Source organism: Vicugna pacos, chromosome 19 (assembly GCF_048564905.1).
Source record: "Vicugna pacos chromosome 19, VicPac4, whole genome shotgun sequence".
Lineage (NCBI taxonomy): Eukaryota > Metazoa > Chordata > Mammalia > Artiodactyla > Camelidae > Vicugna > Vicugna pacos.
This window is the reverse complement of record NC_133005.1, coordinates 42,496,216-42,567,319: the sequence shown is the minus strand read 5'-3', so window position 1 is coordinate 42,567,319 and position 71,104 is coordinate 42,496,216. Positions and strand designations below refer to the sequence as shown.

The 71,104-nt window shown below is 48.6% G+C and overlaps 1 protein-coding gene and 1 long non-coding RNA gene across 2 annotated transcripts; one reads left to right on the top strand and one right to left on the bottom strand.

The window, feature by feature from the left end:
* Positions 1-10,720: 10,720 nt before the first annotated feature.
* CIMIP1 (ciliary microtubule inner protein 1) lies at positions 10,721-18,643 on the bottom strand. The gene is made up of 4 exons (XM_006213995.4): positions 18,528-18,643; positions 16,454-16,535; positions 14,957-15,058; positions 10,721-11,356 (listed from the first exon to the last, which is right to left on the bottom strand). The coding sequence occupies exons 1-4, from the start codon at positions 18,593-18,595 to the stop codon at positions 11,195-11,197; spliced, it is 414 nt and encodes a 137-aa protein (XP_006214057.1). The 5' UTR covers positions 18,596-18,643; the 3' UTR covers positions 10,721-11,194.
* A 66-nt stretch (positions 18,644-18,709) lies between these two features.
* Positions 18,710-22,552, top strand: LOC140687324 (uncharacterized). Its single transcript, XR_012061530.1, has 2 exons — positions 18,710-19,086; positions 20,499-22,552. It is a non-coding gene; the product is annotated as an uncharacterized lncRNA (long non-coding RNA).
* The last annotated feature ends 48,552 nt before the right edge of the window (positions 22,553-71,104 follow it).

Here is a 71,104-nt window from a genome sequence, read left to right as displayed (position 1 = left end):
CCAAGGACTTGATAACGGACCAACGCATTCGGCTTTTATTCGGAAAAAATGAAAGAACTGTTTGCCCTCTACAATTACATGTCTTTTTTCCTGACTCTAAGCCTGACAATAGTTCGGGCCGGGTTGGTTCCAGTCCTGTTCCCTTGCCCATGTCTCAGGGTCCACAAAAGCAGCGCTGGACCTTCTGCCCCCTGTGCGGGCACGGCGGAGGCACCCCCCTCCTGACCTCCAAAGGGGAACCCTGAGTGGGGAGAAGGCAACCCTGCCCACGAAAGAAGTTGTGATAAGCATTTTCAGTCCACCTCCTGTGCACTGATTTCCTTAAAAGGCATCTAAACACAGGGTGTGGAGGGCTGGAGACACAGCCCTGCCCACCTGGAGGCTGGCCGCCTGAAGTCAAGCCCTGGGCCAGCGTTTCAAAGGCCTGGCAGGAAAGTAAATGTATCCAATGGATTTATGCATCTATTAATCATTTTTAAACTTTTCGAATACCGAGGTCTAGCGTAATACAGTGAACGGGCACTCACCACAGATGCTCAGCTCTTCGCATTTTCACCGGTGGAGCAGTTCTGTGCCACCAGATGGAGACCTAGAACATGACTGGGCCCCCACCCTCAGTCCCCACCCTGAAAAGACCCCACCATCCCGGATTCCCTCAGCATCAATCCATTTTGTATATTTTGCACTTTATATAAATGGAGTCATACAGTGCGTTCTCTTTTGTGTCTGGCTTCTTTGGCCCAGTCTGCAGATTTATTTTTGTCTCTGATCCCACCAGCACAGTCTTTCTGAGGCTGGGAAAGATTCTGCTAAGCAGGTCCACAGGGTGGTGATGGCCAACAGGGGTGATGACCAAACGGCCACCGTGGATGACTGAAATCTGACACAGCAAACTGGTGGCCCGAGGGCCAGTCGAGCTTAACCTGCCCTCTGCCGTGGGTAATATACATTTCCATATATATATCAGATGTAGAAAAATACATAAAAGCACAATTTCATGTGTATCGCCCAGAATCAACAACTTAATAAACTCCCAGGCATTTTTAAAAATTGAGCTGAAATTCACACGACGTGGAAAGAACTGTTTTATATTTTATTGATCGATAGATTGATTGAAGTGCAGTGAGTTACAAGGTGTCAGTTTCTGGTGTGCCGCACAATGCCCCAGTCATGCAAATGCATACATGTATTTGTAAAAGAGCCGTCTTAAAGTGTGGAGTTCAGCGCTGGTTAGTACTTCCACAGTGCTGTGCAACCATCACCTCTATCTGATTCCAAAACATCTTCATCTCCCCAGAAGGAAACTCCTTACCCACTAGCAGTCAATCCCCAACCCCCTTCCTCTAGCCCATACTTTCTGTCTCTATGAATTTGCCTGATGTGGACATTTTGTACGAGCAGGACCATACAGCAGGGACCTTCTGTGTCTAGCTTCTTTCACTTAGCTTCGCATTTCTGAAGTTCATCCATGTGGCGGCCTGTCCCAGCACCTCATTCCCTTTTATGTCACTTTTATTCCAAGTCATTTTTTTTTAAAGCAGAGGAAGCAGCCTTTATTGATGAGTTTTCTCCAGAAACCAAGAAGACTGTACGCATGTTCAGCCCCCCTACCCCTTGGGGATCTCACACTGCTCCACTTGGGGAAGGGATACAGATGTCCTTTTGTTTTTCCAAAGCCCCAGTTGTCTCCTCCTTGTAGCCTAACTTAGAAATTCAGTAGCAATGCTGTTTTTTCTTTTTTTTACAGTGTCTGCTGCAGCTACTTAGTAACAATTATGGGTGAACAAGGGTGGGGGAACAGTCAGGTGAGGAGGAGAAGGATGCACAGGAAAAGGGGAATGTAGTCTATCCAGGGTCCCCTGGTTCTGCCTGCATGGCTCCATCCTCATTGCATCTCTCTTTATGCTGAGTCAGGCCCTTCTGAATCCGATCTGGGCAAATGCTTGCTTTGGGCGATGAGATAGGAACAGAAGTGACACATTTCCCCTCCAGGCCAGCACGCGCTGACCACAGCCACCTTTGTCATGGACTGCACCATCCACCATCACCTCCACAGAAGGTGTACATCACAGTGTTACACGTTTGTTCTTTTACAGAGGTGAAGGTGATGGTGGAAGGTGAAGTAGAGGGTTACACTGACCCGTTTGCTGAAGGATTGTTGGGTTTGGGGAGGGAGGGGAAGTCCAGTCTCCCGGCTGCCATGACACTGTGGCCATTGACTCACACGGGGACATCGCAGAGGGGTAGAGGTTTATTGGGGAGGAGGGGGAGGTGACTGCTGGAATCAAGAATTTAATATTTGACATGTCAAGTTAGATGTCTTTTAGACATCCAAATAGAGATGTCAGAGAAGCGTTGGGAAATATGAGTTTGTTTTAGAAATTGTAAAGTGGGGCTGGTGGCATATTTGGTTTAACTTGCATACTATTTAACGGTAATTTAGACATAAAAAATCAGAAAATATTTTTCAAAAACATGTAAAGAATTGGGAAAATTTACACTTAGAATGCCTTGGCTTTCACTGGCATGAGTCTTTGAATACACTCCTGTATTTTGGTATAATGATTTTACAGAAATGAGTGGGGAGACAGGAGCTTGCTGGAACCAGGGGAGAGAAGCCAAGTTCTCCCACATTACGGCCCTTGCAGCCAAGACAGGTAAGTGTTAGAGCTCCCCAGAGAAGCGAATAATAGGAAAGCTATCCATCCATCCATCCATCCATCTATTCATCTGTTCATCTGTCCATCTATCCATCTATCTGTCCATCTATCTATCCATCTAACAATCCATCTATCCATCTGTCCATCCATCAATCCATCTATCAATCCATCTATCCATATATCAATCTATCTATCTATCTATCTATCTATCTATCTATCTATCTATCTATCTATCTATCTATCTATCTATGTACCATCTAAGGATTTACTATGAGGAATTGGCTGATGTGATTATGGGGGATGACAAGTCCATGATCTGCCCTTGGCAAGCTGGTGATGCAGTCCCACTCTGAGTTTAGCAGATGTTGTAAATCCCAGTCCAAGGGCAGGAGAACGTGAGACAAGATGTTTCAGGTTAAACGGTGAGGCAGGAAGAAAAAGACACAAATCCCTCATTCCTCTGCCTTTTCTTCTATTCAGGCCCTGGGATGGATTGGCGGATGCCCACCCCCTTGGGGAGGCGATCTGCTTTACCCAGTCCACCAGTGCAAATGCTCATCTCACCCAGAAACACCTACCGGCACAGACACATCCAGAAACAGCGTTTAATCTGGGCACTCCTGTGGCTCAGTCAAGTTAACACACACAACACCATCGCTCGTGTCTTGGACAACAGGGCACATTCCCCGCCAAGTGGGTGCTCGTGCCACGGGAGGCAGATCTGATGGTTTCCTGCTCAGTCTCAAAAAAACAACAACAGAAGGTGGCAGGAACTGACTTTGAACCCTGGCCCTAAGCAGCACATCCAAACGGCAAAGGGTGAGTAGGGACTTCGTTAAAGTAGTTCCACTTTCTGAGAAGAGAAACTTCCTTACGGCACGTAAAGCGACTGCTAAGATGTTAAACATTTGCCTTTCGCATGTGTGTTGAGGAGAGCACATACTGAACACCCACGGTGCCTGTGCCTTGATTAGAGCTCTGTGTTAGGAAGATTACTTTGGACCATGACTCTCGGGGCTGAACGGCCGTGACTCAGTATCTTGAGTATCTTCCTTTTTTCAACAGATACAAAGCACCTGTTACGTGCTGGGTATTGTTCTAGACACTGTGTGTGTAATGGTGGGAAAAACTAGACACAGTTCCTGGCTTACCGGGAACAGCAGGCCAGCAGGGGAGTGAAATCATAGTGAAACATATTACACAAACAAAGGTAAGCCTGCTGGCTGCTGTGAAGCAGTGGGGCGTGTGTTTCTGACAGCGTGGGGGGGTGACCGGGCAGAGAAGGCCACCCCCAGGCAGCGCTGCCTGCTGAAAGTGGAAAGCAAGTTAGAGATTAGTAGTGAAAGGGAAGGACATGCTGCCGGGTCTGGGGTTCGACTGGACTTCACTCCTAAGCTGAGAAGTTACTGACATACGAACGCTGGCAGCAGACACGGGACGCCTGGGTCAGGGACAAAGGACATGCTACCTGCTCCTTGTATAAGCTGCGTGAACGTCATCATGTGTGTCACTCACCCTCAGGCTCCACGGGGGCACCGTGCTGGGTCTGAGTCACGGCTGAGGAGCCCTGAGCCTGGGAGCCAGGCCTTTCACAGCCAGTAGCGAGCAGGCCTGTCCCTCAGGGCTGTTTGCTGCAGCTCAGCCCTGAGAAAGGGTCCAGGGCCTTGCCTTCTCGGCACACCTGGTGTTGTAGCTTTTAGTTTTCCATTGCCGCTGTACTCACTGACCACGCTATTAGGGGTTTTAAATAACTCTCCTTTATCATCTCAGCTCGGCGGGTCAGAAATCCGGGCTGGCTCCGATGCTCTCTGCTTAGCATCTCTCAAGGCTGCCCGAGCTCCTCGAGACCACCCTTTCCTGGGTTAATTCAGGTTCGTGGCAGAATATAGCTCCTTGTGGTGGTAAGACTGGGCTTCCCGTGTTCTTGCTGGTTGTTGTCCAGCTTCTAAAGGCTGCCACCTCCCTTCTCACATGGTCTCCTCCGTCTTCAAAGCATTGACGACACATCAGATCTTTCTCGTGTTTCAAATCTCCTGACTTCCCCTTCCACCTCCAGGTTTTTGTTTTTTCAAATTTCACAGTTAGTTAGTTATTTCTTTTTCAGTTGAAGTATAGTCAGTTTTCAATGTGGTGTCCACTTCTGGTGTCCAGCGCCACGTTTCAGTCGTACGTGCATACACTCCTGTTCATATTCTTTCTCGTCTTCATTCTAGGATACTGCAGGATATTGTGCTATATACGCAGTATGAACTTGCTTATCTGTTTAATCCACCTCCGCTTTTCAGAGCTCATGTGATTATGTTGGGCCCATGAGATAATCCAGATGATCCCCCCAGTGTGAGGTCAAAGATGCCGTGAAATGTAGTATCATCACAACCGTGATGTCTCCGCAGAGCCACAGGTTCTGGGGATGAGGGGTGGGATCCTGGGGACGGGAGGGGATTTTCGGGTCCTCACACAGGTGTGTCCTGGCAGAGGGAGCAGCTGCGTCCGACATGTGGACCGTTCCCAGGGCGGGGTTGTGGCATCTCTTGAGTCACGCAGGTGGGATTTGAGATCCGGCTCTAGCCTGGGCAAGACTTCACCTGGTGTAACTTCTGTTTCTCCTCCTGCAACAGGAGCTCGTAACAGGGTTGCGTTTGCCCGATCGCTGTGAAGATGACATGATCTCAGTGTGGTATCTGGCTGCCGTGGTCAGCCAGTCAACCTGCAGAGATGTGGTCCTACGTAGAGATTGATGGCGTCGCGCACACCAAGACCGCAGGAACAAATCTATCACCTGCCAGACGAGGACTCCTGGGGGAGCAGGGCAGCCTTCCCAAGCTGGTCTTAAAAAGGGAAGTTGGGAAAGGAGACTGATCTGGGATTTGGATGGTGGCAAGGGGCTGGGGTGGGGGTGAGGGTTCCCATGCATGGTCTGAACTTCCCTCCGGGGCCAAAGGAGCTTCCTTACCAGTGTGCCCAGATGCGCTCAGCAGAGGAGAGGGAGGGGTGAGGCTTACAAGGAAGGCGTCAGCAGGCAAACAGCGAAGGTGGGGTCTGACTCTTCTGCTGGCACTTAGCGGAGACCCAATAAACGTGATCAACATTGGCCCTGGTTTTATCCTCCCCGCCTTCAGTGGCTCTCCAGCCTCCCTTTTCCTATAAGGGGCACCAGCCGGCTCAGCTGGGGCCATGCACCCCTTCTGTGGGCACCCCAAGCCCTGGTTTCTGTCTCCAGGGCTGGTTGTGTTTTCTGCCCTGTGCCCAGATCAACATTCTATGTGCATCCCCATGGGAGTGTTACAGTCAGACACTGAGAGCAAGATTTATTTCCTAATTAAAAGAGCTTCCCGCACAGTCACTCACACCCACGCGCAAACACACAGACCACCGCTGTGTCCACTAGAGCCTCATTTCTCTGGGGGAGCAAGCGGGCGGCTCTCTCCTGGGTGCCTGGGATTCCAAAAACCGTGGCCTCTCCAGGAGTCATCGTTTGCGTCTCATCTAATCAGAAGTGTGACCCATCGGGTAGAACACAGCCTTCTAACCTCACGATCGTCTCCTAAAACACAAACCCGATCAGGTCACCTCCTAGAACTACAAGTACCTGCGGCGAGTGTAAAATCCACGACTGTCCTGGGCTTCGCTTGTAAAATTTGGATGAATGGCCCCAGAAAGACATTAATTTTTTTATGGGGGTACAGAGGGAAGGTTAATTGATTCATGGATTTTTGAAGGTGCTCCCAGCTTTTGAAGCTCTGGCAACAGCCAACCCTTAAACATGGCAGGTGCTGCAGAGATGTTGTACACGTCACCGAAAAGCCTGAGGACAGCCTCACTTCATGGAGGGAGAGGCGTTTCCATCCACAAGGACGTGAGTGACAGGAGCAGCACCAGCCCCCTGGCTGAGCAGTGCGGCCGGGCCTGTCGCCTGCGGACTCCACCTCCACCCCGCGTCTGTGGACTCGATCCCTGTGCAATGAGGGATGGAGCTAACATCTGCCTTCTGTCTCTCCTCTGCCGAGCCTTTCCATCCTCATCCTCAGGAATCCTCACACCACCTCCCGTGAGACTGAGCTTGTGTCCTCACCTCACAGCTGGGGAATCAGGGATCTGGGTGGTCCGGCCTCCTGCCCAAGGCCACACGGTCTGAAAGGCGATGGTGGGGTTTGGATGCAGGCCAGCCTGAGTCCTGAGCCCCGCTCTCACCCAGCCCACACCACCCCGCTTGACTTCCCACTGACACAAGGGAAGTGACCTTGGCCCTTGGTGGACCTGTGGAGACAATTTTAAAGTGTCATTTGGAGACAGAGGGATTGTGAATTACTTTTCTGGCTTTGTCCCTCACACTTAAAATGGTGACTGTCACCTGGAACGCTGATCCAGCTTCTGCAATTTTAAGGAAGAGCTTCATGAAGGATGTTTCATGGTATTTCCCATGATCGTTGGCAGGACTTGGTTCCTTATGGGCTGTTGGAGTAAGGCCACAGGAGCTGCTGGACAGTGGTTTCCCTCAGTTCCTTGTCAGGTGGGCATCTCCACTGGGCATCTCTTGACATGGCAGCTGGCTTCATCAGAGAGACAGACAGGGAGAGGGAAGGAGAGGAGACAGTGACAGGAAGGGAGCCACAGAACTGTGTAACCTCATCCAGAAAGTGGTGGCAACATTTTACGTCCCAAATAAATCTATTACCAATTCCAAACTCCCGAACACTACCAAGTCCAGAAATACTGGTATTTATTGGACAGCAAAGCTCATTTGGCGGCAAAATCTGAACCAAACGGATCAGTGGCTCCTTAGAATCTTGGTTCCATTTCGTGTGACTATTCAGATGTTCTGCTACAAAACTGCAGATGGATTTCACTTCGTGGGGCTGCCCTAGACTGTACCAGTGCACGTATACAATACAGGACACATGCCACCTAAAATCCGCAGAGTTCTAAGTTCGCAGGCACGTCTGGTCCAGGGCGTGAGTGTTCGAAGTCCAGTGCCACGGGGACCGCTGTACTCAGGTGTATTTGAACATGAAAGACCAAGAGTCTTGTTTTCCGATAGATTTATTTTATTCGATCATGTCATTTTCTTGAAACTCAAACTTCAGCATTTCTAACTTGTCTTGGACTGAGCTGTGCTTGTGACAGAATCCGTTCTGAGTCCCCAGCCCGCTTACGCCTGGCTTCATTCTGGGGGTCACTCACTGAGGCCGAGGCCCTTCTGGACGTTCATGGCTGTGATGTGTTTCAGCATTGGGTACCCAGGTTCACCAGCCTCGTCTTGTCCTTGGAAATGTTGTGGTATTTCAGTGTGTGGTGACATTTATGAGCCCATTTGGACACCCACAAAGAGGTTGATTTCCACAGATTAAACGTCAAGTTTGAAACTGTCCAGGCTAATGGAATCCCCCCGTGTTGTCCACCTCCATTCTCAACAGAAGCCCTTGACTGGACGTAAGTGTTCATTATGAGCCCACCAGTGCAGCCCAAATTACTGAGCTCAGGCTGGGTCCCAAGGGCCCGTGGGAGCGGGGAGGACCATGGCAGTGTGATTTGATCCTTGCAGAAATGTTGCCTCATTTTAATTTTTAAATAAAACACAGACGTGGTTAGTTGATGAATAAATTATCGGAGATAGGAAAAATAAATCCCACCAACTGACGTTTCCGAGATGTTGGTTAGTTTAGAAAACCCAGCTGTCTGTGTATTGACAAGAGCAAAAGGGCAAACAAGGATCAGAACCTTAGTGTTTTAAGTCGAAGTAGTTTTGTGGGGCATTAAACACATGTATAGAAACTTGGAGTGAGTGCCGTCTAAATTAAGGGGTAGAGAAAGCATCCAATAATCTCCTAGAAATTGAAATGCATTTGTGTTCTCACTGCCTGAAGGGGGTGTGTGTCTTTAGATTTTGATCTGAGTCTCCCTCTCTCTCCTTTTAAAGAAATCTAGAAACTTAAAGTATTCATACTGTGCATTACATCCCCAGAATTCACTTATCTTATAACTGGAAGTTTGTGCCTTTGACTCCCGTCCCCATTTCTCCACCCCCACCTCTGACAACCGTCTGAGTTCTCCGTTTCTATGAGTCTGGTTTCTTAGATTCCACAGGTGAATGAAATCATGCAGTATTTGCCTTTCTCTCTGACTTATTTCACTTAGCATTACGTCTTCCATGTCCATCCGTGTTGTTGCAAGTGACAGGAATCCCTTCCTTTTTATGACAATAATATTTCATTGTAATATATATATATATAATATACATATATTATATATATATATATATATATATATATATATAACACACACACACACACACACACACACACCATATTTTCTTTATCCATCCATCCATCAATGGGCACTTGGGCTGTTTCCATATCTTGGATACTGTGAAAAATGCTACAGTGAATTTGGGGTTGCAGATGTCTCTTTGAAACAGAGATTTCACTTCTCACAGCTATATACCCAGAAGGGGGGCTGCGGACCAGATGACCGTTCTCTTTTTAATTTCTTGAGGAACCTCCTTTACTGTTTTCTATGGTGGCTGCATTAATTTACATTCCCACCAACAGGGCACAGGGTTGACCTGAGTCTCTGGAGCTTTCATTCTCCCAAGGAACTGGACTTAACACAGATCAAAGTAGAGACGGGCTCATTTCCTCCACTGGTACGCAGTGACCACAGGGGCCAGGACAGCTTTGAAAGCCCCTACAGCCCCGACCGCTGGTCCCTGTGAAGGTTCCGCTACTCCCCCCGGGGCGTGCCCTGCTCTCCTCCTCCAGCTCACCATCTCTGTTGACAGTATCTGCTGTCCAGTCTCCCTAAAGCCAGGCTGCTGGTCAACACAGACCAGCCAGATAGAGTCAGAATTAAAGTCAACCTACCAGCAAGTTTCAGGAGAGTCAAACCGGACATGCTGAATTCCAGTCCAGGCTTGGGGTCCAGACAGTTCACAGGAGCCCATCTTTTTTTGCTAAGCTTTTTTGTTGTCAAACTGTTGTGGAAGATGGTGCTCAGATTCATTTTATGATTAGGAATTAGAACAAAAAGCAACATCTGAGCTCAAACTCATGTCTGGAGCCATGGGTTTGTGCTGCCCCACGCACGGCAGCCAGTTGGAAGTGTGATCCTGGTGGGGCCGAGGCGACCCTCGGAAGAGGTCCTCCTCTGCTCAACTGTGGTGGCAGCATCTGATCATGACAAGGAGCATGGGTTTCTTCTGGGGTAGGTGCCTCGCCTACAGTGATGACCGAAACACTGAAACATCAGGATGTCAAAGGGATGGGCTTGGCCGAGCACCCTGTTGTTGAGTCTAGAGCAAGCTAGACGCTTGGGTGGTGGGAAGGACCTCTGGAGTTGAGTGAGCCACGTGACCTGGTCTCTTACAGACATAGCCTGGGTCAAGGTCAGTGAAGGAGATGTGCTCAGAGGAAACGTCTGGACAGATGGGCCCTGGAGGTGGATACCACCAGATTCAAGTGTCCCCAGGTCCCCCTCAGTCAAGCAAACACAGGGAGAAACTCATCCTAAGAACAGTGATGCTTGACCAGCCAAAGGGAGGGAATGCATCTCCGTGGAGGGCAGGTAACTGATGTGGCTCCTCCCACCCCGCACATCCCAGGTCTGAAGAAGGAACCAGCCTCTGCTCCTCAGATACAAAGCACAAACCAGCTCTCACAGGCCGTCTGCTGCCCTCCTACTCCCTGGGGTCCAGCTGGCAGGGGCTGTGTGCATGCTGACTGGTCTTTTCCACCCTCTTTCCCCAGCTGGATGCCCCACTCCCACCCCACACCCCCATTTGCAGGAACTGAAGCATAGCCTCAGGGACAGGCAGGGGCTGGAAATAAAATGTTGACCAAGGGGCTAATGTCAAATGTCCATGAGGGAAGGACAGTGGCTTAGTTGGCCAGCTGGGCTGCTGTCTGTGTTTCCATGGGGTGGCCTGACCAGGTAAGTGGGGAAGGGATCCTGTGGAGCACTTGGGAAACCCGTCCCCTCCAGGGACTCCTCACTCAGCGGCGAGTCTTCGGCTCATTTCTGCTCTAACACTGTTGAAGTATAGCACATACTCTGGGAAAGGAGTGTCGAGGGATCCTTAAAATGCTTTATTCCTCCTGAAAAACAGGCTCAGGGGTATTTGGGTACAGAAACAGTTGGCCACCAATCTTTTTATAATCAGGATGGTGAGGGGTAGGGGGTGAAGGTGACATTCGAGGGTTTAGACAAACATTTAAAAATGAAATCACACTGTTTTTTTTCTAAAGCTATACCTAGACATTCCCAAAGTGTTAAAAAAAAATTTCAGAGACTCTACTTTGCCTTATTCATTGCATTAGCCCAGAATGAATATGTTACAAGAATGTTCTGGAAGGGAGGCATTGATGAGTTGAAAATGTCTGAGCGTGATTCTGTGTTTCCTGCAACAACGTCCCATGAGCAAATGTGGAGGAGAACGTCCCTCAGGGGAGACCGGGGAGCTCTTCCTTCCCTGAGCGTGGGCAGCAGGTGCCCGGTGGTCTAGCCTTCCTTGCCCCAGGGGCCGGAGTCTCCATCTGGACTCAGTGAATGCCTTGCTTCGGCCAGTTCAGCTCCTTGGCGTATGCCCCTTTGCAGCTTCTGATCTCACTGTCGTGCTCCAGACACTTGTTCAGGCCTGGCACCCCGGATCTCCAGCCGATGAAGCCCTGCGTCGTCTTTGGGAATGGGGGGGATGGAAGCACCTGGAAGATAAATGCAAGGGGTTTGGTTGCCGTGGGCCACAGACACATGATGTGTGTCCATGGAGGCGTCAGGATTGGTGCATGGGCCTGGTGTGGAAAAGACAGAACCACGGTACTGGCACAAAAATAGACACATAGATCACTGGAACAGAACACAGAGCCCAGAAATGAGCCCACAGACTTGTGATCAGTTAATCCCTGACAAAGGAGGCAAGAATATACAATGGGGAAAGAAGCCTCTTCGGTAAACGGTGTTGGGAAAACTGGACAGCTACATGCAAAAGACTCAAACCGGACTACGTCTCAGATCGTACACAAAAATGAACTCAGATGGATTAAAGACAAATGGAAGACCCGAAACCATAAAGCTTCTAGGAGAACTCATAGGTGGTACACTCTCTGACATCGGTCTTAGCAATGTATTTTTTGGATATGTCTCTGCAGGCAAGAGAAATAAAAGCAAAAATAAACAAACGAGACTACATCAAACTAAAAAACTTCGTCTGCACAGAAAAGAACACTATCAACAAAACGAAAAGGCCGCCTACTGAACGGGGGAAGACATTTGTGAATGAAGTATCCAATATTAAGGGTTAGTATCCAAAATGCACAAAGAATTCTTACAGTTCAGCATCAAAACAACAAACAACCTGATTTAAACATGGGGAGAGGACCTAAATAGACATTTTTCCAAAGAAGATGTACGAGTGGTTAACAGTCACACGAAAAGATGTTCAAAGGCATTAATTGTCAGGGAAATGCAATCAAAACCACAACGAGGCATCACGTCACCCCTGTCAGCATGGCTATTATCAAACAGGTTCCCTTTTCTCCACATCCTCTCCAATGTTTCTTTATCTTGGAATGCTTAGCACATTTAATTTACGACCTCTAGTAAAATATATTTTTTTTCTGGTAAAAGAGCAAAAAGGAGGAAAATTAATGTGCAGAAATACCAAATATTACGGCCCGCAGTGACCTTTATAAAATATATGGCACTATTGTTAGATGGTATCCTGGCAGTTAGACACCTTCCAGCTTTGATTAGAAAGCTTTATGATACGTGTGTACACACACACACACACACACACACACACACTCACATACCTCAAACCATAGACACCATAGAAGTGAAAAGCAATTGAATCGAATTAAAAACCAAAAGGGAAACGGGACCCCAACTGAATGGAAAAAAAATTGCGTTTGTCAATTCCTTGAAATTTGGAAACATTTTGGAAAAAGAGGGTAAATGTTTGCCCAGGTTTCCTCCCTCTGTTTGAAATAACCTCCTGATCTGCTCTTACAGGATGATTTGAACCAAGACCGCAGTGAGGAGTACTTGTGGAGCAGAGCTGAGATGGACAGGTTTAATATGCTTGGATTATGAGCTCACGCTTAGCTCAAAGGCTGTCTGAGTGAGGTGGAGGCGGGAGGGGACGGTCCTAGTTGGCCAGCTGCCACCGGGGGATGAAGCCCCTTAACATCTGTTCTTGATGAAGTATGAAAATTAATCTCTGGAGAGGCCACATGCCGGGAGGGTCAGGAATCAATGCCAGAGGGGCCAGCGTCCTCCAGCCAGCAAGGTCTCCTGGGTGCTCGTCCAGGGGAGAACCTCAGAAACCCACCCACTAGCTTTCAAGTCTATCCCTAACTGGTAAAAGAAGTGCAGTCAAAAACCACCCTGGATGTCACATTTCTCCCACCAAGTTGGCAAAGAGATGAAAACAACCGCCATTAACAATTAAAGGCATTGTGGGAGCACCCTCGTTCATTCTCCATGATGGGCAACACTGTTGTTATCCACGAAAATGAAATCTACGAATAATAAAAATGCAAACACTCTGAGCTGACAGTCCATCCCTGGGCATTTATGCTAAGACATTCCGACACCCACATACGTACACACCAGTGTGAGTGTCAGGGAGGCAACACAGCCCTATCTGTAATAGCAAGTAACTGGACGCCGCCTACGTGTCCATCCACGGGGGGCTCATTCAGCCACGGCCCCTCTGCGCCGGGGAAGACTGCTCGGCAGCTTAAAAGAATTAGGTGGCTCTGTGTGTTCTGAGATGCAACAACTTTGATGATAAACCGCTAAGAGAAAAAAGATACATAAAAACACGTACAACCTGGTATAATCTGTGGACAAAAAAAAGGCTAGAGACCCACATACCCACATCCCATCTTGGAAGAGTGCGGAGCCACTGGGGAAAACGGCTCCTGGGAGCAGGGGAGGGAGGGCGGCTTTTCGCAGCACGCCCTTTGGGTAGAGAATACCTATTAAACCATAACTGTATCTTTTTGGTAAAAACTTTTATTTTTCTTATTCATTTTTTTCCTACATTTTTTTTAAAGCCCAGTATTTTATTTTTGTTTTTTCTTGGGGGGGATGGAATTAGGTTTTATTTATTTTTTACGATTATTTTGTAACAGAGGTACTGGGGATTGAACCCAGGACTTCGTGCACGCCATGTACATGCTATACCACACCCTGCCCTTCTCCTAAGCAGAAGCTCACACAGGAGGACACCATGTTCCGTTTTGTTCCAACCCCAGGGCACTTCCTGTCTTCTCCCTCCAGAAGGAGATTCCGTTCTGATCTCCAGGAGGGGATGCTTCCCCTGAAAGGATGCTGATTCTGGTCGCAGCTGCCTGGCTGGAGCAGGTACCGGGGCAGAAGGAGGGGTCTATCTCCACCAGGGCAAGGCATGTATGGGGACCGCTGGTGGCTGGGAGAGACGGAGGATCCCTCACCACCGTGTCCCCTTCTGGGGTGGAGATGGGGGTAGGGAGTTGGATTAAAACCCACATTTAAAACCCAGCCCTGCTTCCCATCCCTCCTGGTCTGTCTGCTGGGCAGCTCTGGGGGTCCAGTCAGGGTGTCCGTGAGCAGAGCGAGCTCCCCATGTATGTGGGGGGGTGTGTATTTCACTGAACAACCACTACGTTTCTGGGCACCTATCCCAATAAACTTATCGATGGGGAGCAAACACTGTGTCTACAAGGGTGTTTCTTAAAGGTGTGTCCTCATCAGACCCTGAGGGCATGTCAGGAGCCTAACTTCCGCACCCCTGGCCGCCTTCATCCTGAGTTTTTGTCCCCTCTCCCCATCAGGACACAGAACTGCGTCTTTCTCCAGGGCTGGGCAGAGGGCAGAACTCAGGGTTAAAAAGACAGGCCCGTGAGCCTAGACCCAGGGATGTACAGAGCTCAGCAGTTCCTTGAGGCATCTGCCCCAGGTCCACAGCTGGCTGGCTCAGGTGGGAACATCACCTGCGTCTTCCCCACCGGGTTGTCCCATCGCTCACTCAGTAACCAGAGCGATCTTTGAACAAGGCAATTCTCAGCACACCGCAGCCCTGCTTCTCCTGAAAACTGGGCTCAAATCCCAGCTCCTTCCTCTGGCCTTCAAGGGCCTGCGCATGTAGGGACCAGTGACTGGCCGTGTCACCCGTGGAAAGGGTGTGGAAAGCTGCCTCCCCACGGGCCGGGCACTGCTGTTATCCATCCCGTGGGGATGGCTTGGCCCACCTGGAGCAAACACCATTCCTGGTGGGGCAAGTTCTTGCTTAAACAAGTATTTAAAGAATCTTTTCAAACCTTGATGTGTTTCTCCACCGGGGTCACTGGCCGGATGTGGAACCGCCCGGGAAGCTCGATTTTGGGCTTCGGGGTGCTGGGCTCTTCCTCACACTGGATCAACTGAAACACAATCCCCAGAGATGGGCCCCGCAGGCTGAGGCCGAGGAAGTGTCCTCTCATCCTCCCCCCAGAACAACACACTTTAGAGGTGACAGAGGCAGGGCTCAGATCACAAAAGGGACGGAGAGGGGACTTGCACTCAGGCCAGCTCAGCCCCAGGCTCTTGCCAATTTATATTCCCAGCACGTAATCTGAGAACACTTTACAAGTTATGGACGCAAACTAAAAAATGCTAGCAAGGTTCCAGGACCAATCTTTAAAATATCAGTGGAGAGTGCCCATCCCCCACCTTTTAATTTTTAAAGCAGTTTTGAACTCTTTGAAAACCTGATTTAATTACACATAAAGAAGATTAATATAGACTCTTCTGCATATTACATTAATAAGGACTCATTTTATGCATAACATTTCAAATTGCGTAACTCTCTAAGTATTTAAAAAAACTCTTTAAGAATGGCATAATTTCAGAGCTAGTGGGATGGGGTGAATTACAAATGGGTTTACGCTGCCTTGAATCATGAATGTTTTGAATGAATGATGTGGCTTTTATGCAGTTCTGCGTCTCTCCAAAGAAATGTGGCTTCCTCATGTTGGGTCCTGGGGGTAGTTTGAAAGGTTGCAAACCGCCAGCTGCCATCTCAGGGAAGCCCACACAAGCATTGCGTGGACCTGTGTGGTGTTTTATAAATCTGAGCCACTATTCTAGACTCAGAAGATTTCACGAAAGCATGTGGATTTCCGGACTCTCCTGAACAATCAGAATATGCAGCTAGTTTCTTTACCTGGGATCGTTCAGCTGGGCTGGTGGTGGCTGCCTCTGGATGGGGTCAGTGGTCTCTTTGCTGGTGTCCCCACACACACCTGGTCCTCTCCCCCGTGTCTGTTACCTATTTCGTGCAGGAAATACCCATAGCATTTTCCTAACAATCCCTCAAGTATTCATTGGCTTCTCCTCTCATTCCGTCTGAACCTCATAGTCACTCAGTGAGGCAGTGAGGACCATCACCCCATTTTACAGATGGGAGGTCTGAGGCCAAGCGACCTTGGGATTGGCTAGAATGGCTCTCCCCTTGGTGCCTCCCTTTATTAACTGTGTGACTTTGTACTTCTTTGAGCTCAAATTCCTAACTTGGAAAATGGGCATCCAACAGCACCCCCCTCTGCACAGGGGTCGTCATGCGGACTAAATGAGCTGGTTCAGAGGAGGCACCTAGAACGTGCCTGGCACATTCTCAAGAAACTCGTGAACAGCAGGAACCTTCAGGGGTCAGAGCCAGCCGCCTTCACCGACAACACGCTCCTTAATTTTATTCTTGCAAATTATACACTTCATAACCGTTTATTCTTAGAAACGATTGATTCTATAACTTCTGGGCTCATAAAATGTACATTTACCTCCTCAAGGGGGGTTGTTAAAAATCCCCAGTTCTGGGCCCAGTTTTGCCGGGCTTCGTTTTCAGCCTTCAGGCGATATTTCCTGCAAAAGAAAGCTCTTAAGTGCTGGACAACATTCGAAAAGGGTTAAAGTCGCAAATCCTGAAAGGTCCACTGGGGAGGATTTTCCACTCTTCACCGCACGCGGACTGGATGATGATTTTGTGCCGGGGAGGGAGTGCGAGTGCCTGTCGCTGAGGACGTCTCACCACTGCGGGGCAGACACGTGTCTAAGAACCAGAGATGCTGGTTGGATGGTACCTCTGGGAGCAGACAGGACTGGGCTGATTCTGCATGAGGGGTCCTCTAGGTACTAGACTCCTTATTTGGGGGGCCCCTGTGACTCACAGTGATGGGCATGTGTTAAAGCATTATGGACGTACCTCTGTTTTCAGAGCAATGCCCAGGGTAGAGGGAGTGAGGCACTGAAGTGAAAATTTAAGATGCCCAGTCCCGTGTTCCTGCAAGTGCAGAGCTGGCACTTGCATGACCTTAAGATCGAGCCCCCCTTAAATACTGTACCCCAGGTGCCTCACTCACCCCACCCTAACCCGGCCCTGCTTTTGCTCCACATTAAATATAATCTATATATAACTACCTGTGAGCTGATGGAGTTGCAATTGAAGAGCAGGTGTGTTACATTTTGCAAAAATATAAGTAAACATTTATTCACCTTGATTTTCAAATTTCCTTGCCTATTTTGGAAAAAATATCTGCACCTCACCCCCTGCTCCCCCCTCCACCTCCTGCCCCATGTCTCAACAGTTTCAGATGCCCTGGCCAAGCTCTTTCCCTGGGCACTGAGCATCTAAAGCAGAGATTTTCCAATGGAGATGTAACATGAGCCAAAAATATGAGCCATATATGTAATTTCAAATTTTCTAGTAGCCAGATTTTTTTTAAAAGTATAAATATACAGGTAAACTTAATTTTGGTATCACGTTTTGGGCGTATGAAATTTTGGAAATCTGACATTTTATGTTTACAGCTCATTCCAGTTTGGAATAGTCACATTTCAAGTGCTCAAAAGCCACTTTGGACATGGGATAGAACAGGGTAAGGGCTTAACTGGCTCTGTTCACACAAGAGGGGCTGTCTGATTTGGGTCTTGGAGGATGAGTAGGAGTTTGGTGGGGAAGGGAGAAAAGGGCATGTTAGGCAGAAGGAACAGACCCTGCTATTGTAGTATTTCCTATTGCAGGTACTAGGATAAAGAATTAAAAAAAAATCGCCATGTATTTTATGGCAAATAATACTTGCTCTCCATTTTCAAGAGTGATGTAAAGTTTCCTATAAAAATAAGTTTTTTAAAGTGAAATAAAGCCAATTTAAAGAAAAATATGAAGTGACTATTACAGGGTTTATAAGGAAATGGTAAGAGTCATAGCAATGACATATAGGATAACTGAAGTTTAAAAGGTTAGTGATGGTTTGTTGGCGCTAATATTCACTTACTTGCATCTAAATTAGTAACTTCCCATATTGGTTAAAACTTCAAAGAGACGGGATACTATTCAGCAATGGGATAGAATGCCAAATAAAAACATCCATTATAAATGTCCACTGAATAGAAATCTTTTAGAAAATTGATCTATTCTTTACAATAAAATTTCTTGTTACTTGAAACACCAAGACAAGCAAGGATGTAAAGTGCTCTCATTCGAACTGAATGTAGCTCTCATTCGAACTGAATATTACGATTTTTTTTTAAAAAAATTGATAAATCTTAAAAATAAGCACACATCAGTCGGCTCTCAGCAAGGAAAGCTTTGCAGAGGGTTGTAAAGCCAGATGCAAAATCTTTCAGGCCTTTGTGGTGTGCATCAGAGAAGAGAAAGATAGAAAGGCTCTCTTGTGGCCCTGGCGTCCCGAACACCGCTCCCTTTCCGCGGATCCCCTGACCACCCCCAGCGCACGCTCCTCGCGTGCAGAGGACTACCTCCAGGACTTGGTGGGGAAAAGCGAGGCCTCCAGGTGCGCGCACGTCGGGTAGGAACGGCCCCCGCCCACTGGGTTACCGAATCCCGGGCGTTACCAGATCTCGTCCTGCGCCACGAGGTTCATGCGCTCGGCCGCCTCCGTGCCGATGGGTTTCTGTGCCATGGGGCCTGGGGTCTCGGCTCGCCGCGCGGGCACTGGCCCTGGGCTCCGCGTCTCGCGTCGCCTGGGAGACCGGTTGCCAAGCAACGCGGGACGCGGAGGCGGAGACGGCGCCGCTCCTGGCGGGGCTGGGGCCGCTGGGCTCTCGCGGGCTGTGTCCGTGCGCCCGCTGCCAAAGTCGGTCCGCAGCTGCGCTCTTCGCCCGTCTCCCAGCCCACCTGCCTGGCACCGGGCTGCAGCAGCCTCCTCCTCTGCACAAAACCTTGAGGAAACCTCCAGACCTTATGCCTTCTCCTTTAAAATTTAGACCTGTCACGTAACTATACACACCAGGTGTACCCACCCTAGAGTACCGAGCTTCATGGATTCTGTCACGGAGAACACACCCCTGTAACCACCGCCTGGGTTAAGAAATAGGACGTTCCAGTCCACCCCAGCTCCGCCTTGTCGACTTCTCTTGGCAGAGATTTGTTTCACCACAACGTGAGCTTTGTGTAAGTGGAATCATTCCCGTGTCGGTTTTGCCTGGCTTTCTTGGCCCAGTGCTACATTTGAGAGGTTCATCCATCTCTCTGTGAGCAGCGGGAGTGTGTTCACTTCCATTCCGGGAGAGTGTTCCCTTCTGATGCTGAGGGCACGGGGGTTGAGTTTGGGGCCACCACGACAATGCTGCTGTGATTTCCCGCATGTGGCTTGTGGAGAATACACGCCTGCCCTTCTGTTGGCATCCATTCTTTATAACCATCTCCAAGTGGAATGCAAAGATAATATTGCCTCGGGACCCCGGACCCCGCACCCCACACTATCTCGTTTATGCCTATGGACACCAATCCCTCATCATTGGGGTGCTCAATTGGTGTTTGTTGACTGAATCATTGACCCCCACCCCCCAGGCTTCCATCACATCACATTGTCATAGGTCTGGGACTGAAAAATGTGTCAAAAAGAAAACACTAAGAGCATCAGCGGCATAGGGCCGGGGACTGTTCCTCTACTCTGGCGACCACGGAATGTGCGGCTGTCCAGAGCCTCGTGGGCCTGAGAGGAGGCAGCATGCTTCCGCTGACCTACAGGCCATCTCCCAGATACTGAGCAAGACCTCTCTAGAGGACATGGCACTTGTATCTCCTCACTGGGTACCAATGACTCTCCCAGCTTGTGTCTCCACCTCCCTATCCCTAGCCTCCTCCCTCACCTGCAGGTCTGTGCTTTGATGGGGGTGTTGGGAGGATGTGTTTTCCCCTCTCAATGACGTTCCCCACATTTCAGGTGTGTGATGCTCTACATTGCTGCTGGAAATGCTGGGTAAAGGGCTAGAACTGGGATGGTCCCAACTGCTGCCCCAGCCCAGATAGTGAGGGGGCAGGCAGGGGCTCAAGTGGGAGCCACGGGGATTCAGCAGTGAATGTGTAGCTTGCCAGGGCCATGGCTGAGCAAGCCGGCCCGCTGGGCTGGACTGCCACAGGTGGACAGGTATCCAGGTGCGCCTGGGGTTTTCTTCCCAGCCTTTTCTCTGAGGTCGCCATTCCTACAAAGGGAGGGAAGGTATCCTGGGAAGGACTGTGAATAGTGGATGGCTGGGAAGAAAAGAGGAGCCATCTTGCAGAGCAGGCAAAGTGCAGCTCTTCTGGGATGCTTCTAAGATGATTCTGTTAAAATGACTAATTAAGAATAAATTTGTAGCAGGGGAGGGTATAGCTCAGTGGTCGAGTGTGTGCTTAGCATGCGTGTGGTCCTGGGTTGGATCCCCAGTACTTCCGTTAAAAAATAATAAATACATGGATAAATGAATGAATGAATGAATAAACCTAATTGCCTCCCTCTTCTCAAAACAGAAAAAAAAGAAGAATAAATTCGTTTACTGAGTGTCCATGTGCCGGACACCAAGGGTTCGTTCATTCCACAGATGCTTGCTGGGCACCTCCCACATGCCCGGGGTTGCAGGAAGGAACAAGACGGACAGAGTCGTTGCCCTCCTGGGGCTGGCTCGCCTGGAGGGAAGACAGACGATGAAGCAAATGAAGACAGATAAACAGAGGCACACAGCACAATGCCAGGGAGAGACGTGTGCTGCCCAGGAAGTGAAATCAGGGAAGGAGGCTAAAGGAGAGTCAAATGAAGGGGTTTGGAAGGGACTGTTCTAAGTTGGTGATCAGGGAAGGCCTCTCTGTGGACGGAATGTCTGCACACAGATCTGGTGAGGGAGGGCCCCGTACAGAGGGATCGGAGGAGTTCTCCGTGGAGGAGGGAAGTGCAGGGCAAAGGTCCTGAGGTGGAACCAGCCTGGGGTGTTTGAAGACCACTAAGGAGGCTGGTGCAGCTGGAAGTTTCTCTGGAAAGTGTCAGGTGCAGAAATGGAAAAGCAAGCACGTCTTCTAGGAGTTCAGTTAAGAAGGGGACATGGGTATGAATGCAGCCACATGATAATGCAGCCTACAAGATAAAAGCATGAGCGAGCCCCAGATGAGGCAGAAAAGTGCAGAGGAGGCGATGAGTGAGTGGGGTTTTGAAGGATAAAGAGGAATTTGCCAGTCTTGCCCATTCTCCTTAGAAATATCTGCACAGGGCACCCTGGAGGACGGGTCCGGGGTGAGGAGTAGGTAGAGAATGGTGGTTAAGTTTACAGGCTTTGGGATTGGATGTGGGCTCAAATCCTGGCTCCGCTGTGGACCATCTCAGTGATCATGGGCAAGCCGGGTAACCTCTCTGAGCCCCAGTTTCCTCACCTGTAACATGAGCTGATAGGGATCTTAGGAGGCTGTGAGGAGCAAATGAAAAGGGCTCCACACAGTGGCTGGAGGACTGGTCCTCACCAGGAATGGAGAGTGCCACCCAAGGAATGGCATGCTGGTAGCCTTTGCTCGGGAGGGGGTCCTCAGCCCAAGAGACAAACACAAAAGTCCCGGGGACAGTGTGGGCAGATGGAAATGGGGCTTTGAGTGGAACTGGGGCTGGCTTCTTGAAGATGTCAGTTTTGAAGATGAGGCTGTGGACGGTCAGGGGACTGGGCTGGAAGGCAGGGTTCCTTCTTTCTTGAAACGTGAGAGAGGAACCAGCCCTACACTCTCCTGGGACTGCTCCCCGGGCCCTGCCCTGAGGCCCCTGCAGTGACGTAGTGACCATCATGGCGCCAGCATTCACTGGCTGGATGCTTCCCACAATCTGACTTCATGGAGATTCATGAAATTTGTGTAGGAGGGATTCATTTGTGACCGTTTCACAGAAGGAAAAACTGGCTCAAACCATAAGTGGAAGAGAAAGGATTTGAACCAAACCCCAAAGCCCTCCCCCCAGTCTTACCATAAACTTTTTCCTTAGAGGATGGCTCCACATTCCCAGGGGTGGGACCCTGCAGGAGGGTGGGGGAGTCAACATATCCTGGTCTTCCTGTCTCCTTGACCAGTCCTCTTCTCTCTGGATGAGTTCCGAGTGGCTGAAGCTTAGCTGTGCGGGTTGAATCTGATCAGCAAACAGCAGGCGGGAAAGCAGCTCAGTTCTGGCTTCTCCAAGGTGACGTCTGTAGAAGGCGAGGTTTCTCCTTGCTGTGCTTCAGGCAGGCGGAGCTGGTAGAAGACCGAGATCATGCAGGACCCCGAGATGCCAGCTCCCTGGACTTTCCTGAAGGCTCCTTCCTGACTGATGGGGACCGACTTGCTTCAATTAAGTGTGAACAGAGCCTGGACTCGCTGTCAAGTTGGAGTGTGCATTATTAATCCTTAATTAGCATAACCACCAGCACCTTCTATCAGTAGGGTTGCAAGATTTAGCATATGGAAATACAAGACTTCCAGTTAAATTTGGATTTCTTACAGCATACCTATACTATACTTATACTAAGAAATTATTTATTGTTTATTAAATTCAGCTGGGTGTCCTGTACCTTATGTGACTACCCTACCCGCTGTGAACGTCTTCATCAGTGTGCCTACCATGCTCAGCGAATGAATGCATTCACATAGATGAAATTCTATTTATTTTTTTATTTCTGGTGGTCTGTTTTTCTGTGCTTTATATAGATCCATATCCTTCTGTCCTGGTTCTAGGGGTTGAAACCTCCTCCCTATGATATTTGAAACACAAAATTCATGGACACAACTTCTTCCCCTGATGCTTTGATTTTATTTGGCAAAAGTGTTTTGCAGCATAGATTTCCAACAGGAAGTTTGAAGGGAGAGCTGAGGGAGAAAACAGACTTGTTGATTATACGTGGGAAACGAAGGCAGTGTTTACAGCTTGCAGAAGGTTTGCCATGTTCCTGGATATTAATATTTTTGGCCCTCTCTCAGCACTCTGGGACCATCGAGTTTTTAGTTTTTATTTTTTTTCCCTCTTGCTGTTGCTTTACAAAACCTTTCAACAAGGGAGCCAACTGCTTTCTTTTAGTTTTTAAGCTTAAACAATTTTCTTTTTTATTGTATACATTTTTTTTTAACCAAAGAAGGCTTTGTGCGGTGAGCGGCCCCTGCCAGCCAGCGTGCCTTTCTCTCAGCGCGGGTGGTTATGACCCCGACTGCGCCACAAAGATGTGGAGGCTTGAACTGAAGGTGCCAATTTGCAGGGAATGTGCTTGATGGCTTCACCGAGCTTCAGTGTAAGGAGCTCGAAAGTTCTAGCCTTCACACACCCATCATGCTCTCCTTAGTCACAGTGAAAAAAACGCTTCTCTTATTTCACAAAGAGTCTACACTCCACACACCTAAGGTAACAATTAACATTATTCTCTGAATCTTATTGTGGAAGAAAGCAAGCTCCCGCCCCCTGTCCCCGCAGCGCCCCGGAAGCCTCCCTCCCGAGCCTGTCCTCAGTCTGGGCTTAATGATCCATCACTGCTCCAGTCAGAGACCGCGCACCGCGCCGGGGTCAGGGGACGGTCTGTCCTGCGCTTTCACTCTCCCCTGCTCCTTCCTCCCCAGCCTCTCTTGTCCCAGCTCTCAGGAGGAGAAAAGCCCAACCACTGTATGAAAAGAAAAGTAAGTCTGAACGCAAGGGAAAAGGACCAATTCTGATTTCCAAGTGTGAATGAGGCTCCCCGGCCTCGGCCTCCGTAACGCAGGCGGGTGAGGAGCCGCGACCCCTCTTCCGGTGGCTGTTGGGACTGGAAGCAGAGGGTGTCCATGCGCCTGCAACGAGGCACTTGAGAAGGATTCTGGTCAGAGGGGCACATGCGCCGAGGATAGAGGTGTCGCCTCTGAAGGGTTTGGATGTAGCTTGGAGTCACAAACACTGAGCCTGAGTGGGCGTGCAAGTGCTGCGATGATCCGTTATCCCGGAGATGCTTTATGGAGCTGGGCTGGCCGCACGGAGGGCTCTGCTCCCCAGAGAGGCCCGGCTGCCTGGGGTTCTGCCGACAGAGGGTCAGACAGAGAGTTTGGAAGGGAAGGCGGATCGCTGGGTAGGGCGGGGAGGAGGGAGCCGGTTTCCATGTTCTGCTCCACAAGATTACAACATACATTCATTAACTCACCGGGTGGCACCAGGCAAGCATCTTCCATCCTTTGTTTGGTGAGGCTTAAGGCAAGACAGCTTTGAATGACCATTCATTCGTTCATTCATTCAACCAGCAACTATTTATTGAGTTTCTTCTATGCCCTGGGCTTCGTGCCAGGCTCAGGGGACCCAGCAGGGACAAGACAGTTCAGTTCCAACCTCAGGAAGCTTCCAGTCCAGTAAACAAAGAAACCAGGAGATTTTCAGGCGGGGACAAGTGTTATGGGAACATATAAAGGGAGGTGTGGGGTCAGGGAGTTCTCTCGGCAGGTGGTCAGGGATGGTGGCATCTGAGCAGAGACCCAAGTGAAACATGGAGCCCCCCCCCACCTGGAGACAGCAGAGGCTGTCCTCAGGGGCTGGGCCAGGCAGGCCCTACAGGTGGGGGTCGGGAGTTTGGACCTTATTCTGAGTTCAGTGGGAGGTCCTTAGTGAGTTTGGGTAGCTCTGTGCAGCCCAACACACAAGCCTTCCTGCCTTGGGCTTGGCAGAGGACACCCCGTGTCCCCGCCGCCGTGCAGACAATGTCCTCTGCTGTTCTCATCGCTGCTTCCCAGGTTTGGCCTGAGGCATCAGCGAGCTCAGGGCTGAGACCCCGTGAGAGAGAGGAGAAAGCTTGAGCTCCTGAAACCTAAGGACCATCCCCTTTGGTGCTTGAAGTGGTTCTGGGGTAGCAGCCAATCCGACTGCCCCACTCCAGCCCCCTCCCCAGGCTTCACTCTCCTGGCGGCAGTGATTGGGCCTGCAGGAGGACACGTGATGTAAGCAGGGCCGCTCAGAGTCCTTCCCTGAGATTTTATAAGCAGACACCAGGCTGGGATGACAACTCGTCCCTTTTGTGCCTGGGGTAAGGAAAACTTAGAGCTGCCTGTGGCCTGTCCCCTCTCTTCCCGCCCCTGCAGCGACTGCTCCCCACCCTCTTCCCGCCCCCGCCTCACAGAGAAGATGCCTAAATGCTGTGGGAAAAAACTGAGGCCGGGGTGCAGAGTGCAGAGGGGAGAAGGGGGAAGGAGAGAGAGAAAGAATCTTACGATGATTTGAATCCCACTTGAGTTTTGTTTGTGGTAGTTTTTCATCCCTTACAACAAAACAGATTTCACTCTGGAGTGTCCTCTAACTTCCCTGCCCGGGGGAAGGTCATGTGGTTAACTAAGCGTCTGAAGATCCTTCTGGTCAAATGGTCTTTGTTTTAATTTGCTTGACCCACCCGTCCCCCGCTTGCCCTGCGGCTTCAGCTGCCTCCAGGGACCAGGCCCCGCTTGGCTACAGCTCACTGGCTCTCTCTGCAAGCGTTCGCGGAGCCGCTGCCCGTGCCAGGACCTGGGCTAAGTCCCAGGAGTGCCCTGAGGAGCTGCCACTCAGCGGCTGGGAGAAAAGTCACTGCTGGAGGAATAAGGAAGCAGCAGAGAGGAGCCGCAGGGGTGGCCTGAGGGCCACGACTGTACTCTGAGAGCTCTGGGGACACCCTCATGTCTCCCCATGGCTCCAGGCAGCACCTGGAGCTACTCTGGCTGTCCCTTTCCAGAGCTTCGTTCCTCTGCGGTGCTGGGAGCAGGGCTTCCTGCTTCCTTTACTGCTTAGCTGCCGATCTGATGATGATAAATCATAGCTGAAGTGGATTAAACACTCACTTCCCCAGCACCACAGCATTTCAACTTCACAACAGTTGGAGGAATGATGACATTCTTATTTTACAGAATCAGAGAAGTTAAGCGCCTTGGCCATGGTCACACAGCTGTTAACGATAGAAAGCCAAGCTCCAGGTGCACTTAATCATCAACATGGCAAATTGCAAGGAGAAAGATCACCTGGAATGCCTTGTTTAGGCCTCTAAGAGGGTAACAATCAAGATGACCTTTCCCATGTTACCGTCTGAACACGCAATGCCAATAAAGGAAGCCAATAGCATTGCACGCTTCTGTGTCCGCCCCCCACCCCCTACGCCCCGCCCCACAACCCAGGCTTGAGTGACAGGCCCTTTAGATGAGCAGCCGCTGGGCATTCGCTACGGAGCTACTACGCGCCTGCTTAGGGTCTAGGTCTCATTTCTCCCTCCAGGCCCAGCCGCCTGCCAGGGCCCAGCGCACAGTAGGCCCTCCGCAGGTACTCGTTTGGTTGAGTGAGGGCTGTTCCAGCTACACTGCTGCTAGAAACCTCACCCAGGACGTGAAACGGCAACACGAGCGGCTAAGAAACGCGGTCCCCCATCTCTGTGTCAAGGAGCGGCCTCTCCCATCCCGGACGTGAAGGCAGGGCCCGCCGGGACTCTGCAGGTTTGATCTAAAAGGCAGGTTGGTTTTGTGCACTGATCTCTCTCTGCCTCCGTCGTGCTGGCGTCTGGGGAGACATCTCGAGGAGGCCCCCATTGTTCATGTTCGGATAACTTCGTATAAAATGGATTTTAAATGAAAGCTTGGGGGCTCTATGAAATCCGGAAGGCTATGTTGGGAATACCTATTATTTCAGAGACTTGCTACCGCTGTGATCACTGAGGGGCTGCGTGCCTGCCAGGTTTTTAAAAGCTGGTTGGTAAGAGCAGCAGCTGCAGCGGCTCCCAGCTCCTGCCCGTCTGTCTCGTCATCGAAGAGGTTTTAAAAGGGGGCATTTGAGTGGGAATCTGGGGAGGCCACCCAGCACACAGCTGAGGGGCCGCTGTCTGCTGTCGGTCTCACGGTCCTTTATTGCTTTTTCTGTGATTAGGGGAGGGGGGGAAACAGCCAGGATGGAGTTTATGAAATTTTTGTGGTCCTCCGATGCTGTACATTGTGGAAGTGAGACCCTAGGCTCCAAGATACAGGGAATCTTCCAGACTCACCGGGGAAGCTGCTGGTCCCCCTGGATGAGAGGGAGCTTGGAGGAAAGGGAAGCCCACTTGTGGAGACCCCCAAAGCCCAGCTGATAAGTGTAAGACCACTGAATGCCCTGGAATCAGCTTGAACTTGGTCCTAGTGTTTGCTCTGAGGAGGGGGTGCCATGCCCTGTTTTGTTTAGGATGCTGTGGCCTGGACAATGGATGGTGAAGCAGGCTGGAGGCCAGGGGACCCTTTGGGAGGTGGGTAATGACACCTGGACAAGTGGTGATGAGGCCTGGGCCCCAAGAAGTGGCATTTGGGATGGGGAGAAGGAGTTGGTGGGATATGGGAGAAATTAGGAGGCGGTATTAGCCAGGACTCTTAGTTGAAAATGTTAGATTTTTAGCTCAAATCACTTGAATAAAAAAGGAGAGTTGTTTAGCTCCTGTGTTTGAAGAGTTGGGACGCTTTAGGTAAGGCTGTATCCAGGAGTTAGAATAATGCCATCAGGACCTGGTCTTCTCCACTCCTGGGCTCTGTGCACCTCCCTGCTGGCTCGTCCTGGGCAGGTTCTTTTTGGCAGTGGCCACTGGCAGCTCCAGGCTTCAGGCTGGATGGAAACTCCTCCTTTCCCCATTGATCCCACACCAGTCTCATCATTCTCTCTGACTGGACTGCCCTGTTATGTTCCGATCTCTGGCAGGATCACCATAGCCAGCAGACCGAATGAGCTGATGGACGGGCTGGAGCCATGTGTTCACTGAAACACCTGGAGGGGCAGGGAGGCACGTTGGTTCCTGGAGAGGTGATCAAGGTGCGGGCAGGCAAACCCAGCGAACGTCCACTGCACAGGGCGTGGAGGTCTGGTGGACATGAGGGAGGAAGTAGATGTCACAGGTGACTTTGAGCATCACTCTGAGGTGTGACCCCGGGCTGGGGCTCAGTGCCGTGACCTGGGCCCACTGACCAAGGGGTGAGGGAGCAGCAAAGACAAAAACATTTGGACCAAATTAAACTAAGTCTGGTTCTGCCTTATTTAGGTATTTCTGATTTAAAGATTTGTGACGACCTGGCCTTTGCCTATAACTCAGCTGTCATTTCCACGTTATCTCTCAGTTAAGATCGTGTCACCCTGTGATGTGTCCGCCATTCCTTGTTTGGGGAAAAAGGATGAACCAATGCAATTTTGCTTTTTATCTCCAGGGACAATTGGCTTATCATACTGACGAGAATCAGGACGGGTTTTATAGGAAAATAATTTCTGGGGGTCCAATACAGAAAACATTTTCCTGACGAGTCCATGGTGGGGACTGCTGGAACCTGGGCTCAGGGGTGTCTCCAGGTGTGTTAGGGCGGCTCTGGGTTAAAATTAGAGGCTCCATCCTCACCCAGCCTGGGGGACTCCAGCCCACCTCTGGCCCTTTGCTGAGCCTTCTCCCACCCACATGTTCCTTGCCCTTGAACACTGACCCCGAGTCCTCCCATTTGGGGTCCCTGTGCTTGAGGCTGGTCCCTATATGTAAATGACGGTGTTCCTGGCTCCCCTCTGTCAGCTGTGGTTCAAAATTGGTGAAAGGTGCGGGCTCGAAGGAGCCCTGGGTTCCACCGTACCCGGACTCTGGTCCCTAATAATAACGCAAGTGCCCCAGGCAGGAGCCCGGCCACGGAGCCAGGCAGGCATCCGGACCTCGGGCACAGCCTGGCGCAGCCCCGGGGTGTGCGGTCGAGGATGCCCGCGGTCGAGGATGCCCGCGGTGGGGCGTATCCAGCTCCTCAAGTGCCACTGGTGACGGGGCTGTTGGTGATGTGCTTTTGTGAAACAACGCTTCATCTTCCTTAAATACAGTTTTATTCCTGGAGAATTTAAAGTCAACTAAAACTGAGCAAGGACATTGTATTTATATGTGTGAAATGGTTCTGTGTTTATATGTAAAACGGAGGACTCTTCCCGGCTCAGAGCATTATAAGCAAGATTTTCATGAATGAACCTCTGTGAATGTTCAGCGGGAAGTTCCCAAGTCGTTGGGGTGGGGAGTCTTTGTGGGACCCCCTGTCCTATGTGTTGTCAGCCTCTCACCACACCAGCGGCCCCATCATTGTGGTAACCCCCAAATGCGCCTCCCCTCAGCATTTCTGAAGTGCTCCCTGGACCCTGCTGAGAAGCCCTGAGCCTATGTTCCAAACTCACAGCATTCCCGGGGATGGGGACCCCGCTGCCATCTGGCAGCCCTTGAGCTGGGCACGGAGACCCCACAGGTGAGCGGGGGCTCCTGTGTGTTGAGGTGCCCCCAGGCTGGGCGGGTTTCAGAAGCTCGTGACGCTTGGCAGTAAGAAGTAGCGTTTCCACGCCTAATACATGCATTTATTCATTTATTTATCAGACACTCATGGGTAAACTAGCACCAGCTCTGATCTCAAAAGGCAGTAATCTTGCTCGGGGGTTGTACGGGGCTGAAGAGTGTCCCCCAGAATTCACGTGCCTCCGGAACCTGTGAATGTGACCTTCTTTGGAAACAGGATCTCGGTAGATGGAGTTGGTTAAGGTGAGGAGCGGCAAGGAAGCAGCAGCCACAGAGGCTGGAAGAGCGGAGAGCATCCTCCTCCAGAGCCTGCGGAGGGGACGGGGCCCCACCGCCACCTTGGTTTTGGGCTTCCAGCCTCCAGAACTCTGAGGGAATAAGTTTCTGTTGTTTTAAGCTGCCTGAGTTTGTGGTCATTTGTTCTCACAGCCCCAGGACATAAAGCACAAGTTCTCAGCAACTCTGGCACACGGAGCTGAGGGCTTGGACGGAGACGAGCCAGGTCCGCGAGCGTGGAAGCCAGGTTCATAAAGCCTGGGAGAGCTTCCTGGAAGGGACCTGGGGAAGACACAGGAGCCAAACACCCAGCGTCACTGGGGCTCTGAGCAGAATGCCGCCACGCACGTGGGTCCTTGGGAAGAGGAGCTGCCTTTGCGTGTGAACTGTCAACTCACTCAGTGAACTGGAAACATCCTGGCCCAGCGCAGCTGACCTCCTCTCTCAGCGCCGTCACCCCGCCCTCCCTGTCTCCCAGGTGGTGAGGGAGGAGTGGGTGGAGCTCCAGAGATCGGTCCTTCAGCCTCACAGACCTGGGCGTACATCCCAGCCCCGCCAACCCCTGGCCATGAGTTCTTAGCCCAGCCCCCTGGCCTCTTGGAGCCTCTGTCACCTCTGTAACGTGGGCAAGACAGTGGTACCCACCCCACGGGGCTCGGGAGGGAGTTTGGTGCATGGAAAGCCTTGGGAAGGACACCAACCTGCCTCAGCTTATCTGAGGGTTGTAGCATCTTCCTGGAGCCGAGGGGACCACATCCCTACGAAGACTCTGTGCGTGTGATGCACACAAGATATGCTTTATAAGGGGCTTACCCTGAAGATACTGAAATTGGAAACGAGAGGGAGAAGCCGGCAGAGGGGTGGAGACTGAGGGTGGCAGACAAGAGTTGAGGAAGAAACACACGCCTATTGCAGAGGGGAAATCACACAGGACTCTGGGAGTTCAGGCTGCTTTGAGGATCTTGCCAGAAACGTCTGCCTGAAATTTTAATTGTCCCAGGAACCTGTGCAGCCTGGTGCAGAAAACATCTCCAGTTGCTCTGGGCTCTGTTATGTAATTCATTTCACTTGTGAAATGGCTACACATTCACTCTCTTGAAAGCTTCCCCAGGAAACAGGGATTTGAGGAAAATTTCTGGGAAAGATTGGTTGGGGGGGCGGGGAGCAGGAACACTGACCTTTTCTAGATCCGACTGCAAACTTTAATCAAAAGAGCCCCAGTTAGAGAGGAGCTAAGTGACCTCATCGGGGCCGTCAGTGTCAGGCACTTCCTCTGTGCCGGTGTTGTGCACTTACAGTACTCTTTTGAGTCTTTGCATTAATCCTGTAAGATAGATGTTATTATCCCATTATGCAGATAAGGAAACTGAGGCTCAGAGAGGCTACCAGCCTAGGTCTCCTGACCACTGAGTGTGATGAAATCTAAAGTGCATTCAGTTGGTAGACCTGTTATTTCATGTACCATAAAAACGCTGTGATGTGGAAAGGGGGCTCGTATACAAATGCACATACAATCGAGTTTGCTGCTGAGGGACTTGGCCAAGAAGCAACTGAGCCCACGCAATCCCCAAGCTCTTGCTGTTGCGGGGGACATGAACTTCGGCCGGGCTGGGCCTGGTTGGATGGGGAGCGGCTCAGAAAAGACTTGGGCAGAGGGATTCTGTCCTTGCCATGCTCTAGCCCTGGACAGGGATGGAGGCCAGGCGACATCTGACAGCTATTGGTGGCCTTGCTGGAACAGACAGCCTCCGGGTCCTCGCAGCTGGGTTGTCCTGTTCTATGCAGAGCAAACCCAGACCTGCGGGGCCAGCTCCCCCGAAGCTCTCCAAAGAGGGAGACATTAAACCTCCGAAGCCACCTGCATGTCATCCTCACTCTGCCCTTTAAGGCTGACATCCATCAAGTGTAAGTTGTGTCTCAGCTTCAGAGCCTTAAAACTGTGAAATAATGTGCTTTTGGAATCGGTGAAATATAGGGCTTGAACCCAGGTCTGTTGAGAACAGACAGCCAGAGTTCAGTGTGAAGGGGCCGGGCCTCTCCTTGGCTGGTCCCCTCCAAGCCAGGTGCTGCGTGACCAGTGCCAGCCCAGCAGGAGGGTGCAGCCCAGTGCTCCGCCCTGCACCTGGCTCTCCTGCCAGGTCACATCCCTGTGTTTGCACAGGGCACTTCTGCTGCTCCCTCCCAGGTCATGCATGGGGCTGACAGTGAATTTCAAGGTCTTAGTGGCAGGGGAGTGGGGACAGTGGATGAAATATCTCTGCCAGAGATTTGGTGAAATATTGGGCACATGGGACGTTGGAGCGCGAGATGAGAGGGGATGTCCTCCTGGTGCAGGCGGGCTCAGACGTTCTCAGGTGGCTGACAGTGTAGCCATCTCCTAGAACCTCAGCTATTTAAGCCGAAAGGTGCCAGAAATCCACGCCATTGTCAGTTCTGGAAGCTTTAAGGGCTCACAACTGCATGTTTTGTTCAGATTAGTTCGGTCTATACTGAAATTCACTCAACAAAAGTGAGTCCACTTGTTCATGTGGAGAGAGGACAAGGCTGTGTGGTCCCTGCCCTTCTGTGACCCTGCCCGGCTGGTGGTCCCCATCCTTCGCTCCAGCCAGAGTGGGCTGGACACTCACAGGCTGGACAGGGTTACCCTCCCTGCAGGATGCCCCCGGTGACCCCCTGGTTCCCAGTGGCGATGCCGCAGGGTGTGAGGGCTGAGCTGCTGCACGAGGCTCCGGGTTCCCATCCTCTGCTCCTGTGTACCAGTTCTGAGGAGTTGTGGAGATTCTTTCCTCACCTGTGAAATGGGGATCAGGATCGCACCCACCTCGGCAGCTGTTGTAAAGAAGAGCCAAATTCACACCACACGTGAAAGGCCAGGCTCGTGCGAAGGACAGTGAGAGTCAGGCTGAGGCTTCTCACGGGGGACACGCCCCTCCCCCGGGCTGACCCCTTCACCTTGGCTCTCACTTCCGCCCTGTCAACAACTCCCCAGTCTGTGCTCCTGCCGTGCTGTCCTGGTTTCCACCTAGGAAACACTTCAGGCAAATCCCTGCCCCCAGGGCCTTTGCACGTGCTGTTCCCTTGGCCTGGAACGCCCTTGTCCTTTCTTCTCTTCCCTTAGAACGTAACTCTGCTTTCACTTCTTCCAGGAAGCCTTCCCAGACCAGCCAGATGGCCTTGCCACCCTTTCACAGCATCGTGTCCTTTCACTGTGTGTCCCCATGGTTTCCATTTACTCAACACTGAACTCTCAGAGTCTAGGATGGTGGTGGCTCTTGGTTAACATTCAGTGATTCTTTGTATAAGTGGAGGAATGAGACAATGAGAGAACGTCTCTCTGCTGTTCTTAGCACACGCTCATGCCGACAGCTCCAAGGCCCAGCCGGGCTGATGAGTGTTCTGACCGAATGCGGAGGTGTTTGCAGAAATCAGCACAAGGTGAGAGGAAACCATGACTGTCTTTGCGCCTCTGTCTTGCCCCCTCCTTTGGGGTTTCATGCCCCCAGGTGTGAGCGCTGCTGGCCGGGGAAGGTGCACCCCCTGCCCACGCCCCCGCTGGCTGCTCCCAGCTCTGCCAGGTACACTAGGGTAGAAGCATGAACACCCAACTTGAGTTCTTTGGTTCCTGTGGGTTAAAGTCAAGCTCTTGAGTGTAATTTCAAAGTAGGTTTTTTTTCTTTTGGGTCTATTTTATAGAGAGCGTGTTTCAAATCCGAGAGAGAGAACATTTCACCCTCTTCTTCTTGTGAAAGGCAGGGGGTCTAAGACATTTTAATAGCTTTCATATTCCTCGCTGCAAATATATTATTTCAGCACAATAGTTTCTTTGCGGGAGAATTGCTTAAATGATTCAAAATGGATTTAAAAATATATTTCAAGTTTTAATTTTATGCACAGAGCGGTAGTGAGTGGAGCGCCTGGGAGACTGCCTGTCAGTGTAACAAATTCACAGTGTTCTCCACACAGATGTTATCCCATCTAAAGCCTTTTACAGGGAAGAAACCAGTCATTTTTTTTTCTGGGGGGGATGTCAGAAAATACATTATTTTTGAAATTGTATTTTGATCCCAGAATTCTGCGCCGTATTCCCTTGTTAGGGTCTGGATTTGTCAGGTCACTTGGACTCCAAACTTTTAAAAAGTCAAGAAGGGAGAAGCCTCCCGGAGCTTTTTATTTGTCTCGTACTATTCACGCTCTCTCATGAGGACTTTAGGCCGAGACACACGAAGGTGGAATAATGAAGATTTTTACCGAACTGTGCACTGGAAAGTTTCAACATCCTTTAAGCAATAGCAAAGGGTTGAACGGATAAGGGGTTTGATGCAAAAATACTTAGAAAGAGTGATTCTCATTTTTTGGTTTCGTCTGCTCGAAGGTGTGGCTTCCAGCATCAGTGTTGCTGTATCTCCTCTGCTTCTAAGAAGATGATTCATGCTCATTCGTGTGTGTGTGTACATACACGCTAGCGCTGAGTTCACTTGTTCCTATGCATCTGCGTGGCAGGGAGATGTGTGGTCAAAGATGAATCTTCTCCTCCAGGGTGGTGCCAGCAGTATATTGTCTTGCTCCTGCACGGAGCGTGGTATGGGTGTGGAGTGAACAGCTCAGCTAGTACCCCGAGCTGTGTGGACGTGGGTGAAAGAATTAAGCTCTCTGAGATGCTTATCTGTGACATGGGGTAATGATAGCTATCTGCTAGGATTCAGGCACAGGACAGTGTCTGTGTTTGGAGCTCCATCCTTCCATGCCCCTCCCTTTCCTGGTCCAGGAGGTTCGGGGACCCTCCCTGTGGACCAGGGGTCGGTGCCAAATGAACCCTCAGCCACTTTCTGTTGCAGATGCTGGCATATCTCAGTTCTTTGTATATTAGGAAGAGACATTAAAAGACCCCTTTCTCCTTTTTAATAATAAAAGAAAATTTATTTTGAAAATTACTGCAATAATGCATAGTCACTAGGTCACAAATACAGTGTCATATATTGTGTAGAGTCACATATATCATAAAACTATACTCTTAGAATTCACATGGAGGAATGGATGCCCCCGAAATGGCTAGGGAAGTGTGAAAAAGAAGGATCGTGATGGGGAATGAACCCCTCCAGGTATTAGTATGTGCTCGAAAGGCCCAGCAAACGAGTCAGTTTCGTTGCAGGAAGCAGTAACTGCCGGTAGGACGCAGCCAGTGTCTACAGAGAGAGCCAATGGCATGGTTCAGTTTGGAAGGGGCAGGTTGGACCCACTAGCAAATGGGAGAAAAGAAAAGGGGAACCGATCGTCCACCACGTACAGAAATAAATTCTAGATGCATTCATGACTTACGAGTAATAACTCAATAGTAATAGTGTTGCAAGAAATTTACAGTAGGACATGTACAATCTAGGGGCTGGGGAGACCTTCCTAACCAAACTGGAACCCAAGAAGCTATGAAGAAAAGATGGATGTTTTTGGTTCTCTGGAACTAACAAGTTTTGCATGTCAAAGACACCACAAAGGCACGATGCAATCTGACCAATCTGGAAAAAATATTTCTCACTGAGAAGTCAGACCAAAAGGGTTCATTTCTATGCAACACAACATTTCCAAATAATCCAGATGTGTTTAAGGTGAAAAGTGAATTTTTCCCCTGCCCCCAAGCCCCTCCCCCAGGGGACATCACTTTTAATGATTTAGTGAATTTCCTTTTGGAGGCTCTTCCGCCTGCATCTCACTGCAAGAGGAATTAATTTTAGTTTTTGTTGGAGCTGCAGGGATGGGAAAGCATGAGAACCAAGGTGGATTTTATTTTTATTAATTGTACTCTTTCCCAAATCTGTCATTTGCATCCTACCGACCATATCTGTGCTATGATTTACTTAATCTTCTCTTGTACACTTACACCCTTTGGAAAACACACATTTACTCAAAAAGGAAACTTCAAATCATTACCACCAATGAAAACCCAGTGGTAGTTGCCATATGTAGAAGGCAGTCATAAAATGAACGTAAGGCGATGTCATTAAATTCCAGTTCGATGTTGCTCACTGTTTATTAAAAAGGGTGGTGGCGGTGTTCGGGACGTGTTCAAAATTGGCTAGCCCCCCGCGGAGGCTCTCCTTGGCCAAGACAGAAGGATTACAAAGGAACAGCTTTGTCGGTGTGTGTTTCTGTGCTCTTTGCTGCTACTTGACCTCTGGGATCACCCTGTGACCTCCCCTTGGGATGTGTCCCCCACCAGGTACTGCTAATTTGGTGGCACTGGGTGGGAGGAGACAGCAGGGCTCCCTGAGGCCAGCACAGTTTGAGTTCAGTCTTCCGTCTGACAAATACCACAACTTATGCTTAAAAACGAACGTGTCTTTAGAAGAGGCCTCAAGTGGAAGGGAAACTTGCACAACCCTACTGCTGCGTTTTTCAAAACTCCCAATGCAGTTTTTCATGACTTGAACTTGTCAGCACAGTATCTTGAGATGCCATGAAATGTTTAGAGAAATTTGGTTGTAGCCAAGGACAACTAAATACCCTTGCCTTTTTTTTTTTTTTTTTTTTATACAGGAAGGAGTCATAATTCGGTGAAGTTTTTGGAGAGGTTGCCTGTCACTGCTGGGAAAGATATCATTCATTTCTGGCAAGTCAGAAGGGAAGAGAGAATCTGATCTTGAGATTTCTATTTTTTTTCCTTTCTGTTTTGTTCATCTCTGCTTTCCTTCCTGACACTGAACGGTTTGTCTTTTTGACGAGCTGATGTAGAAAGCAGCGCATCTGTGACCCAAGGAAAAGCTGGCAAATAGGCCTAATTATCGAGAATTCCGTTATCGTAGCTCTAGTGGGAGTTTGACAAGTGATCTCCCTAAAGGATGACTTTCCGGAGTGCACCCTGCGCTGGGCCCTGGGGACCGGAGAAGGCAGTCCATGAACAGAAAGGGCATTTGAGCCCACCATTGGCTATGGTGAGGAATGGATTTGATTTTAAGCAGAATATTTAAAAAAGCAGAGCTCACTCTTCTCTGAAAGGTGTGCTCCCATTTGCCGTCTTCCAAAGCACTCCAGAGAGAAGGCAGTATTCTTTGCACCCTGCAATTAGATGTTTCTGTGTGTTACTATCTGGCAATGCCTGTGGGTCCAGCTGCTCTCCGTAAACTCGGGCTCATCTCCTGCCCCCGGCATCTAGCTCACTCCCTGGCATAAGTGGCAGAACTAAAGAAAATGGAATTGAAGGTTTAGATCCCAGGATGGAAATAGATACAACACGCAGAGTGTGTGAGTGTGTTCTGAGTGATTCGCTCCGTAATTGTGCGCGGAGAGTGTCAGACTTTCTGCTGGTCTCCCAGGGGGGGTTCAGTATCTAAAAATCTCCCAGCACAGTCAAAAGCAAGTGCCCTAATTAAGTTAATTCAACTAAGGCAGAGAAGGGGTGGGTGGGAAATAAGATGGCTTCAGTTTGTTGCGCAGGAATCAGGATGAAAATCAGAAAAGAATTCACTAGAGGAACAAAACTGCAAACCCATCTGAACAAGATTCTCGTTTTCTCATACAGGCTTCCCCCTGAGGGGCCACATTCAAAGCCATCGGCCAAATGATTCCTCAGCCTCCACTGGGCAGATCAGAGGGGGCCGAGGGTGGGATGAGGACAGGGAGTGACAAACACTAGTGCCCACACTCTGTCCAAGGGTTTGACTTGCTGGTATGAAGCTGGAGGGGGAGAAGGTTTGAAAAGCCTTCAAAGATGTTTAGAAACTGCCCTAAGCCTGAATTTTTAAAAATTCTTTTTAATGTTCATGAGACACAGTGTTCTATAGTATCTGTCTTTTCCGCTCCTCCTTCCTGCTTCCTGGGGGCTTCCCCCAGACCCCAGCCTGAACTCGGTGCATCTTTTCCTCGGCAGTGGGGTGATCCTGAGTGTGTTCTATTCCTGTTGGGGCCTCAGTGTGCTCAGCTGTGAAATGGGATGGTGAGAGCGTGTGAAACGGGCTCTTGCAGGATTCAGTGATCAATACTGCAAAGTCTTTACTCAGAGCCCTGGGACCTGCCGTCCCCTAGCTGGGACCGTGGCAGCCTGTAACTACTGGTGACATAACAAAATTGACCTCTAGAAGGGAAGTTATTGAGGGGGAGGGATCCAGAGAAACAGAAACATGCAGACTCTCTGGTTTTCTGTTGTCAGTCACAGCACTAACAGGTCGTGTTTATTCTCTTTCTTGGATGACAAGGTGCTGTAACCCGTTATCCCGGGCAGGCCTGTGTGTGTAGGTGATTGTGATCATTCCCACTTTATACACCAGGCCCAGAAAGGGTAAGTTCCTTGCCTGAGGCCCAACAGCTAGTGAGTTGTGGAAAGTGTATCCTGGGCCACCTTCGCTGGCCCTAACGCTTGCAGACCCTCGGCTGTTCATTACAAGGAGAGTGGTCCAGTTTCCTGAAGATGGGAGATCAGGGTGGGATTTTGTTTGCGTTAAAGAAAAAAAGAAGGAACCTGACAGTTTGGCAGCCCTGGAATTTGTGGCTGTAGGTTTACATCTGGTGTACAAGCCTGCAGACAACTGGCTTACAAATCCAGGGAGCATTTGTGAGTGACCTACAGAGTGAAAGGAAAAAGGCCCTAGTCCCTGCCCCGTGGAGCTCCATGTGACTGTGGGGAAGGGGAGGGCGTGGTCACGGAGGCAGCAGGGGAGCCAGGCGAGGCTCCAGCACACAAGCCAGGTGGCGAATGCTGCCATCAACCCAAGAAGGACAGGCCCTCCCCAGCTGGCGGCCCAGGTCTGAAATGGACGGTATGACAACGTGAGGGCTCAGGAGGGAGGGCAGGGGTGGGAGAAGGAAGAGGTGGGATGTCTCTGCATGGGTTGAAGAAGGAAACATCTTTTGACTGGTTGTTGAAGTTCCATGGCAACCTTCAAAATCTGCACATGACCCCCCTGGCAAGTGCAGAAGAAAAACTGGAGGAACTTTTGGCTCCACGCGATCCTTATTAACAGCTCCAAAGTCACTACTTGAGTTTGAGAGGGGTAGAAGGGAAGAGCTGCATTTTTTAAAGTCACTTGTGTTTACCCTGAATCTCCAGTGATGCTTGGAATGGGTGGGGCAGGGGGGAAGGTAAAATTGGGATAATTCTGACCTGATACTGTGGGGAAACCAGCTTGCCTGTCAACCAAACACATCGATAACAATGAGACTGGAGCTCGAGAAAGGAGCAATTTTGACAACGGGGTTGATGGAGTGGAATGTTTTTTGGTTGGAATCCATGACTTTTTGTTCCCGCCAATTAAACGGGAAACAAAAATTTTGAGCAGGTTCCAATCCTTGGCTCAATACAGCTGTTCCATGAATGCCCAGGGACACTCAGTATTGAAGCCATTCTGCTGTGACACAGGGTAGAATTTGGGGGGCACTCGCTTGCTTGGATGTTCTTGTGTTTATTTTTATTTTAGTTTTTTGCTGAAGTATAGTCGATTTACAATGTTGTGTTAGTTCCTGGTGCACAGCACAGTGTTTAGTTATACATATATATTCCTTTCCATATTCTTTCTATTACAGGTTATTATAAGATATTGAATGTAGTTCCCTGTGCTGTACAGTAGGACCTTGTTGTTTATCTGTTTTATATACAGTAGTTTGTATCTGCAAATCTTGAATTCCCAATTTATCCCTCCCTCTTCCATTTCCCCCTGTGACCATAAGTTTGTTTTCTACATTTGTGAGTCTATTTCTGTTTTGTAAATAAGTTCATTTGTGTCTTTTTTTTTTGGATTCCACATATAAGTGACATATGATATTTGTCTTTCTCTGACTGACTTTCACTTAGTGTGATCATCTCTAGGTCCATCCACGTTGCTGCAAGTGGCATTATTTCACTCTTTTTTATGGCTGAGTAGTATTCCATGGTGTTCTTGTTTTTAAAAACAGGAATGGGTTTCATGGCTGCAGGTCTGGGCTGGCTTTTGTAGAAATGCTTATTACACCTCTAGGGTGGCCTGGAATCGGGTCCAGTCTGGGCAGGTCTAATCACTGATCGCCCCTGGAGTGCCGTGTTCCTGGTGAGGAGGGGGGCATTTGGGGAAGGAAGGGCATCACTGAAGGAGGTGCACTTGAAGAGGGGCACACGTGCTGAAGTGCAGTGTGTGAAGGCTGAAGGCATGTGTGTGCCCCAGCCAAGCGGGGCACAGATGCTGAAACGGGGGTGACTATGATGAGATGGATCCTCTGAGGTGCCCACCCACCTGTTGTGACTGTGCTAAAGCGGAGTAAACCCTATGATGTGGGTGGATACTATGAAGGAGCCACGTCTGGCTGCACCTGATTAAACCACCAGATGCCAGTTCCCACTCCAGTGGCCCCAGTGGCCCTGAGGTCACCCCCAGTAAGAACCCTCCTGGCTAATCTTTTCTGTGAGGTGCGAGGACGGAGGGTGGGCACTGCTCCTCCAGCTGGGCTTGAGGTCATCCTGAAGCTTCCCCCAAATGCTCTGCCTAAAATATCCCAGCTGGATGTGGCCCCTCTCTCCTTACTCCTGTCTTCCCTCCTAGAACTTGGGTAACCTGGCAACAGACTGGCATAGGCAAAGCCTTGCTCGGGGAGGGGGGACTCCTTTGAACTCAATTTAATTAATCAACCACTCGTTTAATTAATTAATTGTTTGATTGACTGACTTATTGATTTGGGGGGGTGGTAATTAGGTTTTTTACTTATTTATTTAGTTATTTAACAGAGGTACTGGGGATTGAACCCAGGACCTCCTGCATGCTAAGCACATACTCTACCACTGGCCCTACTCTGCCCCCGAGGGTGGACTCCTGTGAGATGACAACTGTGTCTTATTTGTCAGCCTGCACCACTCTGCACAGGGCCTGTGTCACTCATCTATTCACCCACCTATCCACCCATCATCTGTCCATCCGTCCACCCAATGGAAACAAATTGAGCATCTATGCTATGCCGGGCACTGGCCTTGGCACTGGGAGTAAAACAACAGAAATGGTTCCTGCTGGGACCCCAGTGCTGGTATACAGTAGGCGCTCAGTCATGTGTGTTGAATAAATGGATACAAAATAAAAGATATGTGTCTGGATACCCTAAGGAGGCAGGAAGAGTGTTTCCACTGCCAAAATCTCCAGACTGTCATAAACTGGATGCCGCTAGCCCCAGTCCCGTGAGCTTCTGTACTTCTGATGCCCCAGTCCACAGGCGCAGCTACTTCAGTTGCCCTGAACTCTGTTTCCGGCCGTCTCAGCTCCGTGGGACCGCTAGGCCCGACGCAGGCTGCTCCTGCGGCACGGCTGAGAACTGCCTCCAATTACACACTGAGCAGCGGTTGGGCTCACCCTGTGGGTTCTCCCCTTCTTAGGGGCTATTGTCTTATGCTGCCTGTTGTCCGTTGACTGGAGACTGTTGCCTCGTGTATCTTGTCCAATTTTTTATTGCTTAGGATGGGAAGACTAGTACGATGCTACTTTGTCTGTCAAGGTCAGAAACGGAAGACCCTCCCTTCCTATTTCTGTACTACTGCTCCCTGGGGGTGCCTCCCGAGTGAATCATTTGTACACAAGTCCTCTCAGGCTCTGTTCTGGTTGGGAAACTAAGACATGGAGGAAGTGGGCTACAAACCTCAGCTACTATTACAGCATATCTGCATAGGCATGCAGAATGCATGTCTGCTGTCACTCCGTGTCTGTATGTGTTGTGTCGGAGTGTGTCCCCCCAGCAGTACGTGTGCAGCTTGTCTGCTCTATGGGTCTCGGTGCATGTCTGTGTCTCTTTGTGTGAATACACAACACACCCTTGAACGTCCAGATTGGGAAGGCACCGCAGATGACAGATATCCTGAGATGGCACAATTTTCATATAGTCAATTTGTCACTTTGTTGTTCTTGTTAACTCTGTCCTTGGTGTCATATCCAGGAAATCACTGTCAAATCCAATGTCATGATGCTTTTGCCCTATGTTTTCTCCTAGGAGTTTTATTGTTTTAGGCCTTATCTTTAGGTCTTTGATTCATTTTGAGTTAGTTTTTGTCTATGATATTAGTTAAGGGTACAAATTCATTCTTTTGCATGTGGATATCCAGTTTTCTCAGCATCGTTTGTTGAAAGATTATCCTTTTCCCAGTGAGCATTCTTAGCACTCGTGTCAAAAATAACTTTATCATATTTGTGAGGGTTTACTTCTGGGCTCTCTATTTTATTATATTTGTCTATAGGTCTCTTTATATCAGTGCCACATTGTTTTGATTACTGTAGCTTTGTAGTTAGTTTTGAAATCAAGAAATATGAGATCTCCAGCTTTGTTCTTCTTTTTTTTGAAAAGATTGTTCAGGCTATTCACAATTCCTTGAGATTCCATATGAATTTTAGGATGGGCTTTTTTCTATTCCTGCAAAAAATGCTATTGGGATTTTGACAGGGATTTCATTGAATCTGTGGATTGTTTTGGGTGGTACTGACATCTTAGTAATGTCTTCTACTCTATGAACGTGAGATGTTTCCATTTATTTACATCGTGAATTCCTGTCAGCAATATTTTGTAGTTTTCATTGTATAAGTCTTTTACCTTCTTAATTAAGTTAATTTCTAAGTATTTCATTCTTTTTGATGCTATTGTAAATAAATGGAGTTATTTTCATTCTTTCTTTTCTGGGTTGTGCATTCACTGCTGGTGTAAAGAAAAGCAACAAACCTTTGGGTGTTGACTTTGTATCCTGCTACTTTGCTGAATTAATTTATTCAAACAAGTTTTGAATGGGTTCTTCAGGGTTTTCTACGTATAAAATCATATCAAGCATGTGTAAACAGAGATAGTTTCACTTCTTCCTTTCCAATTTGGATGCCTTTTCTTTTTCTTGCCTGATTGCTCTGGCTAGAACTTTCAGTACTATTTTGAATAGAAATAGCAAAAGCAATCATTCTTGTCTTATTCCTGCTCTTAGAGGAAAAGCTTTTCGTCTTTCACCATTGGGTATGAGGTCTTTTCTGACCCTTTCCCTGGGCATGCATAGGCACTTTCTAATTTTTCCTGTTTCTTCAGTTATGTTTTGAATGTCCTAGGCTTTAGTGTCTGGTTCCCAAAGGAAGAAAAAGAGAAAAATGATGGTGGGCAAAAAGGGCACTTGCCCTTTAAATCCCCTGAAAGTCATGTCATTTTGGGGAGGGTTGAGGAGGTACCTTGCAAAGATGCAAGGAGGTATAACAATTGTTGTTGACCTTTTGGTCTGCACCTCTGTGATCAGCAGCAGCAATCAGTCATCAGAGCACAGGTCGCTGACATTTAGAGGACAGGGACGTTTTCGCCCACCCTGGCTCCCTCAAGCTGTGTACACACTGCTCCAGGGACAGTGCACACAGCTGCCTGCCATAGGGCTGGAGGTTGAGGATGAGTAGTTGCTACTGTGCTAAGAGCTGAAATTGACCAAAATTAACCAAAATTTACCGTCTGTGCCTTCCCTTGCAAGTTGCAAGCCTCCAATAGACCCCAGAATACCAGGATAGTTACGCCAGACAGATCTTGCCTGAGCAACTGCTGTCTGAGCGGGGAAACAGATTCCTAATGCTTTCTGTTCTGCCATCTTCCCTGAATCCTCTCCACGCTCCCTGTACTTTTAACCTATCAGGTTCTTTATGTTCAAAATGCATCTCTAGTATGTGACACATATTGGGTCTTGTTTTTGTGCCCTCTGACGTTCTCTGTCTTTTAACTGGTGTGTTAGATCCTGCTCATTTAAATTGACTACTGATGTAATTGTATTACTGTCAACCACTAGTATAATTTTATTAGTAGAACGGCTTTTTATTCATTGCTGGAGACTTCTTTTTTTTTCTGCCTTCTCTGGTTTTCATTGGGCCGTTTTATATAATTCCATTTTATCTCTTCTCAGTGTATCAGCTGTACTTCTTTTAAAAATATTTTTAGGGGGTGCCCTAGAATTCACAGTATACATTTTTAAGTAATGTAAGTCCATCATCACACAGTTCTGTAAAGCTTCATATGTGGTGCAGATACTTCATAACACCGTATTCTCAGGTCCTCCCTCCTATCCCTTGGGACCACTGTCCTTTGCTTTACTGATCCATATGCTATAATCGCCCAATGCAGTGTTACTGTTTTCTATGTGCTGAATTCACATGTTGAAGCCCCAACACCCAATGCAAATGTATTTGGGGACAGGACCTATAAGAAGGTAATTAAAGTTAAATGAGGTCATAAAGGTGAGGCCATGACCCACCAGGGTTGGGTTCTTCTAAGAAGAGACGTCCGAGAGCTTGCTCTTTTTCTCTCTTGGTGCTAATGCACCAAAGAAAGGCCATGTGAGGGCAGAAGGGCTGTCTGCAAGCCAGGAAGAGGGCCCTCACTGAACCCAAACTGGTCAGTCTCGATCCTGGATTTCCCACCCTCCAGAACTGAGCTAAAAGCAATGTCTGTTTTTCAAGCCACCTGGTGGTGGTATATTGCTATGGCTGCCTGAACAGACTAAGAAACGACTATTACTCTGAACAGCTATCTTTAAGATTAAATACAAATAAGGAAAATAAAAGATTTTATTTTTATTTACATCTTTGCTGATGTTTTTCTTTTTTTTAAATATAGATATAAAAAATTCTGACCTCTATTATTTTCTTTCTGCCTGAAGAAAATCTACCATTTCTTGCAGAGCACATCTACAAACAACAGTTTCTCTTCATTTTTATTTGTCTGGGAAAGTTTTTACTTCTCTTTTGATTTTGAAGGCTAATTTATCTAGATATAGAATTCTAAGTTGGCCCTTTTTCGCATTCAGTATTTAAAATATTTCACTCTACTCTCTGCTTGCATAGTTTCTGATGACAAGTCCACTGTAATTCTTATCCTTCTTCATTTAGAGGTAAGTTGTTGTTTTTTTCCACCCTCTCTGGCTTCATTCAAAATTTTCTCTCATCTTTGGTTTTCTGAAGTACAAATAGGAGGTGTCCAGGTGTAGCTTTTTGGTATTCTCTGAGCCACCTGGATCTGTAGCTTGATATCTGTCATTCATCAGGGAAAGTTTTCAGCCATAATTTCTTCAAATATTTTTCTCCATTCTCTTTCCTTTCCCTCTGGCATCCAGATAACATGTATGTTACATCTTTTGACAATTTCCCACACTACTTGGGTGTTCTGTTTTTATCATTTTTTTCTCTTTGCTTCTCAGTTTGGGAAGTTTCTACTGATGTATCTTCAAGCTCACAACTCTTTCCTCTGCCACGTCCAACCTGCTGAGGAGCCCATTAAAGGCATTCTTCATTTTTGTTAGAATGTTTTTGATATCTAGGGTTTCCTTTTGATTATTTCTTAGAATTTTAATTTTTCTGGTTACATTATCCATCTGTATTGCATGTTTTTCCACAAGAGCCCTTAATCTATTCATCATTGTTACTTTAAATTCCCTGTCTGATGATTTCGACAGCTGTGTTGTATCTGAGTCTGGTTCTGATGTTTACTTAGTCTCTTCAGACTGTGTCCTTTTTTCCCCGCTTTGGTATGCCTTATAATTTTTTTGTGGCAAGCCAGACATGTCATATCAAGTAATATACTTTCAGGTGTAACATGCTGCCATTATACTGGAGTCTTGTTGGTCTGGTGGCAAGGATTGGGAGAAGGGGAGTGTTCTATAATCTTCAGGTTAAATCTGTCTTTTAGTGGACCAGTGTATATCTGGCTTGTGAGCTTCATGAGTGTTTCTCACCCATTTCCCTGTCCTTAGATGAGGCAGGAAGACCGGAGGGGCTAAAGGCAGAGGAAAGCCCTTTTCCCAGCTGGGATAATGCTCTGCTCTTTCCCCTTCAGAGTGGGCCTTGGTTATGGAGAAAGTGTATTTCACAAAGATTATGCTTCCCTTCCCCTGCCAGAGCCAGGAGGGGATCCTTCCTGGATCTTCACAGAGAGAACCTGGTGGAGTCGCTGGAGATAAAGCCCCTGAAATCTGCTCTCCCCACCAAACCAAGGACCACAGCCCCCATGAGTTTCTCACTCTCAGCTAGTTCGTACCCAGCCTCCAGCCATTCATAAAAACTACCATCGAACTCTTACTGCTGATTATGACTCCAGCAGCTTCTGTTCCAGGTAAGCACGGCTCAGCTGCGACTCTGAAGTCATCAGTCTTTCCAGAGTTCAGAGTGGCAGTGTATCTTGAAAACTCAGTTATCTGATGGGTCCAAGAAAAGTCATTGATTTTTCAGGTAGTTCAGCTTTTGTCGTTGTTGTTGTAAGAATAGGAGTGATGGCTTCCACGCTCTTCACTTGTTGGAGCTGAAACTGAAGTCAACAGTGTTTTTTGTTGGTTTGTTTGTTTGTTTTTATAAAATAGGACTATTTTTTCTCTCTCGGTATGTTTTATTTTTTGATGGACCAGGAAGGCGAACTGGAAGGAGGGAGCCAACACATTTCATTCACCAGCGGGGCAGGTGATCTTTGGGAGAGGGGGTGCCATTTATTTCTGTTGTTATGACGACCCTGTGCCGAAGGGATCGATACCCCAATTTACATCAGCGAACTTGGCGAGGTTAGGTCACCAGTCCCAAGCCACACAGTCTGCAGTGGCCAAGTTGGGTTTCAAACATGGCTCTGATGGTACGGTCCTTCCCATGATTCTAAGTCATTAGCCCCTCCTGGCGTTGTCTTTGGTTGAGATGCAAAGATATCTGTCTTTCTAGTTGCTTCTCACATCCACTCTACTAGGTCAGGTCCTGGGGTTTTTCAACAACAACTGTGAGACGGAGCCAAGGCTTCCAAAGATAATGGCTATATTCCCTTGAATGAAGGTCAGTGAACTTCCTGTAAGGGATATGTAGTAAGTATGTTCAGCTTTATGGGTGACGTCTCTTTTGCAATCTACTCAGCTCTACTGTTCTAGCACAAAGTACAGGCAGTACGTAAATAAATGGGCATAGCTGTGTTTCAGGAAAACTTTGTGGACCCTGCAATTTGAATTTCATTTAATTTCCACACATCACATGATAACATTCTTTTTTGGAAGAAGACTAGTTTTCTCTATCTATTAAAAAATGTAAAAACTGTTATTTAGCTCAACAGGTGTACAAAAACAGGTGGCTAGCAGGGGATTTGGCCCACAAGCTGTACTTTGCCCTAAGTCTCACAGACGTTGGTACCAGGTTTAAAATGGGGGCCGAGGACCGCATTTGAAAGGGATGTAGGCTTTGAAGTATCTAATATGCTCGTCACAGAGAAATGCTAACAATGCTAATGATAGGTATTGATAGACAGACGTTGTTTTCAATCTTTTACATACATTGTCTTCCTCAATTCTCTCCCAGCTCTAACAAGGAGCTATTATTGTTACACCCATTTAACAGATGAGAAAGTTGAAGCTCAGAGAGTCTCATACTTACCAAGCGAGAGAGAGAGGACATTCAGGCTGTCCGAATGGCTCCAGTCAGTCCCATGTCGGGTGGGGTGAATTGGGAATGTAAGTGGTGAATGAAATATGAAATCTGGGGCAGATTCTGTCACACGTTAAAAAGATGGAAATAAAGGCTTATCTCTGGATTCAGAAGCTGGGACACCCCTGTTTTTCAGGTTTCATGGACTCATCCTTTCTTTCCCTGGTCACTCCAGGACTGTGTGTGAATTACACCTCTCACGCTCTCCGAGACAGTCCATTCTCTCCGTGTGACCCTCCCAGACCACCATGTTGGACGTGTCCCCAGGACGTGTGTTAGTGTGAGAGGCATGTCCCCAAGCTCTGAGCGTCGTTGTGAGCTTTGGCGTTAACGTGTCTTATTACTGTGAAATGATAATGAAGCCGCCAGCACGAGCGAACATACAATTTAACCTATAACGTAATTTGTGAAAGTCTGCGTCTTGGCCCCTGCGCCTGTGGAACAGCTTCCTGCCTTGGTACAAGGTGCTTTGCACATGAAAGTAATTGCAAAAACTTATGAGGACGACAGGAAAGTTTACTCTTCCTCTTTATGGAGAAAACAAATGTGTTTTTCTGCAGACTCTGCCAAGGCTCAGTTTTAATGATTTAGCAGATGGAGCCGGCACATGTGAGCCTGCCGGGCGCAGCTGTCTGCTTTTTCCAGTCTGAGGCCTTTGTGACGGCACCCGCAGCACCGACGTAGGCAAAAGAGCATCTCTCTGGCCAGCTCCACTCCGCTAACCTGCGATGTCACTTAAGGTGTGGGTGGGGACCTGTTGGGACACTAGAATCCAAACAAGGCCAAGCCATCAGCAACTGGAAAAGCTGACTGCTTTCTTTCATTGTTTTGCTTGCATTAGGATTGAAGCCTCTTGACGCCTTCCGTTCCCGCTGGGGTGGGTGCCCCTGGTCGGCCCATGAGCTAGGGTGCCCAGGCAGAGCTGAAGCTCTTCTCCAAGCCCCCCGATGTTTTGCTAACACACACTCCACCAAATAAACTGTTTGAGCGCAAGGAACAGCAGGAGGAAGGGAGGGGAATTTGCTTTTGAAGATTCCCATGGCTGTGAAGGCTTTAACTACTTTGGCTGAATATCTAATTGTTCTTTCCACGAACTGCTTCCTGTTTGGAATTCAACCAGAATTCAGCCCTTGGGTGCATTCTCTGATTGACCCGTCTTCAGCGTGAATAGCTGAGGGGTAAAGGAAACGAGAATTTAAAGAAGTTCAGGGCGGGGGCTTATGAGCAGTGCACTAGTCAGAGTTCCCTGTTGCTGCTTTAACAAATTAATGCGAACTTAGTGGCTTAAAAACAACATACATTTATTACGGTTCAGGAGGTCAATGTCAAGGTGTTAGGAGGGCTGCGCTCCTGGAGGCTCGGGGGAGAATCCATTTCCTTGCCGTTTCCAGCTTCTGGGGGCTGCCTGTGTTCCTTGCCTGGTGGCCCCTACCTTTGTCTTTAAAGCCAGCAGCGCAGCATCTTCCAGTTCCTCTCTAACTCTTCTATTTCCCTTTTTCTCTTTTAAGACCTTTGTGATTACATTGAGATTACCGAGGTAACTCAGAATAACTCAGGATGTCTCCCCACCTCGACCCTTAATGCAATCACATCTCAAAGTCTCCTTGGCCATCGACGTCTCTGGGAGGCCATCGTTCTGTGTACCACAGAAGTGTTTTGCATTAAATGTTTCTTTTCTAATGGACTAAAGAGGTTCATGGGAATAAGGTCTCTGGGTAATGATTGCAATCATGAAACCAAATTATGTGCTTAAGGCTGTTTCGGTTGCAAGAACAGAGCTCCGCTGACTAGCGGGGAATTTGTGATTTCCGAGATCTGAAGACCAGGAAGCAGAGTCGGAGCCCATGAAGGCTCAGAACCAGAAGCAGGAAAGATGCCACGAGCCAGGGAGCCTCCGTCTCTGTCTCTGGAACAGATGACTCCCATCTCAGCCTCTCCTTCAGGCTTCTCCTCTCTGCTGCCCAGTTATAATCGCCAGCTCTGGCCACCTGAACAAAGGGCTGCAGACTTGGAGGCTGAAACAAGAGAGATCAGTTTTCTCAGAGCTCTGGAGGCTGGAAGTTCCACATCAAGGTGTCAGCAGGTTTGAGTTCTTCTGAGGCCTCCCTCCTGGGCTTACAGACAGCCGTCTTCTTGTGCCTTCACTCGCTTTCTCCTCTGCGCATGTCTGTGTCCTCATCTCCTCTTTGTATGAGGACGTCAGTCATATTGGACCAGGGCCACCCTATTGAACATATTCTAACTAATTGCCTACAGAAGACAACTCCCCTGCCTTTGGGGCTTCTCTTAGAGAATGAGAAGTTTCTATTTACTCGCCCAAAAAGAGGTTGAAGTGTTTGATGCTTGCTTTGAACGCAATACCTGGGGCTCGTTTTGTGTTCTAAGTCTCCTAGTGTGTCTGCTCCTCAATCCCAGTCAAAAGCAAGAGGAAAAAAAGGACAGACTGCAGGAAAAAAACTGGTGACACTTAAGAAAATGCTGTCCTAGTTTATTTCTAAAGGATGTTAGCTCAGCCCTTGTGATGGTGCAGAAACTGGCTGCAACCATTCCCGACTCCAATTGGACCCTTAGGAGATTAGGGGACAATGATAGTTGAGGGAGCTTTGTGACATGTTAATTTACTGTGGGTGGTGGGGCATGTCGTGCCAAGGGTCTCATTCAGTGAAGTTGTAAGTGATTTTCTTGGAATATTTGTTTACTGAACAAATGTTCGATGAGCATCTACCATGTGTCTGGCACTGTTTGAGGCCTTGGGTCACAATGCTGTCCTAGAGCAGGGCCTCTCCCAAGGTGACGGTCTTAGCCAGGGTTCTCCAGAGACACAGAACCAACAGGGAGGAAAAAAAATATATATATATACACACACACACATACATACACACACATACACACAGTTGATCCTCGAAAAGTATAGGTTTGAGCTGCGTGGGTCCACTTATGCATGGATTTTTTTTCAATAGTAGATACTCCAGTATCACACTGTCTGAAGTTGGTTGAGTGTATAGATGCAGAAGCACACACATGGGGGAGCTGTGGCTATCGAGGGCCAACTATAAATCACATGAGGATTTTCCACCGTCGGGTGGGTTGGTGCCCCTAGACCCCATGTTGTTCAGGAGTCAACTGTGCGTATGTGCATTACCTAATGTGTTTTACACACACACACACACACAGAGGAAGATGCACGTCCCAGCTCAAACAGTCAGGCAGAGAGCAAACACAGCCTTCTTTTACCTTTTTGTTCAATTTGAGCCCTCAGCTGATTGGATGATGCCCACACACATTGGGGTCTACGATCTGCTTTATTTAGTCTGTGGATTCAAATGTTAATCTCATCCAGAAACATCCTCACAGACACACCCAGAATAATATTTGACCAAATCCTTGGGCACTTGGTCGGCTGGTCAAGTTGACCCATAAAATCAACCATCACAGATAGGGAGGGGTGACTCCCCATCTCACCCCACATAGACCAGAATCTTTTTCACCAGAGGCCAGATTGGTATCAGGGAAGCAAACACAGAAGATGTCCTTTACATCGTTAAAGGGTTTTGAGGAGAGGGAGAAACCATTTGACTGGCATTTAGGGTAGGCTGAGCTTGTAATTAGAAGCCAGCGTGGGGGTTCCCCTTCAGTTGGCTGTGCTCCAAGAGGACAGGTGCACTGGGTCATTTCTGACTCACGGTAGGTGCTCAGACTTTCTTTTCCTGGTGATAGTGGCAAGGGCTGAGTGGACTGGTCTTTGCTCCTCAATCTATGACCTTAGTCTCGTGTTCATCCTTCTCCCTGCTCCCTGCCTCTCCTCTGGTGGCTGTGTAGCAACAGCTGCCTGATGACTATCACCATCATTTATCCAATGCCATTGGCTCCCAGACAGATTCACAATAAAGAAGGGAAAGCCACACAGCTAAATCTCTGCTGCCCGTGGCACGTAATTTATTTCCACATTTGTTACTTCCTTTCTTGCAGCCTATGGGCAGGGTTCATCTAGAGCAATTACAGTGGGGTTGGGGAGGGTGATGAGATTCCTGGACCTGAGCTGGGAGGCTGCGGTATATTATGTTGTGTGGTGTCATAAGTGGGACAAGCTGGTCAAATGATGGAAGCACTAAAGGCATTTGCTAGGCTCTGACCATGCATGGAGACTCTCGGGCCAAATAGTTTCTAGTCTTGTCTCCCTCCTACCCTTGGTCAATTGACTCTGTGCTCTGTTGATTTGCTCCAAAACTCACCAAAGCCCTTGGGAGCTTGGAAATGCCTGGGCTGGACAGACTGCCCTTCGGACGTGTTAAGTCCAGGGTCTCCCAAAGCCTGGGTTGACTGCTGCCTGTAGCACCCAGGTGTGGCTTCAAATAACAGAGAACCACAAACTGAAAAACTCATTCCCTTTTCCAGTGTTTTTAATCCCCCAACCACATTAAGGGGAAAGTCTTAGCCTAGTGCTAAGATGTTGTTCATACCTTCTCTAACGTTTCCTCATCTCCCTTTTTAGCAAAGAGAGAGTAGGACTCAGGTTCAGAACCTTCTGGAGAAGATATGTAACCAGAGGTGAATTACATTTAGAAAATTCTATCATATTTCTGTTTCTGGGTAGTTTTTACTTGTGGAAAATAATGCTTATTTTTTCCTTAGGCTAGTAATTTAAAACTTACTTTTAAATACATTTAGGATGAGGAGAGGGTGTAGCTCAGTGGTAGAGGGCATGATGTCCTGGGTTCAATCCCCAGTACCTCCATTAAAAAAAGTAAACAAAAACAAACAAATAAATAATAGATAAATGTAATTAACTCCCTTCCCCCCAAAAATTTTTTTAAAAATGAAACAAGGTAGTAAAAAGTAATTAAAAATAAACAAATACATTCAGGCTACAAAAGCGAGAGCTGATTTAAAGGTTGTATTAAGTTTGGGGTGGTGACTGTTGGGGATGCGCTATGCAGCCTCCCCTTTGGTTACAGCCACCGGACGTCGCTCTTTAAGAGCTATTTGCAGCGGGCTGCAGGCCCGCAGGTCGGCGTCACGTGGGAGCCGGTGAGAAGCCCAGAACCCTGGGTCTCCCCAGCCTGCTGAGGGAGGGTCCACGCTTTAACACGAACCCTGGTTGGTCTGTGTTCAGGCTGAAAAGCCAGGCGCCGCGATCTGACACGTGAGGTGTGTGAATCCTGTCTCCTGGTGGACACCTTGAGTTCGGAGACCCTGTTCCTCCAGACCTAGAGCCAGCGGTGCTGTACTGAGCATACAGAGATACTTAATCCATCTTGTTACCTGTCGTGTACCCTCCCTGTCCCCTCACTACTGAGCCACCAGTCACGGAGGGACTGCGGCTGTCTGTGCAGCAAGAAGCAATGAATGAATGGTGGAATGGACATAAAATTCTCATCAAGCAGCCACTGTTCCCCAAACAAGATGGTGAGCTATGAGGATGCAGAGATGATAAAAACAAGGAATCTGCCCTCAGGGAAGCCATAGACTCATAGAGGAAACTGAGGCAGGAAGACAGAATTACGATATGGTAGGTTGTGTGAGGCAGGAGTGTGGTCCACGGGGGCCCCTGGGAGCAGAGGATAGGCGTGTTGGCTAGGCTGGGCTAGGGGGAGTCAGGGAGGGCTTCCTGGGTGGGAGAGACCCTTCTTGCTGAGTTTAAAAGGATGAGCAGGATATGGGCAAAGAGGAGAAGGGCATTCCAGACAGATGGTGTGGCGGAAGGAGGGACAAGGGGCTGGGAGCAATGTGGTCTGGACTGGAGCCTGGGCAGGACCATGGAAGGGTCCAGAGGCCATGGTGTAGAGGCTGAGATCTTTAAGGGCCTCTAAAGTGTGTTAAGCAGCAGAAGGAAGAGGTTCGCATGGTCACATGGTTCAGCTCTGGGTGGAGAATTGGGGAGGCGGTATGTGGAGTGAGGCTGACCAACGTGGGCGCTGCTGCTGTGGTCCAGGCGAGAGGTGATGCAGGCTTGAACCGGGCAGTCGTAGGTGGGGACAGCACTGAGAAATGCCCTCTTCCTCCCTGGCTTCCAGACCCTGGGAAATGCCCCTCCCTCTGTTCCTGCAGAGATACATCCTTTCCTTGTTCAGCCTGCAGCCAACCCCAAGTTTCCTGGCATCTCCTTGCAGCAGCCAGCTTGAGTGGAGTTTTTCTTGATGGGGAACATTCGTGGGAAATAATTCCCACCCCTGCCTTGAACCCGTCTTCCTCTTGTGATTTCAAGTTCAAAACTATCCGTTGCTGCGACGTCTGTATTAAAGGACATCGTAGGTTGACTTCCCCTCCACTCCCTGCCCCCAGATGCAGACTCGGAGTATATATAGTTTATTTGGAAGATGGTCCCAGGAAGCTCCACAGGGGTGTAAGAAGACAGGAGAGGGAAGGAAGCCAAGCCAAGCGTTATTAAGCAGTTTGTCTCTGTCGGTACCTGGAGCCTGTGTCACTGGGGAGACCTGGGAGCGCGTGTGGAGCATGTAACTGAGTTACCCCAATGGATGGTACCTTCAACTCCTACCGGCTCACAGGCACCCACTGCGCTCAGCTCCCCCCAACCCTGTGTCCACTGATGCTGCGTTAGTAGCTTACAATCAACCGTGGTAAGAACATTTATGTCATGGAAGTTGTCAAATGCTACCAATCAGGGCTCCTTTTCTCCCCAGAGAGCTTGTCGTTGAGCATTTGTCAGCACACTGCCGTCCCCGCTCAGCAGGTCCCGGCTGCCAGGGGAAGCAGGCCCAGAGACCTGCGGACGTGAGCCTGAAATAAGGAGGCTGAGGGGAGGCGGGCAGCAGCGGCTTCAGAATGAACACTCTGTCACCATCTCCTCCTGTACCCCTGGGCATGTGACAGTGAATGAGCAAGTTAGGCAGAGGGCTATTCTAACTCCGGTTTCCAATTGAGGTGCAAAGTCTCACTAAGTCAGTGACTCGGGGAAGTCTCTTTCTGGAGGGAGTGCTGCCTCGTATGTTAGGAAGGACTGAGAATTTTCCCCAGAAAGCCTGGATGGGGAGGCTGGAAACAGCTGTCATAGCCAGCGAGAGGGGATTGGTTAAATAAATGACCAAACAGGCTCACAAGGAAATGCTCTTCAACCGTCAAAACAGAGAAAATAGCAAGTTAGAAAATAGTATTTGCAACAGAATCCAGTTTGGGTAAGAAATGTAATCTGGGTGGATGTTACAGTAAAATGCAACATTGATTGCGAGTGGCTAATTTAAGCTTTATGATTATTATTTTTATAGTGAACTTGCAGAATTAAATGATGTGTGTGTTCTCCAAGGACTGGCTATCAATCAGTCTTAACTTCAATATTTTTGAGATGATTATCTAGACAGTGACCGAGGAGGTCTGCTGCCAGCATTCAGCAGGTATTCTGTGAGAACGGACCACGTGTAGATGTATTGTTGATGCATTTGTGGGGGGCGGTGAGCTCCACGTCCTTCTACTCTGCCATCTTGGTCCAGTCCTAGACGGTTGCCCAGAGCTTAGATATAGCATCTTTGTGAGTCCCGGTTTCCTCGTCTATAAGACAAGGACACAAACAATACCCAACTCATAGGCTTACGTGTGGCAAGTGAAATAAAAGTTCTTTAGAAATGTAAGATGCAATATAGATATTACTTGTTAACATGAGTTTGTCTTAGGGACAATGAGCCAGTTTCTGCTGTGACAAAGGGGCACATGAAGGTCCAGAGAAGAAGACCCCTGGGGACCGGCATGGTCACATTGAGACCAGACTTTGGCCAAAATCTGTTCTGCTCCACACTGGTTTGGAAGTGGCTGCCCTTGGGATTCTGTAAAGGAAAGGGCAGGGCGATGGATTTTTTGAAATGAATATTCCCTGAGCCTGTTTCCCTTAGAACAGCCTTTCTTTTCTGAGACTGTTTTGAAATGACAAGTGGAAATGCAGTGATTTCACTAGGAACACAGGTTCCCACCCCCAACCCAACCCTCTTCCCTCTCATGTGTCCCTAGAAGGAGCTTTTCTTAGCGGCAACGCTTTTTATAAAAATTCAAGTACAGTCAGTTACAATGTGTCCGTTTCTGGTGTGCAGCATAATGTCCCAGCCATCCACATGCATGCATATATTCGTTTTCATAGTCTTTTTCACTATAGGTTACTACAAGATATTGAATATAGTTCCCTGTGCTACACAGAAGAAATTTTTTTAAATCTATTTTATATATAGTAGTTAATATTTGCAAATCTTGAACTCCCAATTTATCCCTTCCCACTCAGCAGCAACCTTTAGGGAAGACACAGTGGTGATCCCATGGAAGAGCTCGAACTTTCTCTGCTGATGCCCAGATCTGTGGGATGGATCTTTCTCCCAGGGATTCATGAGCAGGAAGCAACTGTAGGAAGTGACTGAGGACGAGGCAGGAGACGGAGGGCGGGACTGCCTCTGAAAACCCGACAGCCAGCGGCACCACCGCTGGCCTCGGATTCGGAGTGTGCGCCCACCATCTACAACCGCCTCTAGGAAGAACCAGGAAGCTAAGGTTAGATCCCCTTTCTTGTGAAATGTACCTGGAGCCAGGGCTCTGATGGTCCAAAGGTTCACTCCATCAAAGAGAAGGTGAAAATTCCTGGAAGCAGGGGAAGGGGCCAGGAAGAAACAACCAGCTCTCGTAAGAAAAATCTTTCTATTCCTTTCCATGAAGACTTGGACTGGAGCTCCTTTCCTGTGGCTGCGACTGTCTCGGAGGGTCTGAGATGCCTGGACGATGCCTCCCTCCTTCCATCGCCCCTCTTTTCTTCGTCTGCCTCTTCCTTGACTTCCTTCTTTCCTTCCTTCTTGCCAAACATCTGCTAAGCACCTATGGCCCCCACGCTCTGTGCTGGGCCCCAGGGTACGATCGGTCCTCCTTACCATGGGAAATCCGCGGGTTTTCACATCCGTGGATTCAACCAAACAAGGATTGAAAATATTTGGGGAAGAAATTCCAGAAGGTTTCAAAAAGCAAAATTTGAATTTGTTGTTCAAAGGCAACTATTATCCTGCCTTTCCATTGCATTCCATGTCGTAAGTAATCTAGGGATGACTTAAAGTATACAGGAGGGTGTGCACATTTGATATGCACCGTTTTATATACAGGACTGGAGCATCCGCAAATTTTGATGTCTCTGGGGGGTCCTGGAACCAACCCCCATGGATACTGAGCGATGACTGTAATTCCCAGGGGAACAAGACCTGGCCCACTTTCTCGTGGGGGTCACAGGCTGGTGGGGAGACTGATGGTCCCCCACTAAAGGCCAAGCAACGTGCTCTAAGAGAGGTATTTGTGAGGTTGCCTGGAAGGCCTCTTGTTACTTGCTGACTGCCTGGCAGGTTTTGTTCCGAATGACACTGTGTGTGTACCCGTCTCCTTGAACATTTGATCTGTGCCAATAAAATCCTATTCATCTGAATGCCAGTTGATGAGAATCCATCAATTAAGCAGATTCAGATGGAGCACCTCGCAGCCAACGTTTTGGCCGCAGGTTGAGGCGTCCTCTGCCACCTTCTGGGGTGAGAGCTTGTTCCGTCCCCCTCCCGATGTACTGCGCCACTAGCCAGCTGGGTGCTGCGCTTCAGAGGAACGTGGGCTTCAGCGCCGTGCTCAGAAACAGCCCCCAGCGTGGTCTGACAAAGAGCCTTCATGGGCAGAGGCAGGGGCTGCCCTTGGGTCTCCTCAGCATAGTGGGGTGTGAGCGTGATCCTCCTTGCTGTGCCTGGTGGGGAGGGCCACTGCTGCTGTCCTGGCCGGTGTCGATGAAGGTGGCAAGTGATCTCGCCCACCTTGGGCCCGGGTGGGCTCTTCTCACTGTCCATGTGGGCTGCCCACTGGGTGAGGACTGCGGGGACCCAGGCTGCCTCCATGGAGGCACCGCTGGGCTGGCTGGTGGGGTATCAGGGCTGCGTTGCCGAGACTACTCTGAGTTTTGTTCTTTAAAATGAATCCCAGTGAAAGATGATCTGTCCCCAAGCCTGATGTCACACTTTGCATTTCTCTTCTGGGGGAAGTGGACTCTCATGGCCATTTCCTGTAATTCCTACCTGTCTTGTCTGCCTGCCCCAAATACACCTGGATTCTCCCTGGAGTCCCCGTGCTCATGGTGGAATTGACACCACTCGTCTGCAGTCTAAACCCATCAGTGGGGTCCATTCCTTTGCCCACTGTGATTGGCTCAGGGATGTGCCTGTGACCAAGTTCTGGCCAATGAGAGCTTGGAATCTAGGCTTTTCTCTGGCACTGATGGAGAAGCAATATCTCTGTCCTCTGGAGACCAGAACTAGGCCGTTTCTTTTCACTGCAAGCATCCTGGAATTCGTATTTCAGGACTTTTGATATGTCAATCAAATACGGATTAAAAACCCGCCCTTGATTTTCGTGTTCTCAGTGCTGCCTAAGTTGGCATCCAGTGCTTTCCCTTTCTTGACTCTGATGACTCCTTTTCCCAACCTTCTCTCGCTGGGTGAGAGATGACGGTGCCCCATTCCTTTGGTTTCTGTCTGTAAAGCGTGTAGCCGTCTGAGCAGTTCTTCAGCCTCTTCACTTCTTCAGTCATCACAGGTCGCTTCAGTTGCAGCCACAGCGCCGACAGTCGTGTCACCCTCCTCTGGTCTCGCATCCACTGGACCGACTGAGGTTCTCCACCTTCCCTTGGCCACGGAGGGTGCCCATGCCTGGGGCACAGTGTGTGCTGTGCCTCAGGTGGTACCTCCCCAGCCTCTCCATTTGTGTTGGTCCAATGTCCTGAACAAGTGTGACACCAGTGTTTATCTCCTTGTCCTTTAAGGCCGTCCTTAAGGCCTTTGAAGGGTCACACTGTCTTTTATGACTTTGGGTCTGCCCCAACTTTGTTTACAAATGATCTTTCTTCACTGGCCCCATACCAACAGCTATAGCCTTACACTTGGAAGCACTAGGACTCAGACATCTGCAGCAAATTTTAAGTCTTTGGCATAAGTCCAAGTTGGGTGGGGGCAGAGAAGGGGTGCTGACCTCATCTGATGAGGGACTCGGGGTGGGTCAGAGCATTTTGTGGGGCAACAAGGGGAGTGTTGGTCTGGCCAACAGGCTCGGACAATGGGAGAGAGAATTCGGGGTACCCAGGACAGTGAACCCCTATTCACTCACTTCTCAACCACACTCCTGAGCCATATACAAACTCCACCCCTGCTTTCGTCCAGCTTCCCTCATCATCCTATTTTTCAAAACTGTCTTTCTTTTTCTTGCACATTTGTTTCCCTAGGGAAATTCTATATCCGCTTGTCAGAACCTCCCTCTCTCTGACCCCTTGCGATTGGATTTATACTAAATTCACTTATTAATTTGGGGAAGGCTGTTATGGTTACAAACATTGCATCTCTCCTTCCAGAAGCACCTTCTGTGTCTGTGGGTATTTAGGTCTTCTAGAATGTTCTTTACTAATCTGCTGTGATTTTCTGGTTTTCCTCCTGTGGACTTTGCAAAGTTGTGCCTTAGTTCATGCCTAGGTATTTTACAGTTTTTTTTTTAAAAAGCAACTGTGAAGAGACTACATCTTTATGTTTATCTGTTGAACTTTCCAAATGCATGTTTACTTTATTTGCCTTTCAAAGAACACATTCTTGAATCTGTTTATAAATTCCATGTTTTGTTCTGTTTTCTAATTTAATTTTTGTTTTATCTTTATTAACTCCCTCCTCCTGCTCTCCTCAGGTTTATTCTGTTCTTTTTCAGTTCCTTGCTTTGACTGCTTTCATCACTTAGCTTAGTTATTTCTCATTCAAATCAAACATTTCAATCTCTCATTTTTCCCCTGAGCTCAGACTTGGCCACCTCTCATCCATCTTCATGTGGATTGTTTTGTGTCATGTCTTATAAATAACTTCTACTTTCAGTTTTGATTTCTTCCTCGACTGGAGTCATTTCACAAAGTGTTTTTGGATTTCTGGTGCGTTGGGATTTTTTGTTTGTTTTGTTATTTGTTCCTTTATTTTTGTTTATCCTTTTGCTGTCAAGTCAGACAATGTTATCTGTACCGACTTTGCATTTGGAGATTTACTAAAGTTTTCTTTGGACCAAATGTGTATGATGGGTTTTTATAAACATCTGTGAACATTTGAAAAAAAAAATGTGTTCATCAGGGATACAGAACTGAATATGTCACTAGCTGGTGAGCCTCAGGCTGGGCGTTGAAGTCAGGAAAACGAGCAAGACAGACTTGTCTGGGACACCCAGGGCTTAAACCCTCGTGGGAGTAGGGGAGGGGAAGTTAAACAGGTAATTGCAAATACTGACCATAAATATTGTGATGAGACACGTGGAGTGTCCTGTAGAGACCTTGAGGTGCCCTCAGTGGCTTTCTGCAGGAACGACCATCTAAGATTAATGGCATCTCCAATCCATTTGCTACATACATTTTTGTGCTATGTTACTTAATATATAAAGGTTCATGATTATTATATCATTATTGTGAGTGCTGACATATAATATATATACAAACATATGAATATAAACATATATATATATATACTCACACAGAATAAAGCTTTTTGTCATACTTTTGCCTTGAATTCTATTGTGTAATATTTCCAGTAGTCCTTTTCACGGTTGCCTCTTCGGGTTGACTGTATGTACACACACACACAGGTATGTGCATGATACACATTTGTGTGCATGCACTTTGCATATATCTCTTTTGCACATCTCTTTACCTTTGTCTGGGGGGGAGGTAATTTGATTTTTAGTGTCTCTCTTATAAGTGGTGAATTAGCAGGTGTTCTTTTGAATCCAACTGAAATCACCTTAAATGTCCTTTATTCTCATTGCAGGAAAAATGAAGGCTTGGACCACTTAGGTGACTATTTAGACAAATGATTAATCATACAATAGCCATCACATCCACTGCCTTGTGCCTGGCACTGTTTGTATGTGCTTTACCTACATTAAATCAGTTGATTCCAGAAGCAATCCTCTGAGGTGGGAACTGTTCTCATGCCCATTTTGTTGATGAAGAAACTGAGGCCCAGAGAAGCCTGTAGGTTGGTCCAGAGGTCTCACAGTTCTGATGTGGTGCAGCGGGGATGTGACTCCAGGGAACCTGGCTCCAGACAGCACGCGTGTAAACTCTGCACGACACTCTCTCTCTGTTTCCACTTACTGTCCAGGAAGCTGAGACCAAATCACTCCAGAAGTGGGAGCCATCGGGTAGGGTGGCCAAAGGTCTCAGTTCTCCCAGGACCAAGGGGGTTCTGGGTGGTAGGAGAGGGACTTGCAGTGCAAGACGCAGTTACCCTAGAGTGGGGACCTGCCCCTGGCCTGATGCTCTCTCCCTACTGGCCTTGGACCTCTGCCCGCTCCTGCTTTCAGCCCCCCAAAGTCCTGGAAAGACATTGGGATGCAGAGGAGGAGTGACCTGAGGGAGCTGTCTGGAACTCAGGGGACGTGCTATGATTTGTAGCAAACGAAGGGACCAGTCAGTTCACAGCTGCTTTTATGATGCCCTCAGCTTTCTCCCCAAACAAAGAGGTCCTGTGAGCATCAGAGAACAACAGGGCGCTTCAGGGCAGGAGAAGGGGCTCTTTTATGCCTCCCGGGACCTCAGTCCTTTGAGAGACCCTCTGGGGGCTTGGGGGCTGTGGGAGGATCAGAGCTGTGATGAGGACAGGGTTGGGGTGGCCGTCAGGACAGCCTGCGGCCGAAACCGGGGATGTGGAGTCCCTGCAGGGCATGACGGCTGTCCCAGGAGGCCCCATCCCCAGGGCGCGCTGGCCGGGCTGTGTCCCCCTGAAGGCGGGTTATGGGGGGAGACGGGGGAGCCCCTTGTCCCGATGACCCTGCCTCCTTCTCCGTGGGCCCTGTCTGACTTCTTACCAGAGAGAATGGGCCTCGATGTGTGGCCCCTACACAGCCGGGGGTGACCTGTCGCCCCACCAAGGGAGAGCTACAGGGCCTGAATTTTTGTCTCTCAGACTGGAGCCTGAAAGACGGCCCTCCCTTCCCCTCCCTCCCCCTCTCTCTGCCTCCTCTCCCTCCCCCTCCCTCCGCCCCCCCCCATGAGACGAAACACTCACACTGCTCCTAATTACCCACAGGCCTAGCCAGCTGCAAATGGGGTATAGGCCATATGGAGAACTCTCTTGTCCCACAGAGGTCTCTCCGTTACCTTCTGGGGAAGGGACGTAGGGAGTGGCAAGGCCACCACTCAGCTGTTTCTCCTGGGGTTGTTCCCCAGGCCCTGCTGCCCCTGCCCAGGAGGCGGGCGTCTGGGGCTGGTTGATGGTGGTGGCGGGGGACACCAGACCCACTACGGGCACCTGACTAGCTGAGCATCCAGCTCTTGGGGTGGCCCCTCCTCAAGCCTGTCTCTCTCTCCTCACCTCAGACCTTGGGGCTGTACCCTACCAAGTCTGACACTGACCTTGCTTGCCTCTGTCACCTCCCTTAACGCCCCTGCCCGCCTTGTGAATGCCTAGGTTTCTTTCTTCCCAATCTGGAGGGTGGGCTGGGGAGGGAGGGAAGGAGGGGGCCTCTGGGATATAAGCATGGGGTGGGTGGGGTGGGGGCTGTGAGAGGGACTCCAGGGGACTCTTGTGGAGCCTGGGGTCGGTGGCAGGTAAGCTGGGGGGATGCGGTCAGGGGCAGGGCACTGAGTGGTGCAGCCCCTCCAACAGGAGGCCTGTAAGGCAGCCTGTCCCCTCCACTCACACCTGCAAAGCGTGCGCCAAGTCTGGGACTTCTCCCCTTCCCGCGGGGCCACCGCAGCCCAGGCCCCCACCTGGGATCCTACTTCTCTTCTAGTCCCTCCTGGCCTGTCCTCTTCACTGCAACCAGAGTGATCTTAAAAGAAAAATCAGCTCACGCCGTGTTCCTCCCAAAGCCCAGCCTTCCGACCGCTGGTGTTCATACTCCCCATCTCTCCTGCAAGGCCGGGTGATGGGCGACTGCCTCCCCTCCCACTCACCCTGCTCCGGCCAGCTGGCCACGGCACCAAGCTTGCTCCCACCTCAGGGCCTTTGCACATGCGGCAGCCCTCTCTGCTCTGCCCCACTTGTTGCCACGCACCCCTCTCTCACCCCTCAGGTGGGGGAGAGGACTCCCCATCTCATGTCCGCATAACCCCCTGCCCTCTCCCACCCCTGTCTTGTTCTGCTCCTCCTTTCTTCCTGCCATTCAGCCTTGTCTTGCATCAGATTATATATTAGCCTGCTGCTTCCTTAGTGCACACCTCCTGCACCAGACTGTAACCTCCTGCTCACCACTCAGCGCTTAGCACCTAGTAGGTGCTTAGTAACCGTCTGTTGAATGAATGAATGATGGGGAAACAGACTCCATGTGATGTGAATGCACGAGGCAGGGCTCAGACCACACGGGGCAAGGGTGCTCAGCCCTGGCTACACGTTAGCATCGCCTGAACGCTTTCCAAAGGCACCGTTGCCTGGGTCCCAGGCACGATGGATGAATGGACTGGGCTGGCCCTGGACATCAGGGGGTGCTGACCTGCAGGGTTGAGAACCCCAGCGCTGGGCCTTGGCAATGATGTTGAAGTGTCTTTTCTTTAGGCTGAGGGCAAAGAGACAGGTGACAAGAGAGGATCTGGAGTTTTCGAAGATCACCCGGGTTACAGCTCCGAGAGCAGTTGGAGAGGAGCAGGAGTGGACGCAGGAGTCCCATTCGGAGGTTGTGGCAGTGGAAGTGGGGATGCCACCCTTATTTTTACATTCTCAGGGCTGAGCATGGTTCCTGGTTTGCTGAGTGAACGATGCCTCACTGAGCAACAGAGTCCCATGTTCTTCTTGTGCAACAGCTTATAGAGAAATCCTCACACCAGCTACTCAAAGTGTGGCCCACAGGCCAGCAGCATGGGCCTCGCCTGGGAGTATGTTATGAACGCAAAGTCTCAGGCTTTGTCCCTGACGTGCCCTACCAGATCAGAAACTGGGCGGGGGGCGGGGGGCGATGTCCGGCAAGACAGGCTGTTTTAACAAGACCTCTGGGGATGCATGGCTGCGTTTGAGAGCCCCTGCTGTGAAGAGCCATCATTTGGATGCATTTTACTTTGGGCTGCACATTTCAATACCGTGTACAAATAAGCAACGTTCAGGAAATCCTGCTCGGGGTCACCCACCGAAAGACTACATTGCCTCTCATTTATCCGATCCTGAGATCTTAGTGTGTCATGGAAAACGGTCATTAACAGGCCTCAGTTCATCTTTAGGTTCGTCTTAAGCTCTCGCTGCATCCCTAGGAAGAAGCTAGGCACTTTCGGTGTGTGCTGGGGGGGCGTGTAAAAAGGAAGCAGTCAGTGCCCTCAGTTTGCCCGGAATCCAGTTGAGGACTCAGGCTGGGGCAACGAAGCCCCACAAGTCGGGTGGCTAAAACAGAAATGAATTCTCTCCCATTTCTGGAGCCTGAAGTTGGAGACTAAGATGTTGGCGTTGGTTCCCTGTGGATGCTCGGAGGGAGACTCCGTTTCTTGCCTCTCCCCCAGCTCCTGGAGACTGCCCCATCTTCACATGGCTTCTTTGCTCCATGTCTCTAACCTCCTTTTTCTTGCAAGGACAGAAGCCATTTAGGACCACCCTAAATCCAGGATGCTCTCATCTAGAGACCCTTAACTTGACATCTCCGAGGACCCTGTTTCCAAATAAGGTCATGTTCACAGGTTCCAGGGATTATGCTGTGGACATAACCTTTGGGGGCCACCATTCTCCCCACTTCCCGGAGTTAGAATTAAGCACGTGGAGCGATGGGACCGGCCAGGCAGGTTGGGGCTGGGCTGCCTCCCTCTGTGTAGAGAAGAGAGGACGTTGGGAGTTTTTCTCAATAGCCAGAGCTCCCAGTGTCGGCAGTGAGTTCCCCACCCCTCAAAGCTGGGGTCATCTCTCGCTAGACATGCTTTGAGACATTCAGCACCACACTCCTCAAACTTGGCTAATGCCCAGAATCATGGAGCAGCTGGGTCCAAAACCAGAGGCCAAATCACTCTGTCCAGGGTGCAGTGTGGGGATATTCTAGGAAGCTTCCCAGCCAGTACTGTAAACCAGGGTCTTAGGAGGAAGTGACAGCTCCATCAGACTGGGGTTGCTGGGAAAAGTACAGGGTGCCCAGCTAATTCTGCATTTCAGATGAACAACGAACAAGTTTTTAGTACAAATATGTCCCAAGTGCTGCAGAGGACATACTTACACTAAAAAAAATTATTCATTGTTTATTTGAATTATTTGAAATTCAAATTTAACTGGCATATTGCACGTCTTTATTCTTCCAAAATCTACAGTCCTATGCTAAATGGTGTTTTGGATTTCTTCCAACTTGAAGAGTCATGGGAGCGGTGAGAATGTACTGAGCACTTACTAAGTTCCAGGCAATGCTCTAGGCAATGGGAAGGCAGAAGTGAAGAACCCCTGCCCTGAAAGACCCTACGTTCTAGTTGGAGGTAGAGAGCGCGGGGAAGCTGACAAATGTCAGATAAATCCACAAGACAACTGCAGCTGGTGAAGACGGCCACGAAGGAAATAAGACGATGACTGACGGAGGGTGATGGGGGAGAGTGGGGGGAGCGACGTGAGCCACAATGGGCGGGGCTACGTGAGCAACAGTGGGCAGGGCTAAGAGAGCCATGGTGGGCGGGACTACGTGAGCCACGGTGGGCGGGGCTAAGCGAGCCACAGTGGGCAGGGAAGGTAGCTGAGCTCTGGAGGCAGTGGAGACCCCAAGCCTACAAAGATGGTGCAGGCTGAGGAACAGCAAGCTGGAAGGCTAGGAGGCCGAAGGGATACCGGCCTGTCCCAGGAAAAGAAAGGAGGCCACTGAGGCTGGAGCAGAGCAAGCAAAGGCGATGGGAGGCAGGAGCCAGGCTACCTGGGCTCGTGGGTCTCGGGGAAGAGCGAACACAGGCACCTGGATTTTCTGTGCAGTGGAAGCCAGGGCTTTGGCAAGGGAGTGGCAAGATCGAATCTGGGTTATGCAAAGGGCACTGTGGCTGCTGAGAGGGAGTGGGTGGAAGTGGGGCAGGGCCGGAAGCACTGCCTCTTCCTGCAGGTGAGCAAGGCTGGTGAAGTGCGCCCGGGCTGGTGAGTGGTGAAGCTACAGAGAAGCGGCAAGTTGTCGGTGGATATTTCGGCAGGACTGATATTGAGTTGGTGGCAGGGGATGAAAGAAAGGGGACTCAGGAATGACGCCTGGGTGCTGGATGCTAGCACCAGTTACCGTGATGGAGGGCTGGGGAGGGACGGGTTTGGGATTGGAGTGGTGTCAAGAATTCTGTCCCTCCAGTGGAGCAGCGAGGACAAGAGGACTCCGGCTGATGTGTCAAGGGAATCGTGTCCATCACGCAGGGCAGGTTTGGGTTCATTCTGGGAGCGCACACTGGATGTGTGCCAACTAGGGGGTGGGAGGGATGTGGCTGTTTTGGGCACATGCCAACCCCTTTTACCCTGAAGCATGACAACCATAAAATTACTTCAATATGCCCACCCCTCCACCCCCTGCCGGCTCTAGGAATTTCGCAGTTCATGCAGTTGGCCAACTACCATGAATTTTTAATAATAATAAACAAGAACCCTGAGCAGAAACTGGCAAGCCCATCAGGAGGGGTGGTTGGAAATTCAGGAACCTGCAGTTTCCCAGAATTCTTTTCTGGGGTCACTGAGTCTGCCGCATGTTTTCAATCATGAATGCTGGTGAGGGGAGGCTGAGAACATCTTATTTAACTGCCCTGATATCTTCCTGCAGGCTGGACCCATGTAGGCCATGGGAAGGCAGAAAAATATCTAGGCTTTGGGTTTCCTCTTGACAAAAAGTCTCCTCTTCTTAGTGGTCAGTCCACTGTCTGGGCAAACAGAGGAGACTAACCTTGCCAACTAGCCCCAAGAGGGAAGAGCCACTTTCAGAAAATTCCCTGCGATGAAAGCTGCTCCTTGGGGGTCATGCAAAGCAAATCTATGAAGGATGCATTTAGCTACAGATTAAATAAAATCTACCTGCCCTAGATTCCTTAAAAGCAAGGCCATGGTTAGGTGGGTTCTTGGTTCTCAGCTCAGCTGTCAACTGTGCTGTCAGGGAATCAGCCTTTTCTAGTTCTCTGTTACACCATCCCCATCATATTGACTTATCTTACTCATGCTTTTGCCTCATGGTCACAAGAAGGTGGCCATTGCTCCAGATGTTGCATCTGAGTTCAAGGCAAGAAGAAAGGAAAAAGGTTGTGCTAGCCACGACTCATTTATCAGAAAAAGAAAAGCTTTCCCAGAAAAGCCATCGTCAAATTGCCACTTGGAGCCAAACCACATGACCACTCCTAGCTGCAAGGGAGGCTGGAAAAATGAGGAGCTAGATTTCTGAATCAACTTGGATGTTTCATGATCCACAGCTGACCACTGATGCCCAAATCCAGCCTGGGAGCTGTTCATAAAGAAGGGGGTGGATGTTGGGCAGGGATCTGATAGTATCCTACGTGGCATTGTCCTCAACACCGACCTGCCACTGTCCAGGAAAGCAGAGGTGGCTGGTGCTAACCTGCCTTTATAGAGTGGAATCTACCTGCACATAAATGCCTGTCAGTCAGTTAGGAAGGATTTAGACCCAGCTTCATACACGGGGCACACAAGTGAGTAAAACAGGAGCTACACTTAAGTGCTTACTGTATGCCCAGCACTGGGTGTTAAAGCACGATTCTCTATTCTCAAGAACTCTGTGAGGTGGGCACTATTATTATTTTCATTATGCAAATGAGAAAACGCAGGCTTTTCAGAATAACTTACCCCAGATCAAATAAGTTGCAACAGGCAGAGTGAGGATCCAAGAAGCTTACTTCCTGAGTCTGGGCCCTGGACCACTCGGTACTGGCTTCTCCTCCCAGGGAAGTGTGGTCGCACTTCAGTATCCTTGAGTCCCAGAGGACAGCATGGAGCACGGGACATCATGACTTTGGGCCATAATGACGTCGATCATTTTCTGTACTCGATGGTCGGATTCACAGCCCGTGATCACAAGCGTGCTTGTATCTGGGATTATTGTTAAATGTTTGTCTTCCCTTACTAACATGTTCACTCATGGATACAGGGAATAAATATGTCTGCTCCATTCGCTGTTGTTTCTGCTGAAACAAACAGAACTTTCAAAATTGAGCCCTAAACTTGAAGTCACAACAGCAGATGCTGCAAAATGCAGTTGTTGGTTTGCAATCAAGCTGCGTCATACATGGGCAACTCTAAGTGGTGATCTCTGGGTGAAAGTAGCAGGGATTTTAAAATAAGGTAACAGAGTGTAATAATTTTCTGGAGCAACACTGGGCTGGCCAGCTAGGCATGAAATCAGACCGTAGGTGAAAAATCATGCAATAGATCTGGTTGCCTGGTTGGAGTTACAGGATCCAGCCACAAGGGGGCAGCACTGGAGAGATGATGCTTCCAAGCCTGCGTTGCTTTCTTCCCCAGGGGCTTTGCAGTGACACTCTTTCATTTGGTTGCCTTTTCTTCTGTCTGAGAACAACCAAGCACCAGAAATCTTAGAATTAATTCTCACTGCAGTTAAAGGTCAGAGAGGGAGAGTTGAAATTCAGCTACAAGAAGTAGTCCAGGAAGGCTGCCTGGGGGAGGTGGATCTTGGTCTGGATGGCTCAAGACCACTGGCACCACATCTCAGCAATTCAGTCCTCAGTGTGGCCAGGGACTGTCCTGGGCGCAGCAGTCAGGCCAGGGGCCTCAGATGGAGCCCTGTGGGGAGGAAACAGTTTACTTAGGGAGCTGAGAGGATGCTCACTCCTACACATCTAAAACATAAGCCATCGGCAAAAAAGAAAGGGTAACAAGTTCAGATTTATTCTGGCTGATGGGATCTGGAGAAGCATCACAGAGGAGGCATTGGAGCTGGACCCCGAGGGAGGGGTGGCATTGATCAGGAGAACTTGTGGGTTTCATCCTGAGCTTTCTCCACCTGAGCTGAGAGGTGACAGAAAGGAAGCATTTACGACGTGGTGTGTGTGTGTGTGTGGGGGGGTGAGTTAGGCACGTGCCTAGCAGAGTGGTTAAGAATGCAAATTTTAAATAGGGGAAATCTGAGTTCAAGTCCCAGCCTGGCCATTCCTAACCTGTGTCACCTTGAAACGACTTAACCTTTTTGGCTTTACATTTTCTCACCTGCAACGTGGACATAACACTTGTACTTGCCTCATAGGTTGTTCTATAGGTAAATTATATAAACAAGGAAAAAAATTCGTATCTGGGGACTGAAATTCCAAATCACTTATAGCCTGGGAAGAGAGAGATATAAAGGCATTCATTCATTTATTTAACAGACATTTAGAAAGCACATACTATGTACCAGACACTATGCCAGGCCCTTGAGATATAACGACTGAAAAAAGACAAAAATTTCTGCCCTCTTGGAGCTAGTTTGGAAAGATAGTAGACAAAATAACTCAATCGATAGCAGCCAGTTGGCCATAAGTTTGATGGAGGAAATCAATTGGGGGGAGGGTAGAAAATACCAGGTTGGAGGGGGAGGGTTGTTTGTACATACTTTGCTCAAAGAAGTTGTCTGCAGGTTTCCTTTGGGCAAGGGGTGGAGGTGTTAAGAAATAAATATTTAAGAAATTTTGATATTGACAAAGAAATGAAGGTTTAAATATGTTTGGTAAAAATCTTTAAAGGCAGAAACAGTAGTCAAATTTCCAAAGTCCAAAAAGAAAATTTGGAGAACAATAAAACTTGATGAATTCAACAGAATTAAAGGAAAGAAAAAAATATAGTAAACACAAAACAAAGTTAGATGGCAAATGTATGTTATCAAACAGGTAGAGAGAGAAAGACTCAGATTTGGTTTGAAAAGCAAAAGCGAACTATATACTGTTACCTAGAGTCATACTTCAGATAAGATGATCTGGAAAGTTTAATGGTAGTGAACCAGGATACACGGGGTGGCACAAAGGGGAAAGCCAAGGTCGGAGTGGAAATATTAATATCAGATGAAGCAGAACCGAAGACCAAATGCAGTAAACAGGAAAAAAGAGAAGTATTTTATACTGATAAAATCTACCATCCACCAAGATGATTTAAGAGGGCACAAATCTGAATCCACCAGACTGGACACAGGCTCTCATACAAGGGCTCGGGCTCGACATAGCCATGGTCACAGCAGGGGACATCCACATCCTCCTCTCATAGTGGGTAGATCGCCTTTAAGAAGATAAAGGACTTGAGCAACGCAATGAACAAACTGGATTTATTTTTTATTAATACAACTTTGTTCCAAAGGAACAGCTGCATTTTTCTCCTCAACCCATGGAGTACTTTCACTGCTTAGTCATGGGCTTGGCTCCCTGGTAACCGTTCTTAGTGGCAATGAGAAGAAACCTGGACTCAAACAGGTTTTTTTGGTTTTGGTTTTAAACAAGGAGCAAATGTATGAGCCCACACCCAGGAGGTCTGGGAAGGGCGGCCTGTTTCAAAGACCTGGGTAGGACTCACTGAGAAAGTGAGGGGAACTTCCTTCCATCAGTGGAATAGAAGCCCTTCCCTGTAGTCATATTTGGGATAACTGATATCAGATGGCTGCCCTCGAATTCTGAACGTTTTGCCAAGAGAACACAGAGATGGGCTTAGACCTGGAAACTCCAACATGATGGATGGACTCATCACAATGTCTGAGACCACTTGTAACTGGCTCCAGACTGGATGGGGCCAGCTTCCCCCTGGGCTGCGTGGAGAGAGCAACATTAGTGTTGGGGTGGGAAGGAGGGAGGGGAGAAGGATGCTGACTAGGGATCAGCATGGTCCATTACTCTTGCCAGGAAGAAAATGTTGACAAATCCCAGAGAGAGATCATTTACTGGCCACATTCTCTGACAATAATGCTTTATGATATTTACAAAAAATTAGATTTTTTCCCCTTAAAAAATTAAAGTATATCTTACATACCATAAAGTGCACAGATGTTAAGTATTCACCTTAATTTTTATACGTGGAAAAGCACCCAGAACCTTCTAAACATCCCTCCGCACTGCTTCTAGTCAATGCCCCCTCTCCAGAGGCAACCGCTGTTCTAACCCCAGTCACCGTCAATTAGCTTTATCTGCTCTTGAATCATGTACAAATGTCATCATACAGCAAGTAGTCTGCTGTGTCTGGCTTCTTTTGCTCAACATGATGTTTTTGAAATTCATACATACTGTTGTGTATATCAGTCTCCTTCTTATTCATTGCTGTGTAGTATTTCTCTGCACGAAGGTACCACAATTTAATGATTCTTTCTCTTGTTGATGGATAATTTCACTGGGAAAGCTTAACACATACTCTTCTAAATAATTTTCAGATCAAGGAGGAAATGGAGACTTAAATGGTAGCTCTTTTAGGCATTAATATTTTGTAGCAATGCCTTGGATGTAGCCAAGGCTGCATTCAGAGGGAATTCTGTAGCCTAAATGTTTTTATTATTAAATAAAAAGAGTGAGTGGCTATAAATGAACTAATAACTTAAGTAAGTAATACAAAAGAAACAATATAAATAAATCAGAAAACAGAAAGTTATGAGAGATTAAAACCAAAATTAATTAGGAAAAATAGTCAAGTTGATAGTTTGTTACTATCATAAAAAGAGTAAAACAAATATTTGCAACATAAAAATAGAGAGAGGGTATATGATCTCAGATGGGAACAAGAGTTTTTTAATTATAGAGGATATTTTAAAATTATAAGAGGACATTTAAAAATCGAGTGAATCAATGACTTTCTTGAATAATATAAATATGTAAAATTGACACAAGATGACTTAAAAAACTCCTATGTAGAGAAGCCATGGAAGAAATTTAAAAGTTTATCAATGATCTCTCATAAAAAATACTTTAAATGAATTTGAGTTTATGTGGGTTCAAGCTAATCTTCAAAGAAGCGGTAATTCCATTTAAAGTTTATCAGACTACTGAGAAAGAACAAAATCTTCTTAATTAATTTAATGAGGCTGCCAATCTCTGGACGCCCATCTCTGATAAACTGGCTCATAAACAGAGCCATGCTGGGCAAAGGAGGACCGCTTGGCACTGGGTTCTGGCCCAGGTATCACCACTTGGAAATATGGGCTCAGATTGGCAGGATCTGGCTTTTCCAAGAAGGCCAAGAACTGAATGTTTGTGTGTAATTTTCCAATTTTTCTGTGCTGGCAACTAACGCATGTTTTTTTTTTAAAACACCCGACATGGACAAAATCAAATTTGCTGACTGGATCTGGCTACCATTCTGCAATCTTTATTAGACTGGAATTGGACCCATGGCCTGAGACAAGGAGCCAAAGGAGGGAAGGTATCTCCTTACTGTAACCTTCATTTCTTCT

Bases quoted from the DNA above. Each gene is read 5' to 3' on its own strand.
- CIMIP1 (XM_006213995.4), bottom strand. From the start codon at position 18,595: ATGGCACAGAAACCCATCGGCACGGAGGCGGCCGAGCGCATGAACCTC. The intron at 16,536-18,527 runs GTAACGCCCGGG...TTTCTTTTGCAG, and splicing joins GTGGCGCAGGACGAGATCTG to GAAATATCGCCTGAAGGCTG. The intron at 15,059-16,453 runs GTAAATGTACAT...ATTGTGTTTCAG, and splicing joins TAACAACCCCCCTTGAGGAG to TTGATCCAGTGTGAGGAAGA.